Below are 72,089 nucleotides of genomic sequence, written 5' to 3'. Positions count from 1 at the left end.
CCAGACTATAGTTTAAAAAAAAACTATGCACAAATTCCTATGCACACTGCACATATCTTATTTTGAAGTAAAAAACCAAAACTCGAACAAATACAATATTTGTATTTGCATGTGGCCTGCGGGCCGTAGTTTGAGGACCTCTGGGCCACACTTTGGGTAGCAAATTAGGGACAGGGGATTAGCTGTCAGCATTCATGGGAATCTCATGCCATTTGATAGTAAGACTGCTGCTGAATCTCCAAGTCTTTGGAACTGGGAACCTGCAAGCTGTCAGCAGTGACGGCCTCTCTCTCTGGAGCCACATGGTCTCTTGTCTGCACATCTGCTCTCTCCTCACTAGCCTGGCTTTCTCTGTGAGCCTTTGTAACCTGGCTCACCCTGGGCTGCCATCACACTGCAAGGATTCTGACCCCAGCCTTATGGTTCCAGCTCCTGTCAGCCTCTAGTTTTTTTAGTCTTTTCTCTCTTAAGATTCTGATTGGTTCAGCTGGTCAGGTGTCCACACTTGATCCAAGCCGCTGTGCTAAGGGGCCCACAAGCTGAACTGCTCAGACACACTTTCAAATGAGGATATGGGACACCACCCAACTGGCAGAGTCAGTGAGCTGGACAAGAGATGCAACCTTTTTTTTAAATTAATTTTTTTATTTGGTGTGGTGGTGGTGGTGGTGGGTAATGGTGAAAGATGCAGCCTTGATTAACTGTTTTAAACAAGTGACATTAGAAGTTCTTTAAAAAAAAAGATTAGAATTTTAGCATATATTTCTGTCACTTTCCAAAATGCAAAATTTTGAATTATTTATAGAACTAAATAGGCGGGCACCAAAATCTTTTTCTTGCTTAAGGCACTGGAAGGAGCAAGGGCTTAGCACGAGTCCCAGACATGTCGCAAAGAGAAAGGACCAGGTGGAGAGTAGAGATAAAGGGCCTGCAGCTTGGGACAAACAAGGAGGTGAGGAGGGAGAGGGCTGAGATGAGGCTATTCACTGGTCTCTGTCCCCAGGTCAGCCCAGGAACAATGACTAGAGCCCAGATGCAGGAGGGTGGCTGGCTCAGTGACAGTAGTCAGGACAGGAATGGGGGAGGGTCACGGCTCTTAATATCTTGGATTGGTGAGCCTAGAAATGGACAGATAAGGAAGCCAGACACAGAGAAAACCTGATCTGCTCAGGTTAACCTCCCAGTTGGGGCCCCAGCCAGCCAAGAAGGCCCGTGTCCTGGCACCCAGCCCCGAGCTCTTCAGAAAGTGAGAGGACTCTTAAGAATACACAATACTTGGAAGCTTTTTGTTCCCACAGAAGCAAGTTTGCAAAGCAGTGGTGGAGGACTCTCTGAAAAAGGGCGAACAGTCCCCCGAGGGGAGGAGCTGGTTGCTGCCGGAGCTCTGTTGCCAGCAATTATTAATTCACTTCTGCCCGAGCTGTCTTGGGGGCCTCAGCGCACAATAACATAAGGAGTGTTGGCAGCCGCGGAGAGAGAAGCCCTGCTCCCTCTAGGCAGGAGAAGGCGTGACTCCTCACAAGGTTGCTCTCCTTCCAGCTCTGGCTCTGGGGAGAAACCATCAGGGCTCATGGGCCTGGGAGCAGGCTGCTGAGGACACAGTGTCCCTGAGATGGTGGCAGATCTTGGAGAAGGGACAGAAGCTGGGCCAAGAGATGGGAACTTATGCAAAGCAGGCCCGAGGATGGTTCAAGGATGTCTATGCCTCCCACCTCAGTGGGAGATAAGAGATCATATTCCTCCAGAGTACTTCTGTCTTACTGAGCTGACTGGGCTGGGTATACTAGGAATATGCTCTCTTATCTTCCACGCTAAGCTTGTTCAGGAGTGTGTGTGTGTGAGTGTGTGTGAGTGTGTGTGTGTGTGTGTGTGTGTGTGTATGTGAAAGTGAGCCCTCTTTTTCTCTTGAACCTTTTCTTGCTAAAGTGGCCCACGTGTCAAAATGCCTGTGAGGCAGAGAGGTTTAGCAGAAAGAAAACGTGGTGGTTCAGGAAGCAGGAAAACTGGGTTAATGGTTGCATTAATTCCGGGAGCAGCTGAGCATTTCTTCTGGGGTTTGAAGGTCTGGGCACTTTTTGTGAAGGTCCCTGGGGGCTGCAGCACACTGTTGTGTGCAGTGCAGTTCCGGGGGCTTCATTCTCTTTGTAGAGGTGACATTCCTCCAGTGACCCTAGTTTGTATAGGTTATTCGGTTAGGGATGACCCGGGCAAAACTAACATTTAGAGATGGTGTCTTTGCTGCTCCCCCAGTGCCCTCCTCTTGTTCTGCTATTCATGTTCCTACCGCTGCCCAGCCAGGACTCCTTCCTCAGTCTAACACTTTCCCTTCTTTCTCCCTGTCAAGTCTCCCCAATCACTTAATTCCATGAACATAACTGCCTGTCATAGAAGAAAGCAATCTGACAAAAAATGTGCTCAGGAAAACAGAATAACAGAATCAGAGAGCTGGACGGGACCTGAGGGGTCATTGAGGTTGGATTACAAACCTTTGTCAAAGGATTTGGGTTTATTTCCTAAGTTCAAAAGTGAAGACCTTTAACAGTAGTGTGTGTTTTTCATTTCTCCCCAGCCCCACCCCTGTGTATTATTTCACAACTGCCTCTTAAATCAGTCGTGTTACCTATCTACCTCGAGGCAGGTACATCTGAGTTTAGGAGCCCCCCCAGGGGGTCCCCTCACTTTAATGACCAGGAAATTGAGGATCAAAGAGACACCTGATTTGCTGTACTTTTAAAATTTGTTAGCCTGCTGAGGAATATTGCTTTCTCAAGGGTGGGGGCTGGAGAGGAAACTCTGAGGAATGAATTTCAATTGCCCAGCATCACAGTTTGTTTGCTGGCTGGGCTCCCAAAGCCATTTGTCCTCATTTTCCCCAGCTGTAAAATGAGAGTGTTGGACTACTTGTCCTCATGCATTCCTTCCAGCTCCCTTTTCCTCTGACTTCCTCCCTTAGAAGTTGGGAAGAGTCTATGAGCAAAGATTAATGGTCAGAATCTCTCAGAGGTTCACAACATAGCAGTGTGTACACCACAGGTAACTGGATTAAAGCACATTAGAATCTGAGAAACTGATTGGATTTCTGTATGTTCTTTCTAATATAGTTAAGATGGCCTAAAGAATTGGATTGACCCTTTAGTAGTCATCAAATTGAATCAATGTAGGTTCTCCTTTTGGCTCTATTATCAGCATGTGATCACATGATTTATGCAGAGGTATCTTTTGTACCCCAATCTGCATTATAGGTGTGTAATAAAGAATTTGCTGGCCTCTATCCCTGGTTTCTTGGAGGTGGTCTCTAAACCATTGGAATTTCCCAGGTGATAGGAGAGTTTTCATTGCTTATGGTAGACCCCTTGCACCACACCTGATAGTGTTTAGTGATGAGATAATGCAGGTGGTGGGTTGCCATGTCAGAGAGACCAACCACATGATGAGAAGGTTGGAGCTTTGAGCCAGTGATAACAGCCCAACCTCTGTGAAAAAGAGGGGAGCTGGAGATTGAGTTCAATCATGTGGCCAATAATTCAATTCATCAGTGCCTCCATAACAAAACCCCAGTAAAAACTCTGAATACTGAAGATTAGATTGCTTGGTTCTGACTTGTATCTTTTTGCTAACAAAACTGTAATAAGAACAACACTTACCTGAGTTCAAATCATTGAACCTGAGGGAATAGTGGGAATCCTAAAATTTGTAGCCAGCTGATGAGCAGTGAGGACCCTCGAGCTTGTGACTGATAGAAGGGTGGAAGACTGCACCTTTAACCTGTGAAATTTGGCCCAACTCCAGGGAGTAGGAAAAAGAAAAGGTTAAGAAGCAAGAGGTTATGTGGAGAAGGGCTGGTAGGTGGAGAGACGAAATTCCAAGAAGGTTCCAAGACCATTCCTTTATGTCTAGGAGTGCTTTCCCATATCTGTATGTACCTCTCTCTCCTCTCTCCACCTCTCTCCTGGGTCCTGATTCTCAATTCTGGATGAAATACTGGATTCTTCTGATTAGTAGCCTTCAGGGTGAGCAAAATATTGTCCTGGAGTGTGGGCCCTGGAGCAGACTGTGGGTTCCAATTCTGGCACACCATTAACCAGCTGTGGGACTCTGGGCAAGGGAAATCACATGAGCTTTCTGCTTTTATTCTCATCTGTAGGATGGAGTTAGAACTACCTCATTAATTCAATGAATAATTACACATAAAGAAAGCACTTAAAAGTTGCACAAATGTGGGAAGGCCTCCATTAATTATTATTACTCACCATTGAGTTCTGATAGAGAAAGCATAATGTGCTGTAAAGTACAGGGGCTTTGGAGACAGACAGACCTGGGCTTCAAGTCCTGCCTCTGCCACCACCCTGCTGCATAACTTTGAGCAACATGCTTACCTTTTCAATGCCCAATTTTCTCATCAACACAATGGAGCCACTGATATTCACAATATTATCCCAAGGCATGGAAATCGCGTATCTTAAGTCCCCGACCCATGGCAAGTGCTCAGTGATTGGTTGCTGTGATCACTAGCTTGGCTGGTAGGCGTTGGCAACTGACAAGCTGCCTGCCAAATGGTGCATGAAGTCCTAGGGGTGAGGGCGTCTTAAGTTCAGTGGTGAGTGTGTTCTTGGAGCCCCTGAACCTGAAAGAAGTCAGGCTTGAGGGATAAATAAAGTCAGTGAAAATGAAGACCATGACCTAAAGGTTAGGTTAGGTTGTAAAAGATTGGAGGGAGGAGGGCAGAGGCCTGGTATCTCTCAGAAGATGCTTCCACAGAGCAACACGGGGGACAAGCACCGAGCACCAGCAGCTCGGGCTGTCGTCAGGAAGGTGAAATACATTGCTATTCTCCACAGTGGGCTTAGTTATTTATGTGTCACATTGTTTGTTTATGAAATAGGTATTTGACACAAGTATACTCAGCAGAGCACATCAGCAGGGATGGTGTTTACCAGCAAATAAATTAGAATCATGGCGGTAGCTAAGGCATAACTAAGTACATGCATAAATATGTCATTTGGCCATTATGAATTCATTCATGTATAAGGATCCTTAATGCATATCTATCAAAACTTTAAAAGCAATGTTCTTTTTATATCAGTCCTGTATTTTAATTGCAGGCTGCAATAATATTAGTGCATCTTCATGGAGCTGTGGCCAGCCAGCTGGTGCCCAGGCCACGGCTCTCTGTGAAGGTCCCTGCAGGCACCTCCAGGCCTGCGTGGCCCACGGTGAAGTGTTTGACCTCTCCTGGTCCTTCCTCCTTTGTGACCCTGCCTATTTCTCCTTCTGTTAGAGTGGAGGGTTGGAAGGAGCAGGCAGCCAATGCAAGGCAAGGGAGGAGAGCCTGAAAGACCTTGGGGCTTGGCCAAGGCATGAGAGGGGAATGAAGTGCTGGGATCATTGGACCCCTGGAAGCCAAGGCAAACATTGCCAAAGTGCTCTTGACTGACACTTCAATCCCCCACTCCCTGCTGACAAAGCTTTCTTTCTGAGGCTTGCAATTGAAAGACCAGTTGCCCCCTCTCATTGCCCTTTGCCTATTTTTCTCCCTTGTGGGGAAGAAAGGAAGAAAAAGAGCCTAAGAAAGCAAAGAAAGAGACTGTCACAGCACCCATTCCTCAGATATCAATCATTTGGGGGGATGAGGAGGTGGGTCAGGGAGAAACCCAGAGGATAGAGAAAGGTCCCAAGCTGCTTGTTGAAGGCCTGAAAAGTTTCCATTTCTATTCAAATATCACTAATGCAATGAGAAAGTCATTTCAAAAGCTTTCTTATAAGTAATTCGCTCCCCAATGCAGCTTTGTGAACTGCGTTCCTCTTCTCTTTCTCTCTAACCCCTACTTGTACCACACACATCTCTGATTGTATATCTTGTCACTGGCAACCTCAGGAGCCTAGGATTATTATGTTTTTCTTTACCAGTTTCAAGTGATGTGTGGGAGGTTCACAAGATATGCCAGGGACTCCAGAAATTCCTGCAATAAATGCCCCATCTCTGCTGTAGGTCCAGGGTGGAAGAGTCAGCTTTGCTATTTTCATTGGATGTTCATGGGATTCATTCCCCTCCTCCTTTTTCACTTCCAGAAAATGTAAGAGAATTTGATGTTTCCCAAGGAAAGAAATCAATCATTTCAATTGCCCCGATTCGTGTGTGTGTGTGTGTGTGTGTGTGTGTGTGTGTGTGTAGGTAACAGAAAGAAAGCCAAGTGTCTTTCAGGAATTGTCAGGGTTTGCCTGGAAACCAGGCCTTGCTGAGTGAGGGAAGGCAGAGGACTGGGGCAAAGGCACCTTGATCTTGATGTCACCAAATCTATTCATTATCACATCCTTCCCCATCACACAAAGAGTGAGTTCTTTTCTCAGCGGAACGATTGCCCTTATTTTACTTTTGATGTTGGGTGTTGCCAATATATTCTTTTTCATATCTTATATTTACAAGAACATATGCCATTTGCATGATATTTAAGAGTACTTTTGGATCATTGAGTAGGAAAGTTTTAGAATGAAATTTGACCTTAAAAATCCTGTTCACTTCTTCAATTTTTAGAAGAGGAAACTGAATGTGGAAGAAGTACCTTATCTAAGAACATGAACTGAGTTAGTGGGAGTAAAAGGATTAAGCTCAACAAAGAATGGACACATGCCAGTAGACTGCTATAAACACAGGGCAAGAGGTACTTACTGATTATCTCTCCATCCTCCGTTATTTTAATTCATCAGTAAATGCAGTGTTACGTAGCAGGCCTTTGGGATATAGAGAACTGTCACTGGTGGGCGTCAGGATGTGTGTGCTCAGAAGAAAAATGACAGGTGTGAGCATGTCATTTCTAGAAGAGAAAAAGAAAAATGAAAAAATATGGTGATTTTTATCATTCTTACTTTTGGGTAGAAAAATCAAGGGTTGAATTCTGTTGTTCAGACATTCTATGAAATGTAATATGGACTGTGGGCTTCCTATTAGGACCCAGTGACTCCAGGTCAGCCTGATGTGTGAATGAAGTCTTAGCAATGCACTGTGGTCTCCATCAGCCTCATATATCCAGGAGAGTTAGAAGCTAGGGCTCATCTGAGTGTCACAGTCTGATGGGGGTGGGGAATAAGCAGTCTGGCACGAGGGAAAAGATTTTATTGAGAAGAGAAGGAAGTGGCAGAGAAGGGAGGAGTGTACTGCACAGGGTGCCTGTGGTCATGGAGTCCTGCAGTGGGTTCAGGCCAAGGGGTGGGTAGGGACAGAAACCCTGTTTGTGCAGTTTGCCAAGCCATGTACCTTGGTATGGAGTGAGATTGGGCAGGCTGGGCTTGGGGAAAGATACTCGTTGTAATTTGCATGTAAGTCCTATGTAGGCTAGCGATGGCTTTGCTACTTATTGTACCTCCTAAGTGGCGAAGGATGGGGCTGAGAGGGAGGGCAATGGTGGGTATCTGGTGGAGGAAGAGATTTCTGAGTGAGCTTCAGAGTGATCTCAGCACTTCAATTGCCCAAGCCTGCATCTCCCCTAGGACTCTCTCAGACCTCTATGGTTTCACACTCTGGACCTCTAAAGAGAGGGCAGAGGCATTCGGAACACTGCAACAGGGACTGCTGTATTGTGTGTGTGTGTGTATGTGTAGTGTGTAGTGTGTGTGCGCATATGTGGTACGTGTGTGCACAGTATGTGTGTGTGTGTGTGTGTGTGTGTGTGTGTGTGAATGTTGAGCGATGGCTGCTGGCTTGAAGAGTTAAAGTTGGTTTTCAATTTGAAGTCCTGCCTGGGGTTAGGGGGAGTTTCATTTTGAGTGGCCTGTGTGGCCATGCCACCGACTATGTTGCCATGAGTTCAATTATAGTGTAAAGCATTGAGCCCTGGGTGTGTGTGAGGGGGCAGCTCTCTTGCCACCAGATTGATCCCGTGACCTCAGAGAGCATTGTGAGCCAAGAGCGACATTAGGACAAAAGTGGCTGATGGAGGGCCTGCTGATGGGGGGCAGTGTATATGTATGCATCTCAGTGGAAGGACAGGAGAGGAGACCAGAGTGGAGCTGAAATCATTTACAACTTGCAGGCACAAAACCTCTTAAATCATCATTGAAAAGTCATTAGAAATCTGGCAGAAGAGCAGGGTGCAGATTGCCAAGAGAGGACACAAAACCCCATTTTCTCTCCACAATGCCTGTAATGAACTGGAAGGGCCGGGGTGGAGCTGAAAAACAGATTTCCTGCTGTAACTCAAGTCTCTTTGCAGCCTGGTTTGCCACAGTTTTACAATGTGTTAGAATTTACATTCACGTGTTTGTTAACCATTCTTTGGCTCAATGAAATGTTTTTATCCGTCTGACCTTGACCTTTGCCATATGGTACCACAAACTGTTGAGCTGAAGTCAGATGCTGGGAGAGGGGTGGGGGTCAGCAGGGGCGGGCAGCTTATTCAGACCAGGCCTCAATGGGACTCAGTGATGGGAGTCCAGTCCTGACTCTAGGGAGGCCTTTCCCACAAATTCATTTAAAAGGGAAAATGCCCTGGTGTGAACCTGTGTCCTTTGCAATTGCTAAGTCCCATGTCATGATTGGTGCTAATTTTCAAATTTCCATTGGAAAAGTTAAAGGAATTTGTGGGTCACTTGCAGCAGATGTTAGGCCTGTAACTTGACTGTTTTATGGGGCCAGAGGGCTTGGTGTGTGAGTTCCCTGAGGAGCAGGACTGCTGCTAACTTAGAGTTTGGGAGGGCACCTTCCACTCTCTGGGGTTTAGTACATATTAACTTTCTAAAACAATAAAAACCAGTGTTCTAAAGCAGGAGCCAGCTCTGCCTTTTTGAGGGAGAGGAGAGAAACTGGGGGTCAGGCTCTTAAAAGTTAACCCAGTTTTGTCGTTATTGATACAGGAGAAATTCAGATATCGAATCTATCTATAATAATAAAAGCATAATATGCTAATTAGACCAGACATCCTTCCAGACGTCCTTCTGTCCTTCCAGACAAAGCCAGGACTGCGAGGGAAGCCAGGGGTTCTGGGTGCCAGCTGGCAGCCGGAGAGAAGCCAGGGTCCTGGGTGCCAGAGGAAAGCTGGTGCCAGCAGTCAGGGGAAGGAAGGCCTACTCTTGCACAAATTTCGTGCATCGGGCCTCTAGTGTATATATATAAAAGCCTAATATACAAATTGTCCCCTCGGAAGTTCAACCAAAAGACCGGGAGTTCCATCGCTTGCTATGATGTGTGCTGACCACCAGGGGGTGGTGCGGAACGAAGGGAGGCCCCAGTCAGCAGCCAGCAGCCGGGTAAGGAAGGCCCCATCTGGCAGCCAGAAGGCCCCGATTGGCCCTGATCACTGGCCAGGCCTAGGAACCCTACCCGTACACGAATTTCATGCGCCTGGCCTCTAATATTAAATATTTCCTTGAGCGTGAACCACCCATGAAGAAAGAGATAATGATTTAACTCTTTGAGGTCAGGGCTGGAGTGGTTTTTGGTGAACTCTAGGTCTTATTGATTCATTGTTACAAGGCCAAAGGAACAACTGGGAGAAAAATTTTGTGGATTATGGTGTCAACATGTGCATCTTTCCCTCTGTTCTTAAGGAACTATTCATTAGCCTATATTGTATACCTAATAGGCACATGGCCTGGTGATTTCTGAAGCATCCAGCTCTGTGGTGTGCTCTGCTGGGCCCATACAGACTAGATAACACAGCCATTATCTCTTGCCCTCTGAGGACTGACATTTTTACATGGACAGCAGGGCTCAGGGCCCACTGTGAGCTCATTCATCAGTTCCATAAACTAGTTAAAAAACCGTACTTGTTCAATTTTTCCTCAACATGGTCTCTCACTCTGGCTTGACTGAAGTGAGCACAGCCCTCCTGGCTTCCAGTTTGGAATCTAGCTTCTTCAGTGGAACTTTCATTAGCTCCCAGCAGGAGCATCGCCGGCAGCTTTTTTCTTTTTCTTTTTCTTTTTCTTTTCGGTACTTGGCTCTGCAAACCTCCTTTTCTCTTAATTGATCAATTTTCCTGTTCAGAAATAGACATAATCAGATATATTGCTTAGTAGCTGCTCTGAGAAAGCATTAGCTCCGTCTACTTAGAGAGGCATTAGCTTCGACACCCCCAGGGTTGCTTTTCTTTTTCAAGAAAAATTAAATGACTAAGTAAGAGGGTGTTAAAACAAAGTTATATTACTGCTTGGAATTTAATTGAGAAACTTACTAATGTGTCCTTTGAACTCTTGGTTTCCTGCTCCCTGAGGAATTGCTGATACTTTGCTTTAATGGAAGCATAAAAATCTCAGTTTGACTTCTGGCGGCATTATTTGGGTTTTAAGACTACAAGTTGTTGTTTTCACAGTATTCATTGGTCTAGTGATTCCTACAGCCACCATATCCAAGCAACTGATTGTTGAGAGAATGTTTCTGATTTGGAAGGCTTCTTAGCCCTTGGGATTTCTAGTGCCCTCCTGGTGGTGAGTATTGACAACACCCAGCATTTCCTGAGTCTAATCTCTAATGAAGTAAATACTTTGAAGGAAAAAAAAAAAAGATGACAGAAAGTGAAAACTGTTCTCCCTGAGTAATGAATCATGGTGGTGGGAAGCAGGCAGGCTTGGGAACAAGATGGACTGGGTGATTTTGGAAGCAACCACTTCTCTCCTTACTCAACTTTGTGGAACTGCTCAGTAACTCTTCAGCCTGAGTTTCTACATTTACAAAACATGAGCAGCAGATTTAAACCTTAGTCCACAACTCAGTTTTGCAAAAAGATAACTTTCAAAATATTTAAAAAACAATTTATATCTATTATAAGACCCCGCCTTGTTGTGATGACAGTAAGTTCATCACATCCAAATTAGGGACCCTCTTCACTTTTCCTTTTTTTCTTGGAAGATGGGGAGAGTCCATTTGCCGTTGTTATCATCTGTCCACAAAAATCTAACGCAGTGTCCTTTGGCCCATCTGGGTCTTGGTCATCCATCAACCTCAGCTTGCCCCTGAGGTGACCTTTGTTTCTCCCTGGACACCTATCACGTCCCGAGGTTCTCTTTTACTTTTATAGTATGCATGGACCCTTGCAATAATTTTGCTGCTTCCAGGCAACGATGGGTTATAAAAACCTCTGTTGTGCTGCTAAGGCACCCTTGTCTCAACTCATTATAAACTCTGTCTGGAGGCCTCATCATTTCTTGGGGGCTCTGCTAGTCAATAGGTGCAGGATTCCCTCTCTGGGGCCCAGCAAAATCCATGGTCACCCTCTCTTTGTCTTCCCTCTCCCTGGCCAGAAAGAAGCTTTTCTAGTCTACAGGGAAAGCTCTGCTCTTAAACTTCACTCCACTCAAGCTTTTAACCTATGCCTAAGGTCCTTTTGAGTCTTGTGAGAACATTGAGTTTTTAGAAAGGAATGTCAGACTAATCTTTCTTTTTTTCTGTTTTCTACACTGTATTATCTGCCCCCTAACATGAAGAGTATTGACTGGTCTAGCTGCTTGAATTGGGAGCAGTGAAAATGTGAAAAAATTGAACTACCCAGGGAAAAACAGAAAACCAATTAATAATTTCAAATATTACACTGCCGCACAAGGATAATAACATCCTATAGCACTGTTATAGGGTTCAGATGTGAATGTGAAAGGCTCAGTATTGAGAGTCTCAAAGAATAGGTAGATACCACAAGCCACGCCATCTCTACTTCTCACGGTTCTAGTGGATGGCAGGGAGGAAGGCTGGTGTAATGTCCCTTTTGCTAAACCTGTTACTCCATTTATTTTCTTTAACTCAGTGTTCTTCCTTAATTTATTTGGGTCTCTGAGAAATTAGGCAATCATCTTGAACATCTATCATTTGCCTCTCTTTTCCTAATCACTTCCCAAATCCAATTAATTGGAATTCTGATTATTTTATCTTCAGTTCCCCCCCTCTTCTTTCCCTTCCCTTCCCTTCCCTTCCCTTCCCTTCCCTTCCCTTCCCTTCCCTTCCCTCCCCTCCCCTTCCCTCCCCCTCCCCTTCCCTCCCCTCCCCTCCCCTCCCCTCCTCTCCTCTCCTCTCCTCTCCTCTCCCCTCCCCTCCCCTTCCCTTCCCTCCCCTCCCTTCCCTTCCCTTCCCTTCCCTTCCTTTCCCTTCCCTTCCCTTCCCTTCCCTTCCCTTCCCTTTCCTTCCCTTCCCTTTCCCTTCCCTTTCCCTTCCCTTTCCCTCCCCTCCCCCTTCCCTCCCCTCCCCCTCCCCTCCCCTTCCCTCCCCTCCCCTCCCCTCCCCTCCCCTCCTCTCCTCTCCTCTCCTCTCCCCTCCCCTCCCCTCCCCTCCCCCTCCCCTCCCCTTCCCTTCCCTTCCCTTCCCTTCTCTTCCCTTCCCTTCCCTTCCCTTCTCTTCTCTTCTCTTCTCTTCTCTTCTCTTCTCTTCTCTTCTCTTCTCCTCTCCTCTCTCTTCTCTCTTCTCTCTTCTCATCTTCTCTCTTCTCTCTTCTCTCTTCTCTCTTCTCTCTTCTCTCTTCTCTCTTCTCTCTTCTCTCTTCTCTCTTCTCTCTTCTCTTCTCTTCTCTTCTCTTCTCTTCTCTTCTCTTCTCTTCTCTTCTCTTCTCTTCTCTTCTCTTCTTTTCTCTTCTCTTCTCTTCTCTCTCCAGGTTTCTCCCATCTCTTTCCTGAACTATTACCCTAGTCTCCTTAGTGATATCTCACCATCCATTCTTGTTCAACTTTAATTTTCCCCACAAGTAGAAGAGGTTGCCTAAATAGCCACAAAACCTCTCCCTGCCTTGGCTTTCCATGACTGAAATGTAAACTCAGTGAAGTGGCCTTTAATGTCCTGCATGATCTGGCTTTGGCTCCCCCTTGAGCCCCATATTATTTTACTCTGTCTGGCGCAGACTGATGATTTCCAAAGCCACTGTGCCCTTAGTACTTCTTGGAGGCCCTCTCTCTGACTGGCTCTCCCTTCTAGTCTGTGCAGTTGGTGATCCCAGCTTTTATGTGCCACCATCAGGTCCCCATGTTGTCCTCTGACTTCTCACTTTCTTGCAGATGACCCAACCTCCATCTTTGAGAAAACTGCGGGCACGATTTCTGAGCGCCCTAAATTTACTTCCTGTCCTCCTCCGAAATAACGTTCTCTTCACTGGTCCTTCTCTCCCACGTCAAAGCAGACATGGCCTGCATCCTTTCCCAGCCTGTCCTTCTTCCTAGGTGCCTGGTTCTTTCCTCAACCTGGAGTTACCTAAGATACAGGGCACCCAGTTAAGTTAGAATTTTAGATAAACAGTGAACCAATTTTTTTAGTACAAGTATGTCCATAATATTGCAATGGGGCATACCTATGCTAAAAAATTATTCACTGTTTATCTGAAATTTAAGTCTAACTGAGTATTTGCAATTTTATTAGCTAAATCTGGCAACTCTACCCCTGCCCCCTTAAAACTGTTCCCCTTTTCTGTGTTCCCTCCACTAGTTGCTCCCACTCAGCTTTAAAACCTTCTTAAGGTACTTCCACCAGAAAACTCTTGGTAACATGTTCCCTTGATTTTATTCTCCTTCAGACTAGTACCCCAATCCTATGTGCTATTTTCTAGTTCAACGTCCTCACTTGCCTTTCATTCTTTAGTCATGCTAGCTCCAAGTCTCCTGCTTAAAATCCTTCATTGCTGCGCATTGTCAGTAGGATGAAATCTAAGGTTCTTGGCATGACATTTAATACTTTTCACTATCTGGTCCCCAAATATTTTCCCAAATTATACTTAACATTATGTCCCCCCTACAAACTGAATGAAAGGGGGTATAGGAGGAGGGTTAGATGGTGATTTCCTTGAGGTCAGGAGCTGTGTCTTTTCTTTAAAAAAAAAATGTTTTATTGATTATTTTACAGAGAGGAAGGGAGAGGGATAGAGAGTTGGAAACATTGATGAGAGCGAAACATCGATCAGCTGCCTCCTGCACACTCCCTGCTGGGAATGTGCCTGCAACCAAGGTACATGCCCTTGACTGGATTCGAACCTGGGACCCTTCAGTTTGCAGGCTGACGCTCTATCCACTGAGCCAAACCGGTCAGGGCAGCTGTGTCTTTTCTTTCTCCCACCACTATAATCTAAGCTCCAGCACATAGTAAGTGCTTAATGAGTGGAAGGGTGATGGTGAGACTGAGGTAAATTGGGATGAGGGCTTTGTTGGAGAAAAGGGCAGGAAGAATTAGAGCCAAGCAAGAAATAGCAATTGGTTGGTAGATGATGTGGAGATATCCTAGGATTTATGGCCCCAAAATGCCTGCTCTCCATAATAGATAATCTAGGATAATTCACAAAAATGCACACATACTTGTACATGTTGATATTTTTACCAAGATACTAGGAAAAGTAAGAAAATCATTGTCTTGAGGCAACAATAGCAATCTCTTCACCAGCAACCTTAGGACAGTTGTTATTATTATTATTATTATTATTATTTAAACTGGCTACAACCCCCATCTCTACTTTCTGGGCTTCCATGCTGACTTTTCTCCACCTTCCCCCAATATGTCAGTACTCAAGCACCACAGCTCTGCAGAGCCCCAGTTGCTGGGTCTCTGAGCCTCTCCCCTTCAAGCTGGTTTCTGGAGGGCTCTCTTCCTATCTCAGCTCCACCAGTAGAGGGCAACTCCCAGATAGTCTCTGCTGCACCCTCTAGTGGCCATTAGGATGTTGCACAACTGTCAAGGAACAACTTTCCAGAGTTGAAATAGGGCAACAACCTGTGTGATCCTATATCACAGAACATTAACGTTGTTTCATCTAGGCGCTCCTGGTGCAAGGATTTTATGGGCTGTATGGCTCAGGCAGGGTTTGAATCCATTGTGGAGGGGATTTGGCAACAACTTGGGCATCAGACTAACAGTTTGCTCCCAAAGCAGGCTGTGCTACATACACTGAGGCTGGGAGTTTAGGGAAATATTCTCTCAGTATCTAAGGCCTGCTTTCCCCCTCTCTTGTCTAAGGGTGCAGAGTCCCTTACATACCCCATAGCTATGTGAATTCAACTCTAATACAATAACCCTGAGTTCTATGGGTGATTCACAAACTATGTGAGAAGTTTACCAATTGGTTTTAATGTGTTACATATCTGCATTAATTACAACATGAGGGAACACATAGTTCACAGTGGTGGGATTGCAGTGGACAGTCCTGATTTATAAAAGTAAAGATGAGCACAGAGATATCAATTAGCAATAACCTTTCTATTCTGAGGCTGCTCCCATTTTCAGGCTGACTGACTCATACCATTCATGCTCATTTTCACTCAGGGAGAAAGACGCAATCCTGAGATACCGAGAGAATCGTTCCCTAAACTCCCAGCCTCGCTGCAGCACAGCCCATGCTCGAACTGTCAGTCTGATGCCCAGGTTGTCATTTTCCTCCCGCTGCCTCTCTCCCCAGAGCTGGTGGAGTCTCCTTGAGGCAGCTGAAGGAGTGACAGGTAGACATATTGTATAGTGGGGCCATCTGAGGCAGCCACGTGAGGTGTGGAAAATGTGATTTATAGGTATTTTTTTTTCCCCAGGGGAAAATGGATTTCATTATTTTCCACCTCAGGTAAGGGGTAAACCTCTGGGCTTGACCTTGGAAGGTTGTGCAGCTATAATGGTGCTGGCTGAAATGCTGATATGGAGTAAAACCTCATTAAATCAATATTGGTTATTCAAAATCATGCTTGATTGGAAGCAACTGTTTTCCCTCAGCTGCCTGATGCCCCACTGTTCCTTGAACAAAAATATTAGCTGCTCTAAAGTGGGTTAACCTGGTGAAGTTTTTCCTGGTCCTTGGCATTTCAAATTAATAAGGGTTTTATTATTTTTCAAATAGAAGACAGTTCTAAAACACCCAGTCCAATATTGATTATAATCTACTACTGTCACATGTAAGTTTATTAACAGGAAAATCCTGTCTGCTTCAGTAAAAATATCATGCATTTTTCTCTTTCCATTTACACAGGTGTACAGTGTCTGCTTATTGGAATAAATAAGCTTATGGGTCCCTAGGCAAATGGAAGTTATGTAAATAAACAGCCATGGCTCATTATCCATGGCAACCGGCAACAGGAACACAGACAGATGAACTCAATCGGAAGGTTCTTTTAGCCAGAGTGAAACTCGGCTGAAGAGACCTGGGGAAGATGTGAGATTTCAGGTGACCTTGGACAACTTTACCTTCCATTCACACCCCATCAGACCAAACTAGTGCAGCAGATGGGAGCATTGTCATTTGGGTTTTTAATAAGGGGTGTCTATCCAGTGCCTCAGAGGACAATAGACAGTTAGTCAGAGGTCTGGTTAACTTACAGACTTATAAGCAGTAGCTGTATGTTTAGCTTCATGATCACCCCAGAAAGTTCCAGATTTATAATGCAGCCTGTAGAACACCAGGAAGCCAGACCCGCCCAGGCCTTCAGAGGCAGTGCCATATATTTGTATGTTTTCCATCTATTGACTGAAGAGTTTTGGGGGTTGGAATGAGTCAGGCCATCGGGTTAAACGTCTGCTTCCTATCACCCCTTCCTTCTTTCTTTTGGTCCTTCCCCTTGTTGAAGCCAGGGTAGTGCCTCTTGTTTACGTCTTTACTATGCCTTTCTCCTCCCAAAGCTCTCCAAATTCCCAGATCTCCACTATGGGGTCCAGGTAGTATCAGTGTGGGGCTTCTAAGAGGCTAGACATTAGAACTGGAGTTAGAGAAGGCTGAGGAATGGGCATTTAGCTGGGCTAAGGTCCACTTTGGGAATGTTTATGACTTGCCCAGGTGGATATGGCTTTAGAGGTGACCAGTTTAAGCCTATTTTGAGAAAACCTGATGCATGTGAAGTAGAATTTATAAAGCCCAGAAATGAGGATATGGCCACTTGCCTAAAAAAAGGGATTCCTTCCAGATTCCTGTAAACCATGAACTTTCCTAGGGTATTTCAGTGTTCCTCAATTTGCTCACAACATTTTTTAGGTGTCTCTCAATAGAGTGAGTAGGGAAACTCTCAAGGTAGCAGAGGGGACCCTTGGACAGGAAAAGTTTGGGGTCATTAACATGGCCAGGAGCCTGCAGTCCAGGTGGCTGGGTTGGAAGAGTAGCTGAGGACATTCAGCAAATTGAAGATATTTCTCTTTTATCTATCCCTTGCCCTCATTAATTTCCCCCAATGCATTGTTTTCTCAGGACTGCAGTGAAATGAACCTTGCTCGTGATTTGTCTAGTCATAATTAGAGTCTTCCTTTCTCTTGTTAGACAGTGATGCCAATAATGACTGCAAACATTTTGTCTCCTTTTAGAAAGGCAAAGAGCCAAAATCATTATATCTGTGAGCTGATGTCAGCTGATGTCAGATTTGTAATGCAGAGATGCAAGCTTCACACGCCATATGAGTGCCAAATTTTCATTAAGCCTTTAGAAGATTTAAACCGTGCATTAAGCAGAGATCCTATTTGTTTTTTTTTTCCCTGATGATTTTTTCTTCCTACTTATTTGTACTGAAAGGCAGAGCTCTCTGTTTACCATGACTCAATTTCCAGAAGGGTGAATGGGAGGAAAGAGAGAAAATGAGGGAGAAGTGGTCGTATGAGAATTGACTAGGGCAGTGAAAAACCCTAACTTAACTCTGGTGCCGTGTCACATAGAGAAATTTTTTGATATTTGCAACCATAGTAAAACAAAGACTTATATTTTTGATATTTATTTTATATATTTAAATGCCATTTAACAAAGAAAAATCAACCAAAAAAATGAGTTTGTGTGTCACCTCTGACAGGCGTGTCATAGGTTCGCCATCACTGCACTAGGGAAAGGGTGTTAGGGACCAGTCTGAGGGGGATTGGAAGAGGAGGGGAGGGAGAGACTAAGGAGAAAGGAGTAGAGACTGAGGAACAAGGACAAGAGGTGGTGTGTGTGTGTGTGTGTGTAAATACATTGCCTAGAAAGAAGCCTACAAAAAAGAGGATGGAATTAACTTGATTGATTAGTTTGGCTAATTCTCTTCACCTGGGCTCACACCCAGACACACCAGAGAGGATAGTTTAAAAATAGAAGGAATTTATCACATGTGGTTGAGCAGATTGCTCCCGAGGGGTGTTTTCTAGAGCCCAAATGGTAGGATCCCAACCGTTTTGCACTGCAGAAGAAGTAATTTACTTCACACAAATGAACACTGGGCTCCTGGGGAGAGGATTTCTTCCTTTCTGCGCACAACAGAATGAGGCCCAATATTCCCAGTCTTGTTAGTGGGAATTACATACCCGTAAACCAAGGAAATGAGATAATTAATGGATTTTGATATTATTTGGAGGAAAGAAAGGCAGCAAATCTTTCCAAGCCTCTTGACTTTGGCTCTCTATCCCCTGTGGCAACAACCCAAGGATGTTTTAGGAATTTGTGCTTAACAACTAGACACCGGACACATGTTTCTTCCTTTTTCTTTTCTTCCCCCCCAAACCCCCCAGTGTTGGCGATAATGATTATTTAAGTGTTTAATCTCCCAATGTTCACCCAAAAGTGTAAATTCCTCAATTCACTCCGAGGCACTGGGAAATAGGTTTGGAGTTTGATGAGCAGCCTGCTGCTGGCTCCTCTGTTTTCTGGTGTCAAGGTTTCTCGACAGTGGACTCAACAGTTGCATTTTTCACCGACGGAAGAATTGCTATCAGAAAACCAGACAGCGGATAATTGTATTTTGTGAATTGACGGTAAAGTGACTCAGTTTCAGCCAAGGTCCAAAGGCTGATAATGTTCAACTAGGAGAAATGGTTTGTGTGAGCGAATTCATTTTGGGGTGCTCATTTTTACTGCAGGAAAGTCTTGCTTGGATTAAAAAAAAAAATTCTCCAGCATGCAGCCAGAAGGTTTAGAATCCTTTCTAGCTCTGGTGACCCCTGCTGTATTATTGTGAATGCAAGACTCCCAGCAAGACTGGGGGCTCCAGCTTCAACCAGAGTCTTCATCTGTCTCCTCAAACCTACAAGAAAGAAAATAAAAATACCTGCCCATAAATATCCTCATTGACGGGCTGCAAATGTGTTAGCCCCTTGCCATCTGGCTGGAGTGGACAACTTGAAGCTGCTGAGTGTCTCCCTCCAGGCACACCTAGGGCTGCCCTGAGCCTGTTGGGAGCAGAATCAAGGTGCTTCCCCAGAGGTGTGCCCGCTACCCACTGCCCGTGTGGCCAGGCTGTCCACCCAAAGCTGCTTGTTCTTCTTTCCCTTCTCTCCCTGGGCCCACCTGATGACTCTGCAGTTTTCTGGTACTTCTGTTATGAACATCCCCCCCCGCCCCCCCCTTGCCCCCCCCATTGGAACTTGAGCAAGATAGGAAGAGACAGCTCTAGTCTCCTCCTTGCCCAGAAGAAATGCACCAAGGGAGAGTGAGAACGAAGGGAGCCCGTGAATCTGTTCCTTGCACACATTGGACTCATTCCTATCTCTGTGCGTGCTGTTCAACCCACTTGGAATACCCTTCTCTCTCCCTTCAGCACCCATTTACCCACATTTTATTCATTCTTCAAGGCTCATTAAATCCCATCTGCTTCATGAAGATTTTTCCATCTCTATTTTCACTCCCTCCCCTGGTCTCCTACTGTACCTACAATCTGCCCTGGAATTTAATGTGAACACAGACCATGCCTGTGTTTCTGCTCTCTTCCCTCCTGTGCCCACACAGCACTGGTCCATAATAAGCTTTGAGGAATGCTTGTTGGTAGACACACTGAGGAGATGAGTTGAACTTCATTGTCCATTCTGCAGTAGGAAACAGGGGCTGACAAAGTCATAGTGTGTGTCTCACATGTAGGACAACCCCAATCAATTTCTGCAGGGTAATATTAAAGACAAGAGAATTCTCCCCTGCTTCTATACCTCCTTATTCTCTCCGCTACAGTCATGCATCACTTAATGGTAGGGATACAGTCTGAGAAATGCATTGTTAGCTGATTTTGTTGTGTGAACATCATAGAGTGCAGTTACACAAACCTAGATAGCATAGCCTACATACACATCTAGGCTATATGGTATACCTTATTATTCTTAGGCTGCAAGCCTGGATATAATTTTTTTTTACTGAATACTGTAGGCAACTGTAACACAATGGTAATTATTTTTTGTATCTAAACATAAAAAAGGTACAGTAAAAATATGGTATCTACTGCCAGTGAAATAGGTTTGTTTACACCAGCATCACCACAAACACATTACATTACTATGTTACAACAGCTAGGACATCACTAGGTAATTGGAATTTTTCAGCTGTATTATAATCATATATGTGGCCCACCCTTGACTGAAACATTGTTATATGCTGCCTGACTGTATTATTTTTATGTAGACCAGGCCGAGATATGACAGGGGAAGGGCAGGCCTTCCGGCTGGGGAAAGGCATCAAACGTGAAGCTTTGCCCAAGCATATAGGGTCCCACCTGTGTGCTTCCTGATGGTGGAGAGTGTGACTGTTTCTTGGGATCAGGCTTTCCAGAGGTCAGTCTCCAGCCCCTCACAGTGTGATTACAGCAAGAAGCTGGCCTGAAAACCAGGAGGGCACAAAACAGGGAGTAACCAATTCTGCTGCTACGGTGGTGATGGGGGGGGTGGGTGGTCATGGAAGGTTTCACAGGGCAGAGACCTTTGAATTGAGTCAGAGTCATGGTCCTTTGGCCTGGCCATAGCAGGGAAGGGACCCCAGAAGTCGTTTACACAAATGCCCTGATTATGGCTTCCTGGATAGTGGCACCCATGGATGCCCTCATTGGCACTGGCAGTGCAAGTGCTTTGTCCTGGGCTGTCACAGACCCAGCAGCCCAGGGCGAGGTGGGGGACTGTTCCGGTGATCCTGCCATCCCTTTCCCAGATGCACAGAGCTGCTTAGATCAGAGTGTTCCAGCTGCTGGGCAGCTGGGAGCCCAGGGACAAGGATGATGAAGCAGCTTTCCAAGGCTGGCTGGTGGTGAGGTGGAGAGCCTCACAGTACTCTCTGATGGAGGGGAGAGGAAATCTGCTCTTAAGATTGAATCCAATGTTCAAGTGATAGGGACAGAAGGCTCCATCCCAAAGCATTCTGTTGTCAGGGACATCTGTCAGAGAGATGATCCAAGTGGGCCACTCCTCTCTGGGAGTCATCAAGTCACTGCATGTCAAGTTTCTGAGTGGGGACAACCTGGTGGCCAGTAGCAAGGGCAGCTTGATAAGCCCTGTGTGCATCGCCGTTAGTTAAAAAACAAAAACAAAAGCAATGACTCCTCCTCCCCCAAACCTGAAAGTGGCTCTTCCTTCTGATGCAGGCCAGTCCTGGTGATTTTTAATGCCACCTTCAGGATTTGCTGAGAACCTGTTGGGTTTGGCTGCATTGGGTAGCATTTAAAATGAAATGATCTGAAGTGAAGCCGAAGAAGTGGTGATTTGCTGCAATGCGGTCATCTTGTGAAAGGCTTGAAAAGAAGTCTCCCAGCCCTATGCTCTGGAGATGCAAAGTGTGAGCTGCAGCAGGATGGAGAGGGGGCGAGTGCAGCGTGAGGTGCTGGGGAGGATCACTGCAGGGCTGATCTCTGTGGTGAGCTGTTCAGACCTGTGTGGAGGCTGATTATTTATCCACCCATCCAGTTATTTGAAAATATTTATTAAGCATTTCTGATGTGCAGGGCGTGTGCTAGGTGTAGGAGTGAGACACAGAAGCTCACTGTAGTCTGTGCACTCCTTGGGCTCACAGTCCAGGCATAACAGTTGATGGCTGCACAATGAATTGCATGACTAGAGTGGATCTCATTTGGGCCAAGAGAATGACCAGAAAAATTAGTCTAACAATTTGGTCATTTATTCAGTCATTCTTTCATTTGTTTAATTCAATCAACATTCATTAATTTCTAGGTGCCAGGAACTGTGCTAACTTTTGTTGAGGAGCTCAGTACTTTGTGGAGGTGGCAATGACAATGGAAAGACACACTGAATGTGAGAGGACACAGAGCAACCAACCCGGCTGTTAGGGGTGGGGGTGGGGCTGGGTGGAGGGGGTTCCACAGGGCAGGAGACATTTAAATTGGAGGAGGACTGTGAGGAAAAGAAGAGGAAGGGGAGTGATAGCTAGAGGGAAGGTGATGTAGGCAGAGGTGCCTGCATGGACAGAGGCTTGGAGATGTGAGGAAGTGGGCGTGTTGGATGGCCCGAGTAGATGTGGGCAGGTGGAAGGATAGAGGCTAGCCTTTTTTCTTTTTTCTTTTTTCCCTTTCCCTTCCCTTCCCTCCTCTCCCCTCCCTTCTCCTCCCTCCCGTGCCCCTTCCCTTCCCTTCCCTTCCCTTCCCTTCCCTTCCCTTCCCTTCCTTTACCTCCCCTCCCCCTCCCCCCTCCCTCCCCCTCCTCCTCCCCTCCCCCCCCATTTCCCTCCCTCCCCCCTCCCCTCCCCTTCCCTTCCCTTTCCTTTTCTTCCCTTCCCCCTCCCCTCCCCTCCCCATCCCTATCCCCCCTCCCCTCCGCTCCCCTCCCCATCCCTATCCCCCCTCCCCTCCCCTCCCCTCCCCTCCCTTCCCCTTCCCCTTCCCCTTCTTCCCCTTCCCCTTCTCTTCCCTTCCCCTTCCCCTTCCCCTTCCCCTTCCCCTTCCCCTTCCCCTTCCCCTTCCCCTTCCCCTTCCCTTCCCTTCCCTTCCCTTCCCTTCCCTTCCCTTCTCTTTCCTTTCCTTTCCTTCCCTTCCCTCCTTTCATTGTTTTTGCTTGGGGCTCTGTCTATAAATGTTGGATTCATATGCTGCTGAGATGAAATCTTAGAAGACTGAAAATTCTACAATCTGACTTTGAATGGAGCAGAAAAATATGGGCATGACTCAGCTAAGCCTTCAAAATGCAAACTTGCCTTCATACTTCAAACTAGAGGCCTAAGTTAATATTGTTTGTTTTGCTAAATTCTCTACTTGTTATTGAGAAAAGTCTTCAAATTTCCTGGAGAAGTGATCACAGTAAGAATGCCATGGGTATACTTACTTTAAAACATCTGCTGCACTCTTCAGTTAGTTCTGATGATTAAAGCAGTTTGCCTATAGGCCAGATTCAGGGACAAAGGCAGTGTTTGTACTGGCTGGGTCCCTAAGGCTCTGAATTCCCCCACCTGGGAAGAGTTTTCATGAGAGCTGTTCTACTCCAGATTTCTACAAAGTAACATTTAGGGGGAAATCTGTATGTTTTAACAAATTATATAATTATGGACAGAGCTGAAATTAATTCTAATCATTTCACAAGGGAGATTTTAAAACTTGCAGACAATTTTGCTATTTTATCAGTCTGGGAAGGACCCATTTAAACTTTACAGCTATATTAATTTTTAATTTAAATTTAATGAAATTAATTCAAATTAAGAAGGTGACCATTATCAATTTCCTTTCCTATTAGTTCCTTAATGCTTTGGCAAATTGCATTCTAAACTTCTCCTTCAACAAGCTGAATACATATTCATGGGTTTCCTAAGAAAAGAGGAATTTGATCTTGATATGCTAATCCATAGCCATGGCAGCAATCAAGGAGCAGCTAGGGAGAGAAGTGCATCTGGTATTAATTATGAATCAGGCATTAAGAACTGGTAAATAATTAAAGCTTCATGTGTCACAACACAAGTTAAGGATCAGTGTGTTTTTCCATTTCCAAATGCATTTTGGGGGCTATTTCTAGTCCTATTTTGATACTGCCTGGGGTGCAGATGAATAACTGCCATTCATAGGAAACTCATAGCACATAATTTTGATCCTATTGATCTGCTGATGTAGGAATGTATTCAATTTCAGAAGCCAAGACCCTGCTTTTCTAGGAGCTTTTGGGTCATCATCCCTTTGCCTCCAGAGATTCTTCACGGTTTGGGCCTCTGTGCAGAGGAATCACGCACTGGGCAGGAAGCTGGAGGAGATGTCCTCACGGGTCTGGATACTCAAAGTGTGTGTGGTCCATAGGTCAGCAGCATCTGCATCACCCAAGAGCTGGTTAAAAATGCAGTGTCTCAGGCCCACCCCAGACCTACCAAATCAGGTCAACCTTTTAACAAGATCCCTAGATGATTTGTTTGTATAATGAAGTGCTGCTGAGATACTTCCAGCTTGAGGAATCTGCGATTCCCCAATTTCCATGGCTTACTCCTCTGCAATGGGAGGAAGGCCAGGCTCCACTTTGTCCGCCCTAGTGCTCTACATCACCTTCTCCCCTTCCACCCCACCATACTCTGAGCAGGTGGATACTGCTCAGGTCCATCTGAAGGCCTTTAAGGTGCCGGAAGCAGTGGTCTTGGGTTTGAAGCCTGGCTCTGCTCCTTCTTAGCTGTGATCTTAAGCAAGTAGGAAATAATGCCTCCTGGCCCAGCACTCTGCAAATGGTACTTGTGATAATGATGATGATGATGGCATTGAGCAAAAAGCAACTTATAGAGGAAGGAGGTAATTAACTCAGTGGACAATGAAAGAAAGAATGCTTAGAGATTGTTTAAAAAATAATCATGCATTATGATGGTCTCTGCCTGCCCATCTAAAATGGAAGTTTAGAGGAGAGGTTTTCTTGTCAAGGTTTTGGGAGAACAGGAATAGAATTCTCAGAGGGTGAAACTTGCCCTGAAAAAGAGAGGAGAGGAGACTGTTTAAGGTGAAGTCCCAGTGCTAGTTCCCTGTATCAAAATGCTGCTGTAATTCCACCAAGTACATGCTTGTTGCTTCATGAGGATATCACCTTTTCTCTGGAGGAGAAAATAAGTACCCTCTTCTCTTTTAATGAGGAAAAGTTCAAATTAATGAGGAAATAAAAACACAAATGTTTAAAATCCTGAAGTCTAAAACCTCAATTTAAAAATTTCTATTTTGTAAAGGTGCTTAAAGTAACTGTTTTCAGAGACCCCTGTTATGCACCTCAAACGCAGTGACTGCTCCTAATGGAATTCAGCCTCTCTCCTTTTCTAACCTATAGAATTCCCTTTCATCAGCTCCTTTAGTCACTCCTGCTCCAAAGTATGAAAATGATCTGTATTGCAATAATAAATCTTGACCTCTTCAAAGATAGAGTGAGCTGTTAGTAGGATGGGGTTCAGGACACCAGATGCCCAGGAATGTTTTCATTGTCCTTTTAAAATGCTGGGGGAGCCCACTGAACTAGAGGAGAATGGTTTGGCATTTCCCATTAGCAGTTGCAGGTCACAGAGGTCACGAGCTCTGGTCCCACAAGAACATATGAATACAGAATACTAAGGGCTCCCTCTTCCTTATTCTCTAGAAGGCACGGTGTGGAATTACCCATTATGGCCATGAATTGCCACTTTATTTTCAAAGTGATGAAAGACAAGAAAAGCCAAACATTAAAAAACCCTCATCTTAAACCTTTTCAAGTTTTAAGCCCATAAATATAGGGGTCAGGACAAGAGGCCTTTCTTTTAAAAATATTTTATGCCAAGTTATGCCATAAATAATATTTAGCAAGCTAATTTTCTCTCATTTGGGAGGTACAAGATTTTTTCCAGCTTCACTCACAAAGCAATTTATAGTCAAGTGCTGAAATATGTTAGAATTAGAACCTCAACTTCCCATTTCAATTTTGGGCACTGCGTTTGATTGGGTGTTGATTGGTTCTGAAACTTGGAACTTGGTTCCAAAATTGGGATGGTGGTGGTGGAGATAGGGCAGTGACGGGGAGGAGTACTGAGGTCTGATCTCAGAAATTTCCTTAACTGGATGGCTTTCTCCCTCCGGTTTCCCTGATCACTGTGTACCTTACTTTGATTGGGTGTTGATTGGTTCTGAAACTTGGAACTTGGGGCTTCAGCCCAATTGGGCTGGTTCGCTGGCTGCAGTGGGCATCATAGCCACCAGTTGTTCTGGTCGTTTCGGCGTTCTGGTTGCTGGCTTTTTATATATATAGATAGTGCCAGGTATTCATGCCACTAGTGTTCATTTTGTGCCTACAATGGACCAGGCCCTGACTGAGAAGCATGATCACTGCCCTTCTGGTACATATGGTCTCTCTGGAGAGATCACCAAGTATTGCAATACTTCTAACTGGGGAAGTTTGGGATGCTATGGTGCATGAATCAGAGGTGCTTACTTCTCACCTGTGGCTAGGTCTTCCAGAGGGAAGTGATGCTTCATTTGTGTGTTTTTTTGTTTGTTTATTTTTTTGTTAATCCTCACCTGAGGATCTTTTTCCATTTATTTTTTAGAGAGAGTAGAAGGGAGGAGGAGAGACACAGAGAGAGAAACATGAATGTGAGAGAGACACATTGATTGGTTGCCTCTTGCACATACCCCAACCAGGACCAGGGATTGAGCCTGCAATCAAGGTTTGTGCCCTTGACCAGAATCAAACCTGGGACCCTTCAGTCCATAGGCTGACCTCTATCCACCGAGCCAAACTGGCCAGGGTGGAAATGATGCTTTAATAGAGTCTGCAGGACAAGCAGGAGAAGAGCAGTAAGCAGGGAAGCATCTGTGAGAAGGCATTCAATGAATAACTGTTGAGTGAAAATATATTTTAGCCAGTTTTTGAGAAGGTGAGGAAACATCACCATCCTCTGACTTAAATAGTATTAGTTGAAACAGGAATACCTAGACACTTTTGCTGGTCATACCTCAATTCCCTGACTAAGAATGACCCATAGAAGAAGGTGTCCTGAGAAGAGTCCCCTCCCCCACAGAAGGCCTCCCAGTGCTAAGGGCTCTGTGTGAAGCTATGACTTAGGTGCATCCATGTGCTTTATGAAGCATTTCACTCCCTTCATTTCTTTTCTTTTTAATCCTCAGCCGAGGACATGCATAGATGTGTGTGTGTGTGTGTGTGTGTGTGAGAGAGAGAGAGAGAGAGAGAGAGAGAGAGAGAGAGAGAGAGACATTAATGGGAGAAAGAACCATAGATCAGTTGCCTCCTGTACATTCCCTAACTGAGATTGAACCCACCTTTCCGTGTACAGAATGACGCTCCAACCAACTGAGCAACAGTGGCCAGAACTTGGTTTTGTTTTTTGTACACATATTTTATTGCCCTCTCCCTCTAAATCCTGTGATGTCTCTAGCAACTTACTTTAATAATATGGGTAGGCGTTTTGACAAGAGATGTACAAAGAAAACATAGGTCAAGCATCCTTCCTTGCCCTCTCCAACCTGGAATGTCAAAACTCTGCCATCTTTGAAGGAGTTTTATCCCCATCTTGATGGCCTGTGGCCACCTCTCCTCCCATCCTCTCTCCAAAAGATTTACACTTACCCCCTCTTTTGTTTTCCTCACTAGATGTCCATTAGATAAAGTCAACTTTTGAACTGGAAGACAGTAGGGTTAAATGTAAAAATTGACTGGCTAATCTTTTAAAAGCTACAGAGAGCAAGTGGTAAATGTTTTCAAACTCTCATTAGGTCCCCTCATAGGGGAGTTTCAGCACTGGACAGAGGTGAGCCAGTCATCACCCTCCTTTCCCTTGAGAGCAGTGGAAGTAGCCCTTTCTCTGATGATAAGCCCTTGACTGAATTGGAAGGCTGGCTAGTTTTCCTGCCCCTTGATATCAGGGTCCTTTGACTCTCAGTAACCTTTTCAGCCTTTCAATCAACATGATCAATAGCTTTCCATGAATGCTTCTGGGCCTGAAGGAAACAGAATAGACTAGAGAAGGTGAATGGGGTGATAGATTTTTTAGAGTCACCCAAAGGTAAATGGTTACTTCTTATATAGAATCCAGGAGAGAGATTCACGCTAATTGTACACATTTCCCCAAGACAAGTGAGTGACTGCATTGCTCTCTGGAGGGGCCTGAGGTGGCCATCAGCATTTTGAGAATTAGCTTATTTTTGCCTTTCCTTCCATGAAGAAGAAAATGCCCTTTGAACAAATCTCTCCCAAGAGAACTTTCTGGAGCAGCTGAACATGTGCAGTGACTTTCCCAAAAAAGCCTACATTCTTCTTTTTATGGTGCATTTATCATTCTACAAAATGTGGGAGAACTGCAATATATAGTGATTTCTCGTGAGGAAACAGGCAGCAAGATTAGAAGTGGCAGGTTTCACATGACAGCCCCTCTGCCCTGGCTGCTCATGTGCTTCACATTTGGAAAATGCCCTCAGAGTTGTTTAGGAAATGTGCAGAGTGGGCACACAATTATGACAATGCAGCAGAGCAGCCACGCCAAGAGCCTTGGGCCTGTAAACCCCGCGAGACAGGAAAGAAGTGGGACAATGGAATAACATGGCCCTCACTAAAAATGGAAATGATCACAGCATGTTTCTCTCATTAGGGACCCACTGGGCTGGGTTTGTGACAGTGTGTTATGGACCCATGCTTCCTTCCTTCTAGTCCCCATTGTATATCGCTCATGAAGCCATGCCCACCTTTTATTGTTTATTTATTGATTTATATGTTGCACCATATAAGATTATATAGAATTTGTTTTGTAATAGTCTCTTTTAAAAATAGAATTCATTTAAAAATGATCAAAGTAATAGATGGACATGATGAAACAAAGTGTGCAAAGGGGCGTATAATGAGAGGCAGTAGTAGTTGTCCCACTCACAACCATCTGTCAGCCCACCTCACAGAGGCAACCACTTTGAACTTTTTTAGTTTTCTTTGCATAGTTATTGTTATTTATTGGTTTATCAACTTTAGACATTATTTATTGGTTTTCTATTATGATCATTTACTTCTCACACGTAACTTCTATTCCTCCCTTCCATCTTTCAAATCAAGTTTTGTTTTTAGTTAGAGAAATACTATTTACATTGTTATAATTATTTGAATATATTACTCTTCAGAGCCAGAGTATCATGACTACATTAAAATATACTTTTTTTGAGTTAATAGCTGTTGGTTTTTCCTCATGTTTCCAACTGGCTTTCTTTCTTCTGTGTAATGTTTACTCTTACAACCTTCACTATCCAAATCTATAAGAATATATCCAACCCTAACAATGCCTGAGTAACTTTCCCTGCCCTCAGTTTTCCAGGTGACTCTCCCTTTAGTGTCTAATTCAGCGGTTCTCAACCTGTGGGTCGCAACCCCTTTGGGGGTCGAACAACCCTTTCACAGGGTTCTCCTAAGACTATTGGAAAACACATATATAATTACATATTGTTTTTGTGATTAATCACTATGCTTTAATTATGTTCAATTTGTAACAATGAAATTGGGGGTCACCACAACATGAGGAACTGTATTAAAAGCTCGTGGCATTAGGAAGGTTGAGAACCACTGGTCTAATTCATCATGAAAAAGCAAGCTCCTCAAGGGGGAGCCATATCTTTACATCTGTATATACCTTGGACCTTTCACACTGTCTGGCACATATTGGGCAGTCATTAAATATTTGACGAATGAATAAGTGACTATATTTCCACAAAGTATTGAACAAGTGATGTTAGGTATTATATGCTTGAGTGAAATTACTTTCAGATGTTAAGTGTGATCTTATAATGTTTTTGAATGCACCGATTTCCTTTGTCTTTACATTTTACTCTTGTGTTCACCTTGTAAACAGTCACATGTTCCAAAGCATAACCTGAATTGAACCTAGAAAATGGGTAGTGCAGGTATTGTCAATCATACAAAAAGATTAGTTATGATTACTGAAGTTTAGGAACAGATGCTGTTTATTCAATAATTTAATGTATTGTTTACTCACCTGAGCAAACTATGGTTTACTTATTTATTATTACAGGAATACCTCATTTTATTGAGCTTTGCTTTATTGCATTTTGCATATATTTTGTTTTTTACAAATTGAAATTTTGTGGCAATTCTGCATTGAGGAAGACAGTTGGTGCCATTTTACTAATGGCACTTGCTCATTTTGTGTCTCTGTCACATTCTGGTAATTCTCACAATATTTCAAACTATTTAATTGTTATTATATTTGTTATGGTGATCTGTGGTCAGTAATCTTTGATATTGCTATTATAATTGTTTTGGGGTATTATGAGTCATTCCCATATAAGACGGCAAACTTGATAAATGTGTGTGTTCTACCTGCTCCACTGATAGGTTGTTGTCCTGTCTCTCTCCCTCTTTTCAGGCCTTCCTATTGCCTGAGACATAACGATATTGAAATTAGGCCAATTAATAACCCTACAATGGTCTTTAAGTATTCAAGTGAAAGAAAGAGACACATCTCTTTCACTTTATATTAAAAGCTAGACATGATAAAGCTTAAGTGAGAAAGGGAAGCCAAAATAGGCTGGAAGATAGGCCTCTTGCACCAGAGTTAGCCAAGTTGTGAATGCAAAGGAAAAGTTCTTGAAAGAAATTAAAAGTGGTACTTCAGCGGACGCATGAATGATAAATAACTAAAAACACCTTATGTGTGACATGGAGAATGTTTTCTTGGCCTGTATAGAAGATCAAAGTAGTCACAACATTCCCTTAAGCCAAATCCTAATTCAGAGCAAGGCTCTAACTCTCTTCAATTCTATAAAGGCTGAGAGAGGTGAGAAAAGTTTGAAGCTAATAGAGGTTGGTTCATGAAGTTTAAGAAAAAAGCCATCTCCATAACATAAAAGTGCAAGGTGAAGCAGCAGGGGCTGATGTAGAAGCAGCAGCAAGTTATCCAGGAGATCTGGCTAAGATAATGAATGAAGGGTGGCTACATTAAACAACAGACTTTCAATGTAGATGAAACAGACTTTTGTTAGAAGAAGTTGCCATCTTGGACTTTCATAGTTATGGAGGAGAAGTAAGTGCCTGGCTTACAAGCTTCAAAGGACAGGCTGACTCTCTTGTTAAAAGCTAATGCAGTTGGTAACTTTAAAGTGAAGCCAATGCTCATTTACCAATTCAAAAATCCTAGGGCCTTTAAGAATTATTTTAATTCTACGCTGCCTGTGCTTTATAAAAGGAACAACCAAAGGCTTGATGACAACATCTGTTTACAACATGGTTCCCTAAATATTTTAATTCCACTGTTGAGAGCTACTGCTCAGAAAAAATATTCCTTTCAAAATATTACTGCTCATTGACAATGCACCTGGTCATCCACTAGCTCTGATGGAGATGTACAATGAGATTAATGTTGTTTTCATGTCTGCTAACACAGCATCCAGTCTGCAGCAAATGGATCAAAGAGTAATTTCAACTTTTAAGTATTATTATTTAATAAATACATTTTGTGAGGCTATAGCTGCCATAGATAGTGATTCCTCTGATGATCCTGGGCAAAGTATATTGAAAACTTTTGGGAAAGATTCACCATTATAGATGTTATTAAGAACAAATGACAGGTCAAAGACTTCCAGTCAAGATGGTGGTGTAGGTAAATGAAGTACTCATATCCTCCCACAACCACACGGAAATTATAATTAAACTAAAGAACAACCATAATTCAGAACTGCCTGAAATTTGGCTGAATGGAAGTCCTACAATTATGGAATTAAATAAGAAGTCACACCTAGACTGGTAGAAGAGATGGAGACTCAGAACAGTCTGGTCCCACAATCATGGGTGGTGTTTAAAAATAGGGAGGGATATCTCACTTGCAGTGGTCCCTCCTGAGGAGCAAGTGATTCCAACCCCACACCAGGCTCCCCAGCCCAGGTTCCAGTGCCAGAAAGAGAAGTCCTCATAACTTCTGGGCATACAAACCAACAAGGATTGAGGCTCAGGGAGATGAAGGGCTTCTGGAGTCCCAGGCAGTTCCTCTTAAAGGGCCCGCACATGGACTTACTTGGATTCACTTCCTCTGAGTTTCAGCACTGGGCAACAGTGCTTGAAAAGCACCAGAGACATATGGGAAGGAACTGAATTGTTCAGCATCAGGGCAAGAGTTGGGGGGCAGCTTTCTCGCAGACAGAAGTGCTGACAGAGGCTATTGTTCCTTTGATGAATCATCAGAGATAGCAGGCAGGAACCATATCTGAGACTACATTAACCTGGCTGACAGTGTTTGCTCCACTCTGGTGAATCCCTGAGGCCCCACTCCACCCAACTTTCAGACTCCACCGCATTGTTTCCAGTGGCTCTTTCATGCGCTGTCTTGGATCATGCTTAATATTTTTCTAAAATCTCTCAGATAAGCAGCATCTGGCCTCAGAGTGCCCCATACCTCTTGCTAAATGGTCTCAGGCCTGGCACAATGGCAGCTGGCCTTGGTTTGCAGCTAGGCCTCACCAAGGCACTATCAAGCCTAGCACAAGTAGCAGCCATCTGCAGTTCACTTTGTAGCTCATGTTGCGTGGCCCCTGGGCAGAGTACAACTGGTGGCTGACCTTGGCCTGCACCACCTGGGAAATCCTATCGCCAGAGAACCCGGTGGACAGCTTCAGACCACATCAAAGCATGACCATCCAGCTACCTACATAAGTGACACACTCAAAGGGTGAACCCACCAGACACCAGGGACATGCTGAACTAAGTCCTTCACTGTGGGGTGGGCCCCTGCACAGCTGACTCTTTATACTGGATTGGTGGTCTCAGCCAGTACTCATAGCCAAGCAACCTGGGAGTAAATTCCCATTGATGTGCCAACAGCAATAAAGGCTCAACTAAAACAGGAGGGTGTATACAGCCCACATTGGGGATGCACCTGGAGTGCCCAGCTTGGGTGAATGGGGGAGGCTGTGCCACTGGACCTTATAGGATAACTACTACATTAGTCCACTCTACCAAGTCCAGGTGACATAGCAGCTCTACCTAATACATATAAATAAACACAAGGAGTCAGCCAAAATGAGGGGACAAAGAAACATATCCCAAATGAAAGACCAGAGCAAAACTCCAGAAAAAGAACTAAATAAAATGGAGACAAAACAATCTACCAGATGCAGAGTTCAAAACACTGGTTATCATAATGATCATTGAAATTAGGGGAAGAGTAGCTGAACTTAGTGAGAATTTCAGCAAAGAGATAGGAAACAAAAAAGAACTAATCAGAAATGAAGAATACATTAACTTAAAGGAAGAATACATTACAGAGAATCAACAGTACAGTAGATGAAACTGAGAACCAAATCAGTGATTTGGAGTATAAGGAAGGAACGCATGCCCCCCCCCCCAAAAAAAGAAAAAAGAATCCAAAAATACGAAGATAGTGTAAGGAACCTCTGGGACAACTGCAAACTTACCAACATCCGAATTATGGGGGTGCCAGAAGAAGAGAGAGAGCAAGATATTGAAAACCTATTTAAAGAAATAATGACAGAAAACTTCCCCTACCTGGTGAAAGAAAGAGACTTACAAGTCCAGGAAGCGCAGAGAACCCCAAACAAAAGGACTCCAAAGAGGATCACACCAAGACACATCATAATTAAAATGCCAAGAGCAAAAGACAAAGAGAGAATCTTAAAAGCAGCAAGAGAAAGACAGTCAGTTACCTACAAGGGAGTACCCATACGACTGTCAGCTGATTTCTCAACAGAAACTTTGCAGGCCAGAAGGGAGTGGCAAGAAATATTCAAAGTGATGAATGCCAAGAACCTACAACCAAGATTACTTTATCCAGCAAAGCTATCATTCAGAACTGAAGGTCAGATAAAGAGCTTCACAGATAAGGAAAAGCTAAAGGAGTTCATCACCACCAAACCAGCATTATATGAAATGCTGAAAGGTATCCTTTAAGAAGAGGAAGAAGAAGAAGAAGGTAAAGATACAAATTATGAACAACAAATACACATCTATCAACAAATGAATCTAAAAATCAAGTGAATAAATAATCTGATGAACAGAATAAACTGGTGATTATAATAGAATCAGGGGCATAGAAAGGGAGTGGACTGACTATTCTTGGGGGGGAAAGGGTGTGGGGGATGCGGGAAGAGACTGGACAAAAATCGTGCACCTATGGATGAAGACAGTGGGGGGGGGGGGTGAGGGCAGAGGGTGGGGGGGGGGAACCGGGTGGAGGGGAGCTATGGGGGGAAAAAAGAGGGACAACTGTAATAATCTGAACAATAAAGATTTAATAAAAATAAAATAAAATAAAAATAAAAAAACCCTCACTCAATTAGAATAGCAAAAAAAAAAAAAATTTTTTTTAATGAGGATAATGTAAGGAACCTCTGGGACAACTTCAAACATACCAACATTTGCTTCATTAGGGTGCTGGAAGGAGAAGAGAGAGAGAGCAAGAAATTTAAAAAAATGATTTGAAAAAATAATGATAGAAAACTTCCCTAACTCAGTGAAGAAAATAGACATATAAGTCCAGGAAGGGCAGAGAGTTCCAAGCAAGATGAACCCAAAGAGACCCAAACCAAGACACATCATAATTAAAATGCCAAAGGTTAAAGACAAAGAAAGAATCTTAAAAGCAACAAGAGAAAAGCAGTTAGTTACCTACAAGGGAGCTCCCATAAGACTGTCAGCTGATTTCTCAATAAAAAACTTTGCAGGCCAGAAGGAATTAGCAAAAAATATTAAAAATGGCCCAGCCAGCATGGCTCAGTGGTTGAACATTGATCTATGAACCAGGAGGTCACAGTTCAATTTCTGGTCAGGACATATGCCCAGGTTGCAGGCTAGATCCCTAGTGTGGTATATGTAGGAGACAGCCGATCAATGGTTCTCTCTCATCATTGATTTTTCTGTTTCTCTCTCCCTCTCTCTTCCTCTCTGAAATCAATACAAATGTATTTAAAAAAAGAAATATTCAAGGTGACAAAAAGCAATTTTCTACAACCAAGATTACTCTACCCATATTATTTAGAATGAAAGGACAGATAAAGAGCTTCCAGACAAGAAAAAGCTAAAGGAGTTCACCACCACCAAACCAGTATTATATGAAATGGTCAAGGGTCTTTTTTAAGAAGAAAAAAAGATAAAAATATGAATAATAAAGTAGCAATAAATACATATCTATCAACAATTGAATCTAAAAAACAAAATAGGCCCTGCAGAATAGAAATAAACTCATAGATACTGAGACCATTTTGACTATTGCCAGATGGGAGCGGGGATGGGTGAAAAAGGTGAAAGGATTAAGAAGTACAAATTGCTACTTACAGAATAGTCATGGGGATACAAGGTGCAGCATAGGGAATATAGTCTATAATATTCTAATAACTATGTGTGGTGTCAGATGGGTGTGGCATTTAGTAAGTGATGGAATGTCTAATCACTGGGATGTACACCTAAAACTAATGTAATAATGCATGTCAACTGCAATTGAAAAGTTTAAAAAATGGTTAAAAAAGTGTACATCAAAAATAAAAAAGAACAAATGACAGATCAAAATATCAACATTAATAAGAGTTTGAAAGAAGTTGATTCCAAACTTCATGGGTTAGTTTGAGGAGCTCAAGATTTCAGTGGAGGAAGTAAGTGCAAATTTGGTGGAAATAGTGAGAACTAGAATCAGAAGTAGAGCCTGAAGATATAATTGAATTGCTGCAATCTCATGTTAAAACTTGAATGATGAAGAGTTGCTACTTATGGATGAGCAAAGAAAATGATTTTTTGAGATGGAATATACTCCTGATGAAATGACAACAAAGGATTACATAAACTTATTTGCTAAAGCAACAGCAATTTTGAAAGAAGTTCTATTGTGAATAAAATGCTATCAAACAGGATTGCATGCTACAGAGAAATCATTCATGAAAGGAAGAGTCAATCAATGAGGCAAAATTCATTGTTGTCTTATTTTAAGAAACTGCTACAGCCACCCCAGCCTTCAGCAGCTGGGGCTGACCAGCAGACCCTGACTGACAGATGAATGATTACTCTGACACAGGATCTCTGTGAAAGAGAGGGCTAAGGGACTGCCTGGCTAAAGGAACCAGACAACCTCAATCACCTGCCTCTTCAGGCTTTTATTGTAATAGCAGTTTGAGATAAAGTTTATCTTTTAGATACAATCAGTAGGGTAAGTAATCTTGGGGGGACACATGTGTCTGCAGTGTCCTTTAAGCAAGGACACCTAAAGATTAAGCATAAGGATTCCGGTAAACACCCTTGTTTGGAAAGTTCAATAAACAATTAGGAGTGACCACTTTTGGCCAAACTCCCCTAAGTCAGAATTCTGATAAACAGGGTGGGCCACCTTCAGCCCACTTCCATTTTCAGAATGTCCTCCTTACAAACTTTCCAACCAAGTCTCCTGTGCTCCCCCACATTCAGCAACCACAACCTTCATCAATCTGCAGCCATTATTGAGGCAAGACCCTTTGTCAGCAAAATGATTATGACTCAATGAAGGCTCAGATGATGGTTAATATCTTTTACCAAAAAAGTATTTTTAATTAATGTATCTACATTGTTTTATTTAGACATAATGCACACTTAATAGACTACAGTATAGTGTACTAGTAAACATAATTTTTATGTGCACTTTAAAACCAAAAAAATTAGTGTGACTCATTTTATTGCAATGTTCACTTTATTGCCATGGTCTGTAACTGAACTTGCAATAACTCTGAGGTATGTGTGTATTACCTTACATCTATTCTTAGTGTGATTATTGACTACAAACCATATACAATCCTATATAATAAAAGCCTATGTGGCATCATGCAACATCGTCACAAGATGGCCACTGCAATGTCATCACAAGATGGCCAACCTAAAGATGGCCACCCTCACATTGTCACAAGATGGCTGCCACAAGATGGCCACCACAAGATGGTCACCACAAGATGGCCGGCAGGGGAGGGCAATTGTGGGTTATTAGGCTGGCAGGGGAGGGCAGTTGGGGGTGACCAGGCTGGCAGGGGAGCAGTTAGGCATCAATCAGGCCAACAGGGGAGTGGTTAGGGAGCAATCATACTGGCAGGCAGAAGCTGTTAGGGGCAATCAGGCAGCCAGGGAGGCAGGTGAGTGGTTAGGAGCCAGCAGTCCTGGATTGTGAGAGGGATGTCCGACTGCCGGTTTAGGCCTGATCCCAAGGGGTCCCAGATTGGAGAGGGTGCAGGCCAGGCTGAGAGACCATGCATGAATTTTGTGCACCGGGCCTCTAGTTTCTGCTATAAAGTCTTTGCACTATCTGGTTTCTTTGCCTGAAATTTTCTTCACATATCCTCCCATACCTCCTTTCTCCCAACACACATGCCTAGATATCACCTACCCTTTCTTCATAACTTAGCTCAGTCATCACTGACCAGGCCATTTCTCTCTATTTTATACTCACGCAGTATTATGTAACACTTACCTCCGGTGTAATTGAAGATTGGTCTGAGTGATTCTTTGATTAATGGCTGACTCCTAGTAGATTGTAAGCTTACAAGTGTAGGACCCTGCTTTGCCTTGTATTTCATCCCCAACTTTCTTCATGGAGCTTGGTACAAAGCAGGTGCTCAATTACACCATTAAAACCTCTTCACAATTTAATTTTCCATGACTTTAAGCTTCTGGAAATTTCCTTTCTAAAAACAGTTGTCACAAGTTGACTGTTGGACTGGTTGAAGGACTGAGAGAATAGAATTAGAAAATCTGGGTTAGAGAGCTATTAAGTGAGCTAGTAAGTAATCTTATTACTTTTTTTAATAGCAATTTTCTCTAAACTGGAGGTGCTTTCTACTGGGTATGGAAATAAAATATGAGAACTCCTATTCACATTTATTTTATTTTAAATATAGTATAGTACAGCACTTTATTCACTTGTCATCATGAGTATTCAAATCTTTTCACATAAGGGAATTTTCTAGATAAATAATGCATAAGCATCCCAGTTAGCAAAGACAAACAAACAAACAAACAAACAAAACAAAAACTCAAAACATTTTTATATGTACTATTTTTTAACAGAATATTTTGAGTATGCACTAGATCTTTCTGCCTTCTTTGAAAGAGTACACTGGCCTTAAGACTTTTCCTGGTGACTCAGTCATTGTCAGATATATTGGAGAGTAAAATGTATTTATAATTGATTTTCACAGGATTGTGCAATGTGTTAGTAGAAAAATTGGTTAGATATGAAGACCTTGATTTTTTAATGTAAGAAATCAAATATTGAATAAATGCTAAAGACATTTATAAAGTATGTGTTGAGTAAAAAAAATAACAATATAAGAAACACATGTGGATGCACAGCCTTGTTTTATTTTTTATTTTTTTTATTGCACATCACTCCTTTATTATACTGATCTGAAAAAGAATTATTAGTTATGCTCAAAATGCTTACTGGGCCCACGTGGCAGGGCCAAGCAACTGGAACATGATTCAGAACTCACACAGTAAAAGACATACCTGGACATGATCAAGAGACATTTCACTGCCTTGAGACAATAATGCCAATGCTGGGGAGGGATTCTAAAACACAGCAGGATAACTCCTACAAGTCAAGGAGCTCATCCCACCTTGGTGTGAGGAACGGCTTATTTTGTGATGACCACATGTGGGAATAGTTCAACTGCTATAAAAACCCCAGAAGCGTTTTTGTTTTGTATTATTTTATATAGATATGCTTTTTTGTGTGTGTAAAAGTAAATGCAACACGTAAACATTCAGGATTGATCCCAATCTTCTGGAGCCAGCTTTTCTGGGGTCAAGGAGGAAATGTTTGTTTGAATCACCAGGCATTCATCTTCCACTGGAATGACTAGAGCCCCCAGTCAGTTCACCTGACTGCAGAATAGCACAGGACTGCTGGCGGGACACAAATAGGCTCTCTTGCCTCTCACTGGTCACACCTTAACATGGCTCCTCCTTACCCCCCTACTTTCAAACAGGTCCTTAGTAATAAACAAAACACTAGCAGAAAAACAAGAGTTATTACCTCTGGGCTCTCTTAGATAAGAGTCTCAGCTTAGACCGAGGACTCATGCCCCAGAAGAGCCATTCTGACTAGACTGCGTGAAGGGAGTGGGTGCAGGAGACAAAATGGCTAACACAAAATTGGGAGCCACCAGTCCCCATCTGCAGCTACAACCTAAAATGCCTACAGATGTGGTCAGTGTGACATGTGCACAGGAGAGATGCAGAGGAATGGGATGGGGGGGAGGGTGTTCTTGGGAAAGTCGTCTGCTTGCTCGCTTTCACTTCTTGGCCTTGCCCTGGGCAGCCACAGCCTCCATGGCTTTGCGCATGGTCTCTTCATCCCCCAGGAACTGCACAGGTTTGATGGACTTCAAGTTCTTGTCTAATTCATAGACAATGGGAATACCAGTTGGCCTGTTTAGCTCCATGAGAGCCTCTTCAGAAAGACCTTCCAGATGTTTGACAATGCCCCGAAGGCTGTTGCCATGGCTGCAATCAGTACCGGTTTCCCCTCCTTAATCTGGGGCACTATTTCTTCATTCCCAAAGGACAGAGTTCTGGCAATAGTGTCCTTCAGACTCTCACAGGAGGGTAGCTGATCTTCAGTGAGGTCTGCATACCTGTGATCCTTACTGATGTTGCTGTAGAAGGGATGGTCGGGCTCCATCGATGGTGGTGGGATATCATAAGAGCGCCTCCAGATCTTTACCTGGGCCTCACCATGCTTGGCAGCAGTTTCTGCTTTGTAAAGACCAGTCAGACCCCCATAGTGCCACTCACTGAGATGTCAGGTCCTCACTACAGGCAGCCACATTTGGTCAATGGCATCCAGCACCATCCAGAGGGTCCGAATTGCTCTCTTCTGTACTGAGGTGAAGCAGATGTCAAACTCATAGCTGGTATCTCGCAGCTTCTGCCCACTGCACTTCACCTCCTCGTGCCCAGAACTGGCTCAGGTCCACGTCGTACCAGTGCTGAAGCGGTTCTCCAGGTTCCACGCACTCTCGCCATGTCATATCAGCACCAGCTTGTAAGCAGCCGTGGTGGCGGTTCTGAACGCAGAGCAGACTGAGGCTCACTGAGATTCTGGAGTGGCCCACAGCCTTGTTTTAAAAGTAGACTATTTTAATTACCTCTAAAACCTAGAAGCACTGCTTTCTAGATTCTTCTCTTTCCCTCTGCCCTTAGACATGACCACTATGTTTTGACTTTTGTGTTCATGATCATCTTGCCTTTTTATGGCTTCAAAAAGTGAATTTGCAGTTTGAATGATGTATTATTTAATTTTGCATGTTTCGGATTATTTATAAACTAGAGGCCTGGTGCACAAAAATTTGTGCACTCGGTGGGGGGGTCCCCTCAGCCCGGCCTATGCCCTCTTGCAGTCTGGGACCCCTCGGAGAATGTACACCTGCTACCTTAGGCTCGCTCTCTGGGGGATCAGGCCCAAGATGGCAGTCAGACATCCCTCTGGCAGCCTGGCAGCCCTCGGGGGATGTCCACTTACCAGCAGGGAGCAGACGTAAGCTGCAGTCGGACATCCTTAGTGCTGCTGAGGAGGCAGGAGAGGCTCCCGCCACCACCGCTGTGCTGGCAGCCATCAGCCTGGCTTGTGGCTGAGTAGAGCTCCCACTGTGGGAGTTCACTGACCACCAGGGGACAGCTCCTGCATTGAGCATCTGCTCCCTGGTGGTCAGTGTGTGTCATAGTGACCAGTCATTCCCAGTCATTCTGCTGTTAGGGTCAATTTGCATATTACCCTTTTATTATATGGGATAGAGGCCTGGTGCACGGGTGGGGCCTGGCTGGTTTGCCCTGAAGGGTGTCCCGGATCAGGGTGGGGGTCCCGCTGGGGTACCTGGCCAGCCTGGGTGAGGGGCTGATGAGTGTTTGCAGGCTGGCCACAGCCCCTTCAGGGTGGGGGTCTCCACTGGGGTGCCTGGCCAGTCTGGGTGAGGGGCTGAGGGCTGTTTTCAGGCTGGCCAAGACCTTCCAGGGATGGAAGCTCCCAGCCTCTCCTTTTTTTCATTTTTCTTTTTTTTTTAATTCTGGGATTTATTTGCCTTCTATAATTGTAACTTTGTAGCCTTGAGAGGAGCTCAGAGCCGGCCAGGGTGGGCGGGAGGGAAGCCTGCTCGTTCCAGCTCCTTGGCCACAGCTGGCTGAAAGCAGGTGTCTGGGTTTATTTATCTTCTATAATTGAAACTTTGTTGCTTTGAATGGAGCTCAGAGCCGCTGTGGCAGTCTGGGAAGCATGGCTTCCTCCATCATTGGGGCAACCAAGCCTCCTGCTTGCTCCAGCTCCATGGCTGCTGGCCACCATCTTGGTTGGGTTAATTTGCATATAGTCACTCTGATTGGCTGGTGGGCGTGGCTTAAGACGTAGCAAAGGTATGGTCAATTTGCATCTTTGTCTTTTATTAGTGTAGATGGAGTCAAATTGTATGTATTCTGCAACTTGCTTTTATTTGCTCAGTATTATGGTCATGAGCTCATTCTTTGTTGCAGCTATAATTCATTCATTTTCACTGATGCATAATGTCCATGTGAGGTGACCCCACATTTGTTTTATCCATCCTGGTGGGTTTTTTCTAGGTTTTGCCTCTACAAACAATGCTCTTTGAACGTGTTTTGCACATATCACCTGTGCACATGTGCAAGAGTTTCTGTTGAGTATGAATTTAGAATTGGGATTGTTGCATCATAGGTAATGTGCATCTTAACTTAGATAAAGCCAAAATGTTCTCCAAAGTAATTGTACAAATTTACACTACAGGCAGCAGAGTTTATGGGTTTTAGCAGTTCTACATTCACTTTAGCACTTGGTAATGTCAAAACTTTAATTTTTGCCATTCTGGTAATTGTGAAGTGGTATTTCATTTAGCTTTAATTTGTATTTTCCCAATTACTAGTAAAGTTAAACACCCCACATACATATATTTTCTGTGAAATTCCTGTTCAAATATTTTGCCCCTTAAAAAATTGAGTTTTGTTTGCCTTTTTTTGTGTGTGTTGATCTGTAGTTCTTTATATTTCATCAAATCTAAAAGGCCACTGAATCGAAGAAGTATCCAAATCCATAGAATCTGTAACACCAAGAGTAAATTCTAATGTAAACTATGGACTTTGGGTGAGTATGATGTGTCAATGTGATGGGGGATGTTGATAATGCGGGGAGGAGCCTATGTTTGAATGGGTGCAGGTGATATATAGGAAATCTCTGTACCTTTCCCTCAATTTTTCTGTGAACCAAAATTGCTCTAAAAAGTAGTATTAGTAGAAAAAAAATGCCCTAAGTTTGGTAAGTTAAATACCTCATTCCTTCTTTAAGATCAAGTTAACTATGTCTAAACATTTAGTTCTTCACATAAATTTAGATTAAATTTCTTGAGTGTCTCAAAAAATCCAAATAAAATTTTTGTTGAGTTTGTATTGAGGTTATAGTTTATTTTGGAGAGAAAGAGACATCTTTATTATATTATCTCATCTTAAAACATGGAATGTCTTTCCACTTATTCAGACAATCTTTTTTTTCTTCTATTAAAGGTTTTTTTGCTTATTTGACTTATTTCTAATTGTTTTTTAAATGTCTTTATTGATTAAGGTATTACATATGTGTCCTTATCCCCCCATTGCCCCCCTACCCCCCCACTCATGCCCTCACCCCCCTGTTGTCCATGTACATTGGTTAGGCTTATATGCTTGCATATAAGTCCTTTGGTTGATCTCTTCCCCTTACCCCCACCCTCCCCTACCTTCCCTCTGAGGTTTGACGGTCTGATTGATGAAAGTTTTAAATATTTTCCCATAGAGCTCTTGTGTATTTCTAGCTAAATTAATTCATGGAACTTTATAGTTTTTGTTGCTTTTCTGAATGGATTTTTTTGGGGGTCACTGCTTTTTTTTTTTTGGTTTAGAAATTTATTATTATAGCCCATTTAGGTATTGGTTTAATGTTTTTTAAAATACTTTTGTTGTTGATAGTATTACAGATACATCCCATTTCCCTCTCCTTCCCCCTCTTCTAGCCCCTACCCACCCCTCCAGGTCTTCACTACCCTATTGCCCATGTCCATGGGCCAAGCTTATAAGTTCTTTGCTTTATCTCTTCTTGTCCCCCTAACCCCACATCGAGGTATATCAGTCTGTTTCATGCCTCCTTGCTTTGGGTCTCATTTTATTGGTCAATTCATTTTGTTCATTAGATTCTACAATAAGTGAGATCATGTGATATTTGTCTTTCTCAGTTTGGCTCATTTCACTTAGCATAATATTTCCCAAAGAGTAAGAGATCCCTCTTTTTTACAGTTGCATGGTATTCCATAGTGTAAATGTCCACAGATTTTAAAAAATATATGTATTTTTATTGATTTTAGAGAGGCAGGGAGAGGGAGAGAGAGATAGAAACATCAATGATGAGAGAGAATCATTTATCAGCTGTCTCCTGCACACCCCACCTTGGGGATCAAGCCTGAAATCCGGGCATGTGCCCTGACCGGGAATCAAACCGCGACCTCCCGGTTTATAGGTCAATGCTCAACCACTGAGCCATGCAGGTTGGGCTCCCACAGCTTTTTTATCTGTTCATCTACTGATGGCCTTTGTAAATAACACTGCTATGAACATAGGGTGCATATTCTTTCTGATTGTTGTTTTGGGATTTTTAGGATATATTCCCAGAAATGAGATTGCTGGATCAAAAGGCAGTTTTATTTTTAATTTTTTTAGGAAGCTCCATACTGTCTTCCATAGTGGCTGCACCAATCTGCATTCCCACCAGCAGCGAACTAGTGTTTCCTGTTCTTCACATCCTCGCCAGCACTTGTTGCTGATTTTTTGATGATAGCCAATCTGACAGGTGTGAGGTGATGTCTAATGGGGTCATTGCTTTTCATAAGTTGAATGTATATCTTGCAACATAACTGTACTCTCTAATTAGTCTTCCACCTCCACCTTTTTATTGTGTGCCAACTCTGTTAAGTTTCCTAGATAGATCATTATATCAGTTGCACATAATAGAGGTGTTATCTTTTCCTATCCAGTTCTTAACATGGTCTCCTTTCTCCTGTAGGACAAACTCTAGTTATGTTAAAAGGTGGTAATTTTGGGAATCCTTGTAGTTTTCAATGCTAAATGGAATACATCTAAAATTTATTTATTAAGTATAACATTAACAATAGGTCTTGATATATAAACTTTATCCACTAAAGTAAATTTCTTTCTATTGTTTTTATGCTAAGTTTTGTTAATATTATGGATGGATGTTGTATTTTACCAAAGGCTTTTTCTGAATTGAGATAATGTTTATTAATATATTGAATTACATTTGATAGATTTTTTTGATGTTGGCTCATTCTTGAATTCCTGTGAAAAATCTTACTTGAAAGTGATAAATTATTATTTGTAATATACTGAAGGACTAAATTAGCTTGTTTTATTTTTACATTTATGTTCTTAATGGAAATGGTGTATCATATATTTCTTTTATTTTTCTTATTTGCTCTGAGAATAAAGATTTCAATAAAGTTGACTAAAATGATCTGGGTATCTTCTGTTCCTTTTCTTTTCTTTGGAACAACTTGTATAAGTTAAAAATTAGTGCTTCTGTGAAAGTTTAATAAAACTCACTTATAAAATATATTTTTTTTCTACTGGGTAGGTCTTTAAACATTTCAATGCATTGCATTCTTATTGTCCATTCAAGTTACCTATTTCCTCTTGTACCATATATAAAGAAAACCAGCTTCAAGCATCCCTATTATTTTTTAATCTCTTTCATTTATTTTTGCATTTATTATTTCTCTTCTTCTTGATTCTTTGGGTTTATTATATTGCTTTTATCCCATCTCCCTCAATAAAATGCTTGTTTAATTTTAACCTTTCTTTTTTCTTAGGCTTTTTTAAGATAATTTACATAAAATATCATGTAAGTTAAGGTGTACATCATGCTAATTTGATACAATTATATATTGCAAAATGATTACCACCATAGCATTGGTTAACACCTCTATCATATCAATTTTTAAAGCTATAAATAACTAAGTACCTCTTTTTAAAAAATTTGAATTTATTGGGGTGACATTGGTTAATAAAATTATACAGTTTTCAGGTATATAATTCTGTGATACATCATCTGTACAGTGTATTTTGTGTTTACCAACCCAAGGCAAGTCTCTTTCCATCACCATATATTCACCCCTTTCCCTTCTTCTACTTTCCCCCATCCCTTCCTTCTGGAATCACCATACTATTGTCTATGTCCATGAGTCTTTCTTTTTTCCCCCCTTTGCTTAATACCTTCACCCTTCTCACCCAACCCCCCAGCCCCTCCCCTCAGACAGCTGTCAGCCTGCTCTCTATATCCATGAGTTTGTCTCCACTTTGTTACTAGAGACTAAGTACCTCTTATGTTTTACATTTTTGACATGTAGTCTTTTCATTTTCCTTCAAAAATTTCCCTTATTTTTACTTTATTTTGTAACTGAAGATTTATTTATTAATAATGTTATTTAGTTCCCAAACCCCTTTTATAGTTAACTAGAGGCCTATTGTATGAAAAGATTCGTGCAATAGGCCTTCCCTTCCCCTGGTTGCCAGCACTGGTTTTCCTCTGGCACCCGGGACCCAGGCCTTCACTCCGGCCGGAGCCGCCTTCAGTCTTCACTCCAACGCTTTGCGCCTATGTATGCAAATTAACCTCCATCTTTGTTGGAGGTTAATTTGCATATCACTCTGATTAGCCAATGGTGGGTGTAGCGAAGGTATGGTTAATTTGCATCTTTGTCTATTATTAGATAAGATTTCTAATTTTATTATATTACCCAGGTTTAACATATTGATTATCTAAGGTTTTGAGTTTTCCTCTGTGACCTAATACATGGTCTATTTTGTAAATGTTCTGCATATGCTTGTAAAAATTCAAATGACCTATGATCAAACTTATTCATTACATACTTCATATCTTCCATGCCCCGTGACTGCTTGACTTAATAGTTTCTGAGAAAGGTAAATTAATTTCAAACGATGATTGTTGATTTATTTATTTCCACTTGCAGTTCTATCAATTGTTGCCTAATGTATTTTGAGATTATTGTTAGCTGTAAATGTGTTTATGATTGATATATTTTCTTGTTCTAGTGTTCATTTGACCACTTTTGCCATTTGTTTATATATATATTGCTTTATATTCTACATTGTTGGACATTAGCTTTGTTTTAGCTCATATATGTTTCATCTATCTTTTATTTTCTGTCTTTCCATGAGTCTTTTACATATTGCTTTTGGCTATGTATTTTTAACATTTGTTTTTTATTTTGTTTTTAAAACCAATCTAAAGGTTTTTATTATCTAATGGGCAAGTTTACATATTGACATTTACTTTAATTATTATGATATTAAACTCATTTTTACCAAATTATTTCATATTTTTAATAACATATGCCTTTTGTTATTTTTTCTTCTATGTTTCTCTCCATTGTATGGGTTACACTTTCTTCTATTGGTTTCAAGTTATACATTCTATTTTTTTTTTTTCATATGGTAGTTTCTGTTGATTTAAAACTCACACAATTATCTATCCTTGATTTCTTAAGCTTATTTTTTAAAAAAAAATATCTTTATTGTTGAAATTATTACAGATGTCCCCACTTTTTTTCCCATTTACCCACTCCACCCTGTACCCACCCCTCCCAGGATTTCACCACACTGTTGTCTGTGTCCATGGGCTATACATATATACATATAAATTCCCAGGTTAATTTCTCCCTACTCCCACACTCCCACCCCTACCTTCCCTCTGAGATTCATCAGTCTGTTCTCTGGATCTATTTTGTTCACCAGTTTATTTTGTTCATTAGGTTCCACATACGAGTGAGATCATGTGATACTTGTATTTCTCTGACTGGCTTATTTCGCTTAGCATAATACTCTCCAGGTCCCTCCATGCTGTCTCAAAGGGTAAGAAATCCTTCTGTTTTTTACTGCTGCATAGTATTCCATACTGTAATATACCACACCTTTTACATTTATGACGGGCACTTGGGCTGTTTCCAGATCTTAGCTATTGTAAATGGTGCTGCTGTGAACATAGGGGTGCATATATTCTTTCTGATTGGTGTTTCAGGGTTTTTAGGATATGAACTTCCATTTTTAACTTTTTGAGGAAATTCCATACTGTTTTCCATAGTGGCTGCACCAGTCTGCATTCCCACCAGCAGTGTACTAGGATATCCTTTTCTCCACATCCTTGCCAGCACTTGTTATTTGTTGATTTGTTGATGCTAGCCATTCTGACAGGTGTAAGGTGATACCTCAGTGTGATTTTAATTTGCATCTCTCAGATTAGTGACTTTAAGCATTTTTTCATATGTCTCTTGGCCATCTCTATGTCCACTTTGGAGAATTGTCTATTTAGATCCTCTGCCCATTTTTTAATTGAATTGGTGGACTTCCTTTTGTTAAGTTCTATGAGTTCCTTACATGCTTTGTAGATTAACCCCTTATCAGATATATCATTGGCAAATATGTTCTCCCATACAGTAGGCTCCCTTTTCATTTGTTAATGGTTTCTTTTGCTGTGCAGAAGCTTTTTATTTTGATATACTTCCATTTGTTTATTTTCTCCTTAGTTTCCCTTTCCCTAGGAGATGGATCAGCAAACATATTTCTATGAGAGATGTCTAAGATTTTGCTGCCTATGATGATTTCTTAAACTTATTTATAGCTGTCTTCCACTTAACACTGAAGTAGTTAGCATGCTCTCATATCTCCTTTATGTCTAAACTCTCCCTCCCACCTTCTTGAAGTTGTCCAGAATTTTAGTTCTAGACACTGTAATACACATTTCTTTTTCTTTTGTTTGGTCATAACCTTTCCCTCTGCCTGCTTTTTTATTTTAACTTATATTTTTAAAGACATTTCACCAAACTATTTAATGACTTCATTTTCATATCTGATGCAACATCTCTTAGAGTCTTTTCATCAGCTCTTTAGATATTTTCCCTCAAACATGGGTCTTTGTGTGGCAAAACTTTCAAGGTCATGTATACATGAAAATATTTTTATTAACTCTTGACTTGGCTGTATATTTTAAATTATAGTTTCACAGTTCTTTTACTTAAATACTTTAAAATATTATTCCATCATCTTCTCACAACCTGTATTATAGTTGAGAAATCTGATGTCAATCTAATTCTTGTTTCCTTCCCCCTTCCCCAGCTTTATTGAGATATAATTGACATATAATATTGTATAAGTTTAAGGTGCACAATATGTTGATTTGATGCATTTATGTTTTGCAATATGATTACCATCATAGCATTAGCTAACACCTCCTTCATGCCACATAATTACCATTTCTTTTTTGTGTGGTGAGAGCATTTAAGATCTACTTCAGCAACTTTCAAACATGTAATAAAGTATTATTAACTATAATCACCACGCTGTACATTAGATCCTTGGAACTTACTCATCTAATAACTAGAAGTTTGTACCATTTACCAACATCTTGCAATTTCCCCCTTTCCCCCCTTCAGCCCCTGGTAAGCACATTTTAGAATCTTTTTCTGTGAATTCAGCTTTTTAGTTTCACAGATGTAATATCATACAGTATTTGTCTTTATCTGCTGACTTATTTAACTTAGCATAATGCCCTGAAGTCCATTGTGTAGGAACCACGTAGGAATCCATGGCAGGATATCCTTAATATATTCGTTGAGTTCTTTTAAATTAGATCTAGTAATTCTGCTTCAGATCATATGTATAGTCCAGTTTGTTGGATTTCTTTTGAGGTAGTTGTACTCTTTGAGGGTCCAGAAGTGCATACTGAAAACGGGCCAAGCACCAATCTGTCAGTTCTGTTGAATTTACAAAGAAGAGAGGGGCCGGCCTGTGAGGAAAGTTGGAGCTTCACAAGCCCCTCTGGTTTGCTGACATTTGACCAGACAACAACTTGAGTCCCTGTTTCACTTTAAATCCTTAGGGAAAAGCTACATGGGGAAGAGAGTTAGGGCAGCCCTCACAGGTTGTTATCTCTCAGCTCAAGGGCTTTAGAAGGAAGTTGTAGAAGAGTTAAAACTTGAGGGTAGATGGCCAGTTAGCCCCTTTATTCCTCAAATACTGACATTAGCAGGGCACATGCACCTCCCTGACTTTACCTCTTAGAGAAATTGTGTGCGCTGTTTCCATTGATTTCTACAGTGAAGAGTCAAGCAAAGTGTATCTCAAGAGGTTGTGGGGAGAAGGCAAGGGTAGAACTTAAATCTTTCCACAAATCTATACTTTACTTCTATCTCTGGCTGATCCCAGCCCCAGGCTACAATCATTTAACTTCCTATCTAATGTCTGAGACCAATTTAGGTCATACTTCCATTTTTCCCCCCAGAATTTTCTCTTTTTCTTTCTTTTTTTTTTGTTATTAGTTTTAGAAATCCACTTCACACTTGCTTCTATAGTTTCTCTGTAATTGTTTTTTGTGGTGGGAGCCAGCAGCACATTTTAGTTTGCCATCTGGCCACCCATTTATATTAATTACTAGTGGCCCAGTGCACAATATTTGTGCACATTAAAAAGGAATTAATTAGTGGAAATATTTTAACATTGCTATTTGCCCTTTCTCTATAATAGAAGTGTGAGAGATTAAAGGAAATTAGTAAAATGTATATGAAAATAATATATAAATTTATCAATAAATAAACAGTAACAAGAGGATATAACAACAACAGAGGCATGATATAAAAACAACAAAAACATGATATGAAAACAGAAAAACATGATATAAAAACAACAGTGATGCAAACAATGACTGATAAAGTGATTAAACTTATTCTAATATCTCCCTGTACACCACATTAAGAGTGAATGAAAACACTTTCAGAGTGCTTGACTAATTTTCCTTATGATGAAGTATTTAGAATTTTAACTTTAACGTCACATGCTCTTCAAACTCGAGAGAAAGCAACATATTACTGACCATGTGCGAAAACGAGTTCAGGTAGGAATATGCCTACTCTGTCTACAGTTTGTCCTTGTGATTTATTAATAGTCATCACAAATGCTGGCATCACAGGAAACTGTTGTTGAATCAATTTAAATGGGAGGCCAGTGTCAGATGGGGACAAATTAAGTCTTGGAATCAGAACAACCTCTCCCTCTGCAGATCCTGCTAATACTTCAATTCGATAATGTTAGGTCGTAATCTTTTGCTAATAAATTTGGTATCATTACAAAGACCCCATTTACTATTGACATTTCTCAATAGCATGATGATTGCACCCACTTTCAATTTTAATTTATGACACAGCATTCCCGAAGGAGTAACACTATTAAGAAATTCGATGGCAAAGTTTTCCTTTTCAGCATCATCTGTTGAATCAATGGAATCATCACTCAAATATGTGTGAAAATCTCCATCGAGTATATCCAAAATTTCTTCATTTACTTTTTGAACATGCTCATTTTTTGGACAAAGAATTGCATGTTTAGATATATTTTTAATATTATCTATAGATATAGTATTTCCAAAGGTAACTTCAATAATGGATCCATTACAAATCATTTCACAGGGGATTTCAATAATATCCATTCCTAAATGAAAACTGCAATCAAGTTTGCCATCTCCAAGTTTTACTAACCATTCACTATAAGCATAATCCTCTGATTTCATATTTGTTGTAAGAGACAACCTTCTGAAACATCCCCAAACATTGCAGTACTTTAAACTCGTTTGTACTATGGCCGATTACATAGCATGCAGTACAATACTGAGACATTGTCGAAAATCCCCTCCAAGAAGGAGAACTTTCCCACCAAATACAACATTCAAATTCATAATTTCTCTTAGCAATCTGTCTATGGCATTTATAGCATGACTGGATGCCATGGTGCATTCATCAATAGTGAGAAGTTGGGCCTTTTTAATAGTTTTAGCAACTTCACTGTTTATATCAAGTCTAGAAATTGAAGTTTCATTTAATGGAATGGGTAATTTATATTGGGAATGAAAGGTGCTTCCACCGAGAAGTAAACTTGTAGCAATTCCTGTAGATGCTCTGGGTAAAACAGTACCACCACGACCTCTAATATAATGTATTAAAACTTTATACAGTTACGCAGGTGAATAGGATTCCTAGCTGGCAGGCCCCTGACAGCAAGCTGGCCACCTGTGGATTCCGTGAGGAACGGGGCTCCCTCCTCCCTCCTGTCAGGGTCTGGGGTGCAGGTGAATGGGGTTCCTGGCTGGCAGGCCACTGGCAGCAAGCTAACCAACAGTGAATTCTGTGAGGAATGGGGCTCCCTCCTCCCTACTGTCAGGGTCTGGTTTGAAGGCCGGCCACGTCCCCTGTTGGGCCAGTCCCAGAGTTCTACCATGCTGTGGCCTCCTCCTCAGCAACCCAGGGCTGACTGCTGCTGGGCACTCCTGGTGCTTCGAGGGTGGGTTCTTCCCTCAGGCCTCGTGGGAAACAGCTCAGGGAGGGCACAGCCCTTGGCAAGGCGACCCAGGATTCAGTGCATCCACGCTTCAAGGGACGGTTCCTGCCTGAAACCTCGCCTTTGTGGAAAACAGCTCAGGGAGGGCACAGCTGTTGCCAAGACGACCCCTGCAGGACTGACTTCCTTCCGGTTGGTCGAGCCTCGGATGTGATGCGTTATACCAAGGGTTTTTATATAAATAGATAATGGCTATTATTTTGATTTAGTTCCACAATATTCTCTTAGTCTCTCAATGATGATTATTTTTCTTTACTAGAGGCCTGGTGCACCAAATTTGTGCATTGGGAGGGGGGTCCCTCAGCCCAGCCTGCACCCTCTCCAATCCGGGTCCCCTCTGGGGATGTCTGACTGCCTCTCGCAATCCAGGACTGCTGGCTCCTAACCGCTTGCCTGCCTGATCACCTCTAATCACCTCTGCCTGCCTGCCTGATCACCCCTAACCACCTCTGCCTGCCTGCCTTATCACTCCTAACTGCTCCCCTGCTGGTCTGATTGCCCCTAACTACCTCTACCTCGCCCTGCACCCAGGACCCAGGATTCCCTCCTCCATCTGGTCACGGGCATTTGGGACCTGGGCTTCCCTCCCTTTGGCTGGCTGCAGGCACCAGGACCCAGGCTGGCTTTGCCTGGGTTGGCCGCAGCCGCAGGGAGCTGTGGGCGGGCGACTTCTCCCAGGCAACAGCCGCAGGCACCCGGGACCACAGAGCAGGCGTCTTGTCCCTCTCCCAGGCCACTGGTGCAGGCGCTGGTGCCCAGAACCATGGGGACTGTGGGGCGTGTGGATTGTCCTTCTGCTGGGCCACAGGTGCAGGTGCAGCTGCTGGCACCTGGGACCATGGGGAGGGTGGCTTATCTCTCTCCGGGGCCTCAGGCACAGATGCAGCCGCTGGTGCCCGGGACCATGGGGAGAGCAGCTTGTCCCTCTCTGGGGCCACAGGTGCAGGTGCAGCAACTGGTGCCCGGGACTGCGGAGTGGGAAGCTTGTCTCTCTCCCAGGACACAGCCTGGCTGGTCTCCATTCCTCTCTCCCCATTGTGTCTGAGCAGTTATGGCATGATGGCGTGAGGGCATGATGATGTGAGGGTGTGATGACCATTTGCATATTAACTCTTTATTATATAGGATACTTTTCTTTCCTTTCTCCTCCCTTCCTTCCTTCCTTCCTTCCTTCCTTCCTTCCTTCCTTCCTTCCTTCCTCCCTCCCTCCCTTACTTCATTCCTTTCCTCCTTTCTTCCTGCCTTCTTTCTTCCCTCTTCCTTCCTTCCTTCCTTCTTTCATTTTTTTCTCTGTTTGGATTGAATATATATATATATATATATATATATATATATATATATATATATTAGAGGCCCGGTGCACAAAAATTTGTGCACTCGGTGTGGGGGGGGGAGGGAGGGGGGGGTCCCTCAGCCGGGCCTGTGCCCTCTCGCAGTCTGGAACCCCTCAGGAGATAACGACCTGCTGGCTTAGGCCTGCTCCCGGGTGGCAGAGGGCAGGCCCAATCCCTAGGTGCAGCCCCTGGTCATGCACAGAGCAGGGCGGATTGGGAGGTTGTGATGCTACCCTCAGTCACGCTCAGGGTGGGGCCGATTGGGGGGTTGGGGCACCGCCCCCTGTCACACTCAAGGCAGGGTCGATGGGAGGTTGCGGCGCCACCCCCTGTCACGCACAGAGCAGGGCCAATCAGGGGGTTGGGCGCTGCCCCCTGTCATGCACAGAGCAGGGCCGATCAGGGAGTTGAGGAGCTCCCCCCTGTCACGCACAGAGTAGGGCAGATCAGGGGGTTGGGGCACCGCCCTTTATCACCCACAGAGCAGGGCCGATCAGGGGGTTGGGGCGCCGCCACTGTCACACTCAGGGCAGGGCCGATGGGGAGGTTATGGCTCTACCCTGTCACACACAGAGCAGGGCCTGTGGGGGGGGGGGGTTGGGGCACTGCACCCTGTCACACACAGAGCCACAGGGCAATCAGGGGGTTCGGGCGCTGCCCCCTGTCACGCTGATCTGGTGCCAAGAGGCCTTGCGGCTCCGCTGATCCCAGTGCTGGGAGGCATATTACCCTTTTACTATATAGGATAGAGGCCTGGGGGCTGGCTGATTTGCCCTGAAGGGTGTCCTGGATCAGGGTGGGGGTCCCCACTGGGGTGCCTGGCCAGCCTGGATGAGGGGATGATGGCTGTTTGCAGCTGGTCACACACCCTTCAGGGTGGGGGTCCCCACTGGGGTGCCTGGCCAGTCTGGGTGAGGGGCTGAGGGCTGCTTTCAGGCTGGTGGTTGTTGACGGAAGCTCCCAACCGCTCCTTTTTTTTCTCTTTTTTAAATTTTATTCTGGGCCAGCTTTAACTCTGGCTCTAGCTCTGAGGCTTCCGCTGGTTTGTTTGTGTTCTATAATCGAAACAATGTATAACTCCAGCTGTGAGATCCCGCCAGCTATATTTGTTACAAAGTTTCAAACTGCCAGCTCAGAGGCCGGCAGCACAGGCAGGGAACGTTGGAGTCCTCCTTCACTGAAGCAAGCAAGCCTCATGTTCGCTTCCAGCTGCCTGGCTGCCGGCCGCCATCTTGGCTGACAGTTAATTTGCATAAACTCACTGATTAGCCAATGAAAAGGGTAGCGGTTGTACGCTAATTACCATGTTTCTCTTTTATTAGTGTAGATATATATATATATTTCATTTTCCCCCTTAATAATCAGGAAATTAGACACTCTACCTATATTCCCTTATTAATGTTGTAGTTAGAGTTAGTTTTAACTGAATGACAAAACCTTAAATGAATATAAATAGCTTTTTAAAAGTCCAGGTAGAATGTTAATGGATTGGATGACTAGTATTAAGATATCCATTCTCCCCATATTGATCTATTAATTCAATAAAATCTCAATCCAAATCCCAGCAGATGTTTTTGAAGAAATTGCCAAGATGAACCAATAATTTTTATGGAAATGCAAAAGATCTACAAAGACCAAAACAATCTTAAAAAATAAAAACAAGTTAGAAGATTTACACATATGGTTTTAAGACATTATAAGACTATAATAATCAAGACAGTTTAATATTAATGTAAGGATAGTATCATATTGGTATAAGAATATACAAGTAGATCATGAGACAGAATAATATTCAGAAATAAACCCACATGTATATGTGTAATTGATTTTTTTTTTATGTATAGGGCGTAATGTCACAGGAAGGCCATAGTATTTTGCCACCCGTGAGGAGTAAGCCCAAGTTGCTGTTGGATGTGTTGTACACAGAGAAGCCATTCTTCAGGCGCTCTGCTCTCTCCACACCCAAGATTTTTGAGAAATGCATTGATGCAGCTCAGTGGAGGAAATGAACGTGTTTTTGAGTAATGGCATTTGAATGACTGGATATTAATATGGGAAAAAAGTTAAATCCTTTCTCACATTCAATTTGTGATAGGTCAGATACTTAAAACATAAAAAAAAAAAAAAAAAACCCATAAAGTGCCCTGGCTGGTGTGGCTCAGTTGGTTGGGCATCTTTCTGAGCACTGAAAAGTTGCTTGTTTGATTCCTGATTGGGGCATATGCCTGGGTTGCAGGCTTGGTCCCCAGTAGGGGACGTGCAGGAGACAGCCAATGGATGTTTCTCCCTCACATCATTGTTTCTTCCTTCCTCTCTCTCTCTGCCCCTCTCCCTTCCTTTCTCTCAAATCAGTAAAAACATATTAAAAAACAAAAGAATCATAAAGCTTCTAGAAGAAAACAGGAAAGTATCTTTGTGACCTTGGTGTAGGCAATGATTTCTTGACAGGACCCAAAGATGCATTGATTTTGACTTTATCACAATCAAAAAATTATATTCATCAGACTGCCTATATATGACAAATACTCCTATTTTAGAACATAGAGAGAATTATTTCTAATCAACAATAAAAAGAGAAACATCCCAATAAAGTGAACAAAATACTTGAACATGCATTCTCTTTTTCTTTTTTTTAAATATAGAATGCTTCACAAATTTGCATGTCATCCTTGGGCAGGGGCCATGCTAATTTTATCTGTATTGTTCCAATTTTTAATATATGTGCTGCCGAAGCGAGCACTGAACATGCATTCTTAAAGAAGATATATTAATTGCTCATAAGCACATGAAAGTGTTCTTTATAACATTAGTCAGCAGAGAAATGAAAATGAAAACCACCTGCTGGAATCGCTGAAATAATAATAAAGAAAGAGCTAACAGTATCAAGTATTGGAGCATCCAAACTTCTCATTCATTGCTGATAGGAGTGTAATGACTTAATTACTTTGGAAAATTGTTTGGCAGTTATATATTCACAAACTTACCATATGACATAAGGAATTCCATTTCTATGTATTTACCCAAGAGAAAATGTATGTCTCCAAAAATCTTATATAAGAATGTTTATAGCAGCCTTACTTATAATATTAATCCTAAACTGGAAATAACCCAGATGTTCACCAATAGGAAAATGATAAACAAGTTGTTTTTATATTCAAGTGTGTGATATTACTCAGCAATACACAACATGGATGAATTTCAAAAACATTATGTGAAGCAAAAGAAACTTAACATAAAAGAATAATTCATATAAATCCATTTATTTAAAGTTTAAAAACAAGCAATACTTTAGAATTATAGAAATCAGAATGGGGTTACTTCTGGAAGGAGGAGAATTAACTGAGAAGGCACATGAAGGAACTTTTTGAGTTGAAGGAGATATTTTATATCTTGTTTGGGTGTATACATTTGCTTGTATACAATTGTCAAAGTTCATTACATTGGACATTAAAAATATGTGAATTTTATTGTATATAAATTATACCTTAATTCCCCCTTTCTTCATCATTTTTCATTCACAATACTTTGGGAAAAAAGAAAAACAATCTAAGTAGGTGGACAAAGATTAAATTGTTTCAAGATACCCAAAACCTAGCCACTATCTTTTTGTTTCACCATGCAGCAAAGTAGTTTAATATTTTTTTCCTGATTAAAGTACCTTTAGGGTTTATTTTCATGAGAGTCTGTTCTTCTTTTTTTTTTTTCTTATTTCACCTTTATCTTGATAAATATTTTTGCTGGATATACAATTCTAGGTTTCTTTTTATTTCCGTTTAGTCCATTGTGATATCATCTCGTCTTCTGGCTGCTGTTGAGAAGTCAGCTTGTATGTCTAATAGTTGTACCTTTGTAGGCAACATATCTATCCTCTCATCTCTATTTTTTGGTATTCTGCAAGTTCACTATAATGTATCTAGGTGTGATTTTAAAAAATTATCCTGATGCTTGAGATTCCTTAGATATCCTGAATCTCAGGCTGATTTTTTTTTCTTTTTACCAACTCGGATATTTTTAGCTATTTTGTCTTGATTATTTTCTCCTCATTCACTTTCTCTTTCTTCTGCAACTCTGATTGAACATATGGAAGACCCCCACATTTTATCTTCTCTGGCTTTTAATGTCTCTTATGCATTTTCTGACTTTTTGTTTCTCTGGGCTGAAATTCAGATAATTTTTAAAGATTTCCTCATTATTATGTTATTATCTATGTTTAATCTGCTGCTGAAGCTGTCCACCAAGTTTTAATATCAAATAAAATTTTCATTTCTGCATGTAAATTTTCCATCTAAGTTTGGTCACTTGGTTTCCTGTCATTTACACGTATTTTATTTTTTATGTTTTTTATTGATTTTTTAGCAAGAGGAAGGAAGAGGGATAAAGAAATAGAAACATTGGTGAGAGAGAAACATCATTGATTGACTGCTTCCTGTATGCCCCCTACTGGGGATTGAGTTTGCAACCCAGGCATGTGCCCTGACCAGGAATTGAACTGGGGACCTCCTGGTTCATGGGTTGATGCTCAACCTCTGAGTCATACCAGCTGGGCTACACATATTTATATTAGAGACCCAGTGCATGAAAATTTGTGCACTCAGGGGCGGGGGGGGGGGGGGATTGGGTCCTGGACCCCTCGGGAGATGTCCACCTGCCGTCAGACATCCCTCTGGAAGCCCAGAATCCCCGAGGAGTGGGCCTAAGCCACAGTCCGACATCCTTAGTGCTGCCACAGAGGCAGGAGAGGCTTCCGCCACTGCCACTGCTCTCGCAACCCTCAGCCCGGCTTGTGGCTGAGCAGAGCTCCCCCTGTAAGAGTGCACTGACCACCAGGGGGCAGCTTCTGCATTGAGCTTCTGCTCTCTGGTGGTCAGTGAGTGTCATAGCAACCGGTCGTTCTGCTGCTAGAGGCAATTTGCATATTACTCTTTTATTATATAGGATAGTATGTGTTTGATTAGTTAAATATTCAAAATCTTCCTTTTATTGTTTTAATCCTATATAATAAAGAGGTAATATGCAAATTTATCCTCACTCTGTCACACCATCACAAGATGGCTGTACCCACAGCAGAGGCAGGATTCCTGTAACACAAGATGGCTGTGCCCACAGCAGAGGTGGAGTTCCTGTAACAAGCTGTAACGAGCGATCAGCATGGACCTGAGGCTGCCCCCGCCCCCCCCCCCCCCCCCCCCGCCCAGCAGGACCTGAGCCTGTGTCCCCCACCCAGTGGGGCTTGATGGGGGACCTGAGGCTGTGCCCCCTGCCTGGTGCTGGGCCAGGGGACCTGAGGCAGTGCCCCCCACCCGGTGGGGCTTTAAGGGGGGGGGGTTGGCTGGGTCTGGATCTTGCCCAGAGGGAGTGGGGCCAGCTGGGTCTGGGTCTCGTGCAATTTCGAGGTGCATGTGGGTGGGCAGGGACTTGACTCTGGGTCCCGCGGCATGCCCCAGACTCTGACAGGAGGAAGATTTTCATGTACATTTTATTAATTTTCTTTCATTTCTGACATTTCTATTATAGAGAAAGGGCAAATAGCAATATTAAAATATTTCTTCTAATTAATTCCCTTTTAATGTGCACGAATTTCATAATTTCATGCACTGGGCAACTAATATATATATATACACACATATATATATATATATATATTGCTTTAATATATATGTACACACACACACACACACATATATATACACACCATATATATATATATATATATATATATATATATATATATATATATATTTACTAGAGGCCCGGTGCACAAAAATTTGTGTACTCGGGGGGGAGAGGGGGTCCCTCAGCCCATCCTGTGCCCTCTCGCAGTCTGGGACCCCTCAGGAGATAACGACCTGCTGGCTTAGGCCTGCTCCTGGGTGGCAGAGGGCAGGCCCAATCCCTAGGTGCAGCCCCTGGTCGGGCTCAGAGCAGGGCCGATTGGGGAGTTGGGGCGCCGCCCCCTGTCATGCACAGAGCAGGGCGGATCGGGAGGTTGCGATGCCACCCCTAGTCACGCTCAGGGTACAGCTGATTGGGGCACTGCCCCCTGTCACACTCAAGGCAGGGTCGATAGGGAAGTTGTGGCGCCACCCCCTGTCATGCACAGAGCAGGGCCCATCAGGGGGGTTGGGGCTCCATACCCTGTCACACACAGAGCAGGGCCGATCAGGGGGTTGGGGCCCTGCACCCTGTCACACACAGAGCCTCAGGGCAATCAGGGGGTTAGAGAGCCCCCCCCATCAGGCACAGAGCAGGGCTGATGAGGGGGTTGGGGCACCTTCCCCTGTCACGAACTGAGCAGGGCGGATAAGGGAGGTTGTGGCCCCACCCCCTGTCACACACAGAGCCGCAGGGCAATCAGGGGATTTGGGCGCTGCCCCCTGTCACGCTGATCCTGGTGCTGGGAGGCATATTACCCTTTTACTATATAGGATAGAGGCCTGGTGCATGGGTGGGGGCTGGCTGGTTTGCCCTGAAGGGTGTCCTGGATCAGGGTGGGGGTCCCCACTGTGGTGCCTGGCCAGTCTGGCTGAGGGGCTGAGGGCCGTTTTCAGGCTGGCAGGTGACTGAAGCTCCCAACCCCTCCTTCTTTTCTTTTCTTTTTTTAATTCTGGGCCAGCTTTAGCTCTGAGGCTTGGCTGCTGAAAGCAGGTTTCTGGCCTTTGTTTACCTTCTCTATTTGATACAATGTTGCGGTCCGGCTGGCTGAAGCCCGGCTGACTAAAGCAGGTTTCTGGGGTTTTGTTTAGCTTCTATATTTGCAACATAGTTGCTTAGAGTTGTAGCTGAGAGACCGGCAAGTCAGGCGGAGAACGTTGGAGTCTGCAGTCACTGGAGCAAGCAAGCCTCCCTGTTCGCTTCAGTGCATGGCTGCCGGCCGCCATCTTGGCTGGCAGTTAATTTGCATATCACCCTGATTAGCCAATGGGAAGGGTAGCGGATGTACGGCTAATTACCATGTTTCTCTTTTATTAGATAGGATAGTATGTGTTTGATTATTCAAATATTTCAAATGTTTTCAAGACTGATTCTGTCAATAATTGTTTCTGTAGGCATCTGCTCAGAGTGCATTTTGTGATTTTTTTCTCTATGATATTCTATTTCTTAGAATTTTATCAATTGGATTTCTTTAAGGCCTGAGTTGAGGAGAGATTATTCCAGAGAATCTTTGGTTTGTTTTTACCAGATACCTGAGACATTACCTACCTAGGACCACTTTAAACTAAAGTCTTGGCTTGAGGTTCAATGAACTTGGACTAAAAAGCTATGTGAAGGTCAACTGCTGGTTACAAATTCTCAAGAGACTTTTCTTTTCTACCTTGTGTCAAGGTTTAAGAGCAGGCAAGTTCCTCTTTTGTCTCAAAGGAGAGGGGTGAGACCTTATTTCTAGGTTATCACTGCATGGAGGGTAAAGCCCTTTGGGGTTCCATCTTTACTAATGGGGTCTTACATCAGACTCTTCACCTTTGGAGAGGCCTTACTTCTGTGTCCTTCGATTCACAAGGTCATGAAAGCTGAAGCTTAAATTCACCAGATTAAGCAAATGCCCTCAGGTGGACGCTGCCTCCATGCTCTATTTACTTTCTTGCATTCCATCTTTCAGTTAGTTTTTGGCCTCTGAAATTTTATCACTTTTTGCCAGTTCATCATCACATTTACAGAGATTTAAGAAAATATGTATCTAGCAACTTTAGTTGTTTTCATCAGAAAGGATTGATCCAGATAGCTAGTCTGTCTGTCATCAGAAACAAGAGTCCCATATTTATGTTTTATCTCATTTCACTAAAATGTTTACATTATGTATAAGTTTTAAAATGCATGACATATTTGTTAATATAATTGTATTTGCATTTAATTCATAAATGAATGAATAAATAGAAACTTATCAGAAGTGTGCACTCAGAAATGTTTATGGCTTGAGAGTGTAATAAAAAAGTTTGGGGGAGCCCATCTTAGAGTCACAGCATGGGCCATTATCCCCCGCTCAACCTGTGAGGAGGTGGACACAGCAGAAAGGAGGCTTGCAAGGCCTCCAACGTTTTGGAGATCTCCAGGCTTCTCTCTTGCTTTCTTATTATGGGGCAGCATGTGGGAAAATTATGCAAACGTGACTGGTTATTTTTAATTTTCTGAAAGAGTCTTGAAAGCTTCCTGGAGAGGTATACCTACCTCTTCACTGATGATGGCTGGTTAGATTACATCATCCTGTGTACCCAGAGCACACAGGGCCAGCAATACTGTCTTGGGATGACCTAGTTGATTGGTACTAGTGCTCTCTAGACCAAGCCAGCAGCTCAGGCAGCTGTGCCCCCACCCCTCCTCCATGGCACTGCCTCTGGCTGGTTTCATGGAGATAAACTTCTTTTACTTTAAAGAAGGTTTTTATATTGAAGATGAGACTTTTGATAAGAAAATACTTGCTTTCATTTGACTGATAGAACATTGGCAAAGAAAGTCCATCTTACCAGTTGCTGGCTAATGTCCCGGCTTGGAAGACCAATAACCTCATTAATGGATTACTATCTCCTACTTACAGACAAACTCGACTCATTTGTTTCTTTAAAAAGATGGTGTCATTGATTTAACATGGCCATTAGTGACCATGAATCAGTATATCTGTTCACCCTTCAAAGATGTTTGTTGTTTGCACTTCATGCTAAGAAGCAAAACAGATGGTTCTTCAGCTAGCTTATATGTCTTAAAGGTTGTCTCAGAGTTCTACATAATAATAATCAAGAAAGAAATTATTTAAGTACACCTGAGTTTAATAAACAGATCTAGAGATATCTATTTGCAGCCTTTAAATGGAAGGCAATGCTAAGCTAACTTTTGGTTAAATTACATGCAGAATCTACTGGCAGTGTGCATGTTATTGAGGACACAATTCACAAGCATGTTGATGTTCCAGATAATGTGTGACTATAACAAAGCTCTTAGAGAAAGATTCAAAGCCAAAGCAGAATACAGTTGTCCCTCGGTATCCATTTGTGGGTGGGTTCCAGGACCCAAGCAGATATGGAAATCTGCTCATGTTTCCTGAAAAGGCCACATATGCAAAGTGGTCCCCAAAACCTGAAGAAGCCCAGAGGCCAAAGAATGAAGCAGACAAGTCCAGCCTGTCAGTTTAAAGAGTTTTAGTGGGAGATTAGTTACAGAAACAGTCCTGAGCGGCAGCAGGATAAAATGATCCCGCACTGTTCACTCCCAGGCACCTGTTTTACAGCCCCCTAAGAAGTGCACCTACTTACTCAGAAAAGAGTGATGGAGGGGAGCAGAGGGACCAGACACTGGGGGCTCTGGTGACAGGGAGAGTTAGAAGATAGATAACACTGAGGGGGCCTTGCCCCAGAGGAAGGACTAATGGTGGAGAAAGGATTAATGGCAGTTCATGATTAACCTGGAGTCTCTACACATTTCAGAGTCCTTGGGGGTGGGGTTGGGGAGGGGATGGGATGGAGGGTTTAGGTGGGTGAGTTTTAAGATGGAGTCAGCTTTTGGAGATGGAGTCAGCTCTACCTGCACAGGGCATGCTCACATCCCTTATATAAAGTGGCATAGTATTTGCATATAACCTATGCATATTCAGACACCTCTAGATTACTCATAATTCCTAAAACAATGTAAATTCTATGTAAATAGTTGTTATACTGTAATTTTTAGGGAATAATGACAAGAAAATTCTACATATTTAGTTCAGATGCAAACATCATAGGCCTAACAACAATGTAACATTTAAAATAATACTTTTGATCTATGGTTGGTTGAACCTGCAGCTGCAGAAACCACAGCTATAGAGGGCCCATTTTATATCACACCAACTTGGGAACTTAAAACCAAAGTCAAATGCTAATTTTTACAGAAAGGCATCAAGGTTTTATATTTCAAAATAGAATAAATTAGGTTAGATTGAAACTCAAGCCTATGTATTATTACAATAATTGAATTGGGATATCAAAATATCAGACTGAACCGAATCAGCAATCTGTATGTTCTCAACTGGAGGTAACAGGTTCCTCCTTTATAAAGTTGGACTTTTTGAGAGAATGGCAGTTATGGGAGTCAAAGGATTAGCCGTCAGAGGGAAGGTACAGATATACTGTCAGTGACAAGTTTCTTGACCCTCCTCAGGGGACCACGACCTGTCACTTCTCCATTAGCACAGCTTATGTGTCTCTTGTGGGTCTTTCTACAAGGTGTCTTTGGCTGAATTGAAGGTTGGTCATTGCAGCCTAGTTGGACTCACCTTATGAGGGGACCATATCAGCAGGACTGACTGTGTCACAGGGCACTTATTATTTTGGGGGAGGGGGCATTGAGCCACATCCTGTTATTTGTGCTTTTCATGAATGGATGAGGAAACATTTGCAAGTGACATGGCTCCAAAATCCCACCAGCTGTGCTGTCTTTTCTGGGCAAGCCTGATTGCTTTTGGCTCTACCCAGTGCAGTGTTTTCCATCAAATCAGTCTTTTCTTCCACAGGGGTATTTATTATGTGCCATTTTGAAAATAAAAGGGACGCGGAGCAATCATCCAGCAAAACCATAAAACATTTTATTATCCGAGACGGTGAGGGAACAGGTTTGACATACAACGCTGGGATCTGCAATGGCCGAACAATGTGGTACTAAAGCGTGATTTAATGAGGCTTGGAGGATTTAGTTCAGTCAGAAAAGTTCCACTCTGTCTTGGGCATAGACGAAGTGAGCTGGCGTAGGCACCTGACTGAGCAGCATCTCACCAGATAGGCTTCGGCCAGCAGCCGCCATTTGTCCTGCTGCCCCAGACAACCACTGTCAGGGAGACTTTTAGCACGGGAAACTTCTGACTGATTTAGTGGACCCCAAACTTGGCATAGCTTCCTGGTGGCTTTCATTTTATAAGGTCGGCAGTTAATCCAACAAAAGCCTGATTTCATTTTCCTCTAAATTTGTTGATTGCCAGCTGAGAGCTGGATGCTGTCAACTTGCTTTTTAAAAAAATTCCATTTCACTGGAATTGAGATCCTTTGCCCTCTGATAAATGGCAGCGTGCCCTCTTGGGCAACATTTTTGTTTTCCACTTTTCCAGAGGAAAAACTCATTAGCAGATGGTGGCTTGTCGTCAAGTCAATCATTGTCTTTGGATTTAATCATACACATCTTTCTGATCTAGCTGAACTAAACCTACATGTTAAACTTCATTATTGTGTTGGCACAGCCTCAGCCTTGAGTTATGAACATAGGACATTCATGGACAAGTTCAAGCATCATTTTATCTTCTTAATTGAAGTGGATGTGTTTGTTGCATATGTATCAAGTTACTATGGTTTGCTTGGTCCCATGAGGATTGAATGAAGGTGTGGAAGAGTTAAAAGCCCCAGCGCCTGTCTTGAAGGGGCTAATGATTTAGAAGGTGGGATGAGGCACACACATAAAGAGATAAACAACATTACATTATTAAGTAAGCTACAGGCTTTGTTGGAGGTGGCCTTAGTTAGCCTAGTCTAACATGGTGGTCCTCCAATGATTCTGCACCACAGAATGACCTGAGAAACTTTCAAAAAAGATAAATGTTCAGGTTCTGTTTTAGTCATTTTGAGCTGCTATAGCAAGAATGTCATGGATCAGGTGGCTTAAATAGCAATCATTTATTACTCACAGCTACGGAGGCTTGGAAGCCCATAACCAAGGTGCCAGCAGATCTGGTGTCTGGTGAGAGTCCATTTCCTGGTTTTCAGATGGCTGTCTTTCTGTTGTATCCTCATATGGAGAAGAAGAGACATAAATTCTCTAGCATGTTCTCATAAGGGCACTAATCCCATTCATGAGGGTTCCACATTCATGCCCTAATTACCTCCCAAATGCCCCACCTCCTCATACCATCACATTGGAGGTTAGGATTTTAAGATGTAAAATTTGGGGAGGGCACAAACATTCAGTCCAGATCAAGTCCGTATATCAGAGATCCTGAGTTAATGACTCAGTGGAGGGACTGGACACTGGCTGGGAAACTTCCCAGATGCATCTATGATTCTAATGTGCTGCTAGGACTGAGGACTGCTGTTCTAGGGTGGATTTTTGTTGTTTTTGTTGATTTGTTCAACATTTAGGTCCTACTTTAGATTTTGTCCCTCTCCAGATAAAAAGGAGTTTTCTCTTCTCTCCTCCAATAGCTCCTTGTTCACATCTCAATGATCGCCTCCCTGTGATGATCTCTGTACAAATATGTTTCCCACCTGGTTGCCCCTCTAGGGTCAGGGACAGAATTCTAGTCATCCTTATATTCCCAGAGCTTGGCACAAAAGATGTTCCACAAATGTTTGTTGAAGGAGTGAAAGAATGGCTGGTTGACCTTGAGCAAGATACATGGACACTCTGCTTAGGAGTTTTTATCTCCAGGTTCATAAATATGGGAGAAAGGAGGAATTATGCTATTATCTTGTGGGGCTATGTTAGATGTAGATGCCTTCCTCTGATGACTCGGAGGCCCTTTTAGAATAAAGGTGCAATGCATATTCTAGGGCTAGGCATTCTCATGGATAATTGGCCCTGGAGTAATACCTTTGTTCTCCCACTTTGTATCAAGACACAGGTGAATTTTGATGAGATTATAGCAGAGTTGATGCTAATAATCTCCTAATGTCATCTAAATGGGATGGCTGACTTTTAAAATATTTGGAACTACAGCTTGGGCCCAGAATATGAGAATGAAACAGCAGCCTCGAAATCTTGGTAATGACCCAGGCAGGGACTTGGGGTTAGGGTTTTATCCATGGCCCTTCCATCCCAGTGGCATTATTGATCTCCAAGTTATTCCTCTTTCACCAAAATTCTCTTTTCAAACCTTTGCAAATGCATTCATCTATTTGGGGAGGGGCTGCAGGTGTGAGGAGGCTTGTATTTCCAAGGGAATGTTTCAGACACTAGTATTTCCAAGAGACCAGTGGTTAGAACTCATTTACAGTGACAAATTGACTATTGCTGTCTTTTTCTTTTCTGTAAATTAGCTTAACTTTGTTTATAAGTACCTCCCTCATTGTCTTCTTTGTGATAAAGATGAGCACTCAAAGCTCTAAGCCACATAGTCTAGATTACGGGAAGGCTTCTGCTTCTCAGAAAACAATTTGGCCATTTAGTTGTCGTAAATTTTGTGCTATGAGTTTCTGAAGTCCGAGCTCACTATTTTATTTGTGGTTGAGAGGCCAAGAAGGAGCCTTGTGCAGTCTTCATCTGACTTCTGTTCTCTGAAGCTGAGGCTGAGGGTTGACCTCCCTCAACTGTTGCTGAGAAGCAGCAGGCCTCTGCTTTATATTTAATTAGCAGATTTTCTCCTCTGGGATGGAAAATGACTTAACATTTTTCAGGTGGGAAAACTAAGACCCAAGGACATTCAAGGTCATGTTGTGTTGTTTCTCTGGAGTGGGTCTTTTCCCAGGTGCCTCTCCACTATTTATTTTGGAAAAAAAACATGAGTTTAGACTATCATTAGGGAAATTGGTATCATTTAAAGGTGAATTAAATATTCTCCTCTTCTAAACTGCTCTGGGGAGAGAACAAAGGAAGTGTTACACGATGGTGGTTAACACAAAGGTGCTATTTTTCCTGATGTAAATGGTAACCGGTAATAAGAAAGGCATTTTGTCAAGACAGTGTGGGGCATAAGCAGTGACAGTAATATCAAGGTAGGACCTTGAGTGAGCTGTGTGACTAGACATGAGTCAGTCCTCAAAGCATCAGGCTGCAGTCCATTCCTAACATCACTGCACTTCAACTTCTACCTTTAGAGTGAGGCAATCCTGCATGGCAAATCCAGAATGTAATGAATGTGAAGCTCTGTTGGAGAAACCTCACTCCTCTTTGTAGCCACAGCTGGGCAGCCACCAGAGAGTTTTCAAGCTAGACATGTTTTCCCCCAACATCTGTCAGCTTAGCTAAATCAGAGTTCCAAATGAACAGTGTAATACCTGAAATCATTATCTGGGTTTGTGACACACCCTCCATTCTTCTCCCTGGAGGATTGAGGATTCAAAATGAAAAACAACATTTGTAAGGGATCAGGAGAGGGAGGATTTTCATCTTTATTATTATTGCTACTAGTAATATATTTTCATTAACATGGTTTTAGTAGTATGGAACAAGAGAAATGAAACACAACCCCCTCGAAGTCAACACGTTCCCCAGTGCCGTTTGCATAAGGTACTGTATCTTTGACTCATTCAATCCAAGATAAGCCTATTAATTAAGATTTAGTCCACAGGTGCAGTCTACGCAGATGTAATTTTCTGCTCGGAGCTAACTGAAAACTTGCAGATGGGCTCTGTATTTAGCACTTTTTAACAACATGGAAAAGATATGGTCTATGCTCCAGGTAGAAGGAGAGAGTTAATCCACTAATCAAGTCAACAATTAATTTATTGAGTGCCTGCTTGATGCTCAGCTAGGTGCCAGTGTTGTAGGGGATGCATGATGAGGAGAATCTTTAATGAGAAAACATGACTCACATTATAAGCAGCATGGCATTATGGACAAAACACAGTATTTGGAATCCAGACAGATCTGATTTAGAAATCCAGTTCCACATCTTCAAAGTCATATGACCTTGAACATTTTATTTCACACTAGAGGCCCAGTGGCATGAAATTTGTGCATGGGGGTGGGGGGGTCCCCTCAGCCCAGCCTGCACCCTCTCCAATCTGGGACCCCTTGGGATCGGGCCTAAACTGGCAGTCAGACATCCCTCTCACAATCCTGGACCGCTGGCTCCTAATCACTCACCTGCCTGCCTGCCTGGTTGCCCCTAACTGCCTCCCCTACCATCCTGGTCCCCCCTAACTGTCACCTTGCTGACCTGGTCACCGCCAACTGCCCCCCTGTAGGCCTGGCTACCCCACGCAGCCTGCTTATTCAGTCATTTGGTCATCCCTCACTAAACCCCCTGCTGGCCTGGTCACCCCATGCAGCCTGCTTGTTCAATCATTTGGTCATCCCTCACTAACCCCCCTGCCAGCCTGATCGCCCCACACAGCCTGCTTTTTCAGTTGTTTGGTCATCCCTCACTAACCTTCCTGCTGGTCTGGTCATAGGCAGCCATCTTGTGAGGGCATGAGGGTTAATTTGCATATTACCTCTTTATTATATAGGATTGTAACCACCTATTTTCTTTTTATTAAAATAAGATATTAGTACCTTTAAGATTGTTGTAAGCATCAGCAATAACTTTGTAGAACACCTGCCATATTAGAGACACTTCAAAATATCATTATAACATGGAATATGTGTAATAATTTAGCCATTAATAATATTTATGCAAAAAATAATATTTATGCAAATTCTCAGAGGGGAGAGAGAGAGAGAGAGAGAGAGAGAGAGAGAGAGAGAGAGAGAGAAAGAATATTGTGGGCCAGAATAGATGGATAAAAGTTGAACACAACTAAAGCAGCACTTAGAAATGACAGATTCAAATTTGCTAGAGGGATCTTAGAAGTTAACTGGTCTGACTAATTCATTCTACCAATGCAGAAACAAGGCTCAGATAAATTGACTTGTGCAGACTAGTAAATCCAATGGGAGCAGGGACCAGATTGACCATACATGTGGCTCTGCTTGGGTTTCTGGTGCCATGTGATGTGGTGGTTCCTAAACCTGGCAGAGTGTTAGGACACCTTGTGAGCTTTAAAGAAAGCAGGCTTTCAAGAGAGTCTGATTCAGAAGGCTTGGGGTGAGGCCCGAAATATGTTTGTTCAGTGAGTTCCTGGCCTGTAGATCCACCCATTGATGTATCATCAGGAGCACGGAGCTGGGAGCTTCAGTCACAGTCCTTTTAGCCTGCTGTGTGACTTGGGAAAGCCAACCTTTTAATTCTTAGCCATCTCATCTGTCTCTTGATGGGTTTGCATTGGTTGAGATTCTAGTCACCTCCCTCTTTAATCATCACTCCATTACACCACTTCAGCTCAAGCTGGACTGAAGTTTGGATAGGATCTGGCTTGGAGGTAAGGGGAAGGCTAACAAGAGTGGTAGAGGGAAAGTAAACCTGTGGGACAAGAAGGAGACCTGATCACGTGGCTAAAAGAAGACTTCAGTATGGAGACCTCTGTGGGGTTGGAATGGGCATTAGGCATCATTTTACAGAGGGACCACTTCCCAAACTATATTATGTGGAACATGAAGCCTTTGATATGTTCTGAAAGAGAGCTCTGTTAATAAGTTTGGGAGATGCTATTTATTGTATCACAGTTCAGGAGATTCATAATGCATATTGAGAACTCTGAGGAGTCTGATTAACTTTCCTTAGTCTGGAATGTTTCAAATGTATTTGATCACAGGGCACTTTAACAAACACCTATTAACTAACATTGCATGGAACACATTTGGGGAAACACTGTTATAGACAAAACAAGGAGTCATTATAAGTTCTGGACTCAGCTTTAGAGAACTGGGGATGTGATCATTAGAAAGAACACTTACAAAGAGCACGAAATGAACTGGGATTTTTTGGCTTAGAGAAGAGGAGCCTTTTGCAATGCATTTTTAGTTATGTGAATTGGTATAATGAGGGATATGATTGATTGTTCTTCATATTCACTGAGCATCAAGCCAGAAGAAATGGGCTTAATAGTTAGGCCTAGAGATTTAGGAGGGAGAAAACGGAAATCTTTCTGATAAGGGATATAAACTAGAATAGTTTATCTAGGGAAAAATGTAATTTCCATAGTCTCATCTATTTCATGTAATAAAATCAGGAGTATAGCTAGATAACAACTCAAGTACCCAGTATTTTCTTTTCTGTCTTTTCTATTCAGGGATCTGTGCACTTACACTGGAGCCACAGAGCACCCCAGCAGTCTAATCAAAGATCCAGCAGCTTACAGGACTGTAGATTGGGAAAAAACCCAACTTCCCACCAAAGTAGGAGTATTTTCTGCACCACCCATATCCCGTGGACTCAGGGTGTGTCGGGGACAACTCCAGTACCTAGGAAATCATTACTTTTCTAGGCAGCTCATTTAATTTATGGATGGCTTAAATTGTTAGGAAGCTCTGCCTTACCATGAACCAAAATGTGTTTCATTGCTTCTTACACATTTCAGGCCTTGTTATTTGTGTTAGAGTTCCACAGATATACTTGTGACATTTTTTCCTCTGGGATGACTAAAAACAAATACCTTACCTGTCCTAATCCTTCTCTAAGACCAATCATTTAAGTCCTTTAGCCGTCTCTCCTGATGTACAGTCTCTAGAACCTTCCCCACTCAGCCAGGGAATATGGGTTGACCATCATGAAGCAGAGCTTGCTTGCCACCTTTTTGGGCCTGGGCAGAGTCTTACTGCAGAGAGGCCGTGTGTGCCGGGCAAGTTCCAGAGATGAGCATTCAGACCAGCCCAGCATATCGGAAGGGCATTCTATTCCAACAAAGAATTGCATTTGGTCAATTTACATGTGGGACCAAGAGGTCATAAACAAACCCCACTCTAATGTAAAAAACACATCGATGAGCACCAGTTCGGCAGGATAGTGGGCTCTTAGGAAAGGACACCATCGGAGGGTGCTAGGAGTTAGCACGGGTTTGACCTGTAGTTTCTCTAAGTTACTGAGTGCAACGACCAAAGCTGCTTTGTCAACCATATCAGTGGTGTGAAATGTGGAGGTGCAAGAGATGGCACAGCAGCTTCCCATATTGCATCTTTATTGTGGCAGTTACACCATCATTACTGGGTGCAGGAGAGGTTTCAAGGGGCAGTCTATCTGGGAAGGTATGTGAGGCATTCCTGAGGGAGTGGGCAGGGGTGACTCAGTGACTCGAAAAAAATGCTGCTCATGACTACTACTGGGGTCATCTGTTCCTCAGACCTCCCCAGCCTAGAAATATGAGCCAGATTTTGCTCATCTGTTCAATTCTTTCTATTCCAACAAAGAATTGCATTAGTTAGATTTTGTTGTTCAGCAATAATGTCATGAGTTAACAAAAATACTTTTTTTTCCACATAAACTACTACCAAGATCTTCCTCATATTGCAGTCAACTCTTTGAGTTAAATGCAGGATTTTACATTCGTCCCTGCTACATTTTATTTTATTGATATGACTTTATTGATATTTTAAAAATAGTTTCTAATAAAGTACTAGGTATTCTTCCAATTCTGAAGTCATCTTCACTTTTTGGTAAACATGCCTTCCCATTCTTCTTCATAGCCTTGAAATGTGCCCATCAGAAAAGGATCAGGGAGAGAGAGATTTTGTGGTATGCTATTAGAGACTTTTCTTGAGTAATACACCAGTCCTTTAATCCATTCTTTTAATTAAAGTGTCCAGCCAGCTATTTATCCACAGAGTAGTTCTATTTTCAAGCATTTGTTGTGTTTCTCCATGTTGTTCACAGGGAAATCAGGGACTATTAAAATGATTTACCAAAATCAAGATACATTATGCAATACTTTGATTTTTTTCTTTCTGTTTGATATTCATAGGAATTTGGACTCGATGGGAAACCAAATGTATATTTTACCAGACAAAGCCATTGCTGTCTCTTGGTGATATAGGTCTTGCCCTCCCAGGCCCAGGCAGGCCAAACAGATCATTGTGTAGCAAACAATAGCTGCCTTTCAGAACACCCAGTTCAAACTCTATAAACAATTTACAAGTCCTTATTTAGCTTACTTACCTTTTCAGCCTTGTCTTTGAGATCCTCTGGTGTTCAATTTCTCGTAACAGGCCATGCTTTCTAAACTTCTGGCTATGGACACCTCGCTTCTGCTTCCTGGACACTCTTCTCTTCATTTTGTTTGATTAGCTCTTCCTCATACTTTAGCTTAGATGTAACTTCCTCAAGGAAGCCAACCATGACCCCCACAAGGTTGGATTAGGTGTCCTTACCACATTCTCCTTCCATCCTGGGCTTACCTCTGAGGTAGCACCTGCCACTCAGGTGTCCTTGCTTATTGGGCTCCTTCTCCCGGTTGCCTTTTAACTCCTTGAGAGCAGGGACTGTGTCTGGTGCAGAGCAGACTCTCAATAATTCAGTTAAAAACTACAGGCCACAGCCTCATGGGGCACCAAGACACATTACAGTATTCTAAAAGATCTCAAGGTCCTTTGTCAATATTTGAAGTATGACTTTGAGTGAGTCATTATCTTTTTAGGCTTCAGTTTATCTGTGAAATGAAGGTGATTTCTAAGGCTCTAGGCCAGGGGTGGGCAACCTTGTTGTGAGTGCGTGCCAAAACCAGCAAAATCTCTGACTCAAAATTCTTCTGCGTGCCAACCCTAATTTTTTGAGAACATGTTATGCCTACTTGATATCTCTTAAGGTGTATGTATGTGAAGAACCTTGAAGAAATAATAAAATTCATTCGAGCCATTAAAAACACAGTATATGATGATGAAAAATACATTTATTTTTTAATGTATACATGTACACTGATAGTCCTACAGAAAACTTTGACTCCGTTTGATATTATCAGTGGGACTTTTGCTGCTGCATCACTGATTACAGAGATTTTACATCAGGTTTATATTTCGTGACCTTCAGAGATATGCACGAGCTACTACTTTCATCCGTCAGGCTACTCCTATTACAAGACTTAACAAAATTCATCACTGAGAACAAAGATTCACAATTGTAAATGGAAGATTATGAGAGGATTTTTCGTGCCAGCAAAAGTTACTGGCGCCGTGCCATATTTGGCACGCGTGCCAGGGGTTGCCCACCCCTGCTCAAGGCTAATGCAAAGAACATTCTATTGGAAACAGTAGTCCTAACCTGGATCTGCAGAGAA

General features: G+C 42.7%; 2 non-coding genes and 1 pseudogene across 2 annotated transcripts; all 3 read right to left on the bottom strand.

Annotated features, from left to right (window-relative positions):
* Positions 1–38,799: 38,799 nt before the first annotated feature.
* LOC139006222 (phosphoglycerate mutase 1 pseudogene) lies at positions 38,800–71,091 on the bottom strand (annotated as a pseudogene).
* Positions 54,178–54,306, bottom strand: LOC139007931 (small nucleolar RNA SNORA11). Its single transcript, XR_011471056.1, has one exon. It is a non-coding gene; the product is annotated as a small nucleolar RNA SNORA11 (small nucleolar RNA).
* On the bottom strand, positions 54,974–55,081 carry LOC139007774 (U6 spliceosomal RNA). The gene has a single exon (XR_011470936.1). It is a non-coding gene; the product is annotated as a U6 spliceosomal RNA (small nuclear RNA).
* Positions 71,092–72,089: the final 998 nt, after the last annotated feature.

The sequence above is a fragment of the Myotis yumanensis genome, unplaced genomic scaffold, assembly GCF_028538775.1.
Source record: "Myotis yumanensis isolate MYYU_CA2020_CCGP unplaced genomic scaffold, mMyoYum1.0.hap1 SCAF_3, whole genome shotgun sequence".
Classification (NCBI taxonomy): Eukaryota; Metazoa; Chordata; class Mammalia; order Chiroptera; family Vespertilionidae; genus Myotis; species Myotis yumanensis.
The sequence above is the reverse complement of the archived record's forward strand: the minus strand, read 5'-3'. Positions and strand labels throughout refer to the sequence as shown.